Below are 70855 nucleotides of genomic sequence, written 5' to 3'. Positions count from 1 at the left end.
CCACAGTGCCCCCAAGTAGTGCCCTCTACAGGTGTGATGGTCCAGGCTCCAGCTGCAGAGAGTGCGTCCAGCCCAGATCCCGACCCTAGCAGCCAAGCCCATGGAGTTCTTTGCCAATGAATGATGCTAGCCATGTCTCGTGGACTATAGGGAGAGTCATAGTGACCATTCTCTACCCCCAGGGAACAGATCATAGCAGCCCTGGTGTGGATACAGGCCTCCAGTCCACCACTCTCCACATGTGGATTCAGGTATCCTAGCCTGAGCCATGGGAGTTGTGCACTTGCAGTTTCCAAGGCTGACCTCCAGGGGACAGTACAGACTCCTTCTTTCCCTTACAGGGCTCCTTCCCTGTCCCCAACTGGGACTGGAGGCTACCCCAGGGAAGGCTATTCATAGACTGGGACTTCCTTCCAGATGGACCTTCCAGCTGCCAGATCCTGTCTGATGTTCACTGTTGAGGGTCGCACAACCTCAGAGGTGGGACACCCAGAGGTGAGGTTGGCTGCTACTCCCTACTCTCTAGGGTCATAAAATTGGGAAGAGACAAAGCTATGATCCACTTCCCCATCCTCCCAGGACTGGCCTGGCCTCAGCTTCTCATCTGGGAAGCATGGGATTGCTTTCAGCTAGATCACCTCTTCAGCAAGGCACTGCCTTACTCTAGAGTCTGCAGTGATTTACCAGTGCCCTGTGGTGAGTGGGCTGGGCTGGGCCTTCAAACCATCTCTTTGTCCTGCAGGAACACACAGAGCATGCTCAGTGAAAGTAGCTAGGGTTCTAGGAGCAGTGAGACGGAGTGTCTGGACTCTGAGCCAGGCTAAGGGCTGAGGAGGAAGGTGCTAGATCAAGAGCCACACCCCAGAGTGAAGCCAGCGCTGTGCAGCCGGAAGCCTGCGTGGGTGTGTGCTTCACCCACACACATTCTGCGGTGGGACAGTCCTTCCTCTGATATGGACTGAGCACCAACTGTGTGCCAGGTATCACTGTGGCTGACTAAGACCCAGGCTCAGCCTGGCACAGGGTTCCAGTCCAGTCTACAGGCTAAAGGTCACTATTCCATGCTCCAGGGGGATATGTGGCTCCAAGCAGCAGGAAAAGGTCTGAATGGAGACCCCACAGTGTTCCCAGAAGGTATCAGGGTCCACCGTGGAACCACAGCCCAGTCCCACAGGGCTGTCTCGGATACCCCCCCTCCACCAGAGCAGGGGACACTAGACCCCTATCTTAGTATTATAGCCCTAAAGCTAACTGTTCCCCTACTGCCTAGTTTTATGTCAACTTGACACAAACAGAGTTGTCTGGAAGGAGGGAACCTCAATTGAGAAAATGCCGCCATAATATCTAGCTGCAAGGCATTTTCTTAATTAGTGATTGATGGGGAGATGGGGAGGGCCCAGCCCACATTGGGTGGTACCATCCCTGGGCTGGTGGTCCTGGTTCTGTAAGAAAGCAGACAGAGCAAGCCGGCAAGCAGCATCCCTCCATGGGCTCTGCATCAGTTCCTACTTCCAAGTTCCAGCCCTCCTTGAGTTCCTGTCCTGACTTCCTTCAAAGATGCTGATGTATAAGCCAAAATAAATAAATAAATAAAATAAAATTTCCTCCTCATTTGCTTTGGCTTATGGAGTTTCATCACAGCAATTGTGACCCCAGCCAGGATACACCGGCACCATAGTTGCCCTTGGTCCGGACCCCAGCATCTCTCACTGTGTTAGTTGGGCTACCATGTCTCCCCGCTGTAGTCACAGTGATCCTAAAGGCAGCTGCAGCTGCAGTTCTCCATCACATCCCAGCATCCCTGCTCCCTGGTTCTTCCTTATCCTTGTCCTGTCCTGCATCTCTCTGCCTTCCCTCAGCTCCAAGAATAAAAGAACCAAGTTTTCTTGCTGCTTTGGATGTGACCTCCTCCCTCAAAGGCCTCAGATGGGGTGGAGGGGAGAGCTTTATTTCTCTTTCTCCCAGGCTCCCTTGGGGAGGTCTGGAGGGGATGTATGAGGGACCTAGGTGACCCCCAAGATGGTGCCCAATGCCATGGAGCTGAGCAGTACTCTGGTCCACACCCAGCCTTCAGGCCCCACAGGGGCTAGTCCCACCTCTGGTCCCAGAAAACCCAGGAAAGGCTTGGCTACTGGTTAGCTTCTGCTGGCCAGGGGCTGAGCAGGTTGGAAGAGGCCAGGGTCCCCTGGGGACAGTAAGGAGGCTTAGCAGTCCTCCTGAGGTTGTAAACATCCCTGTTCTGCCTCCCTAGACAAGCACCCTTATGCTCCAGGGTTAGGGCAGATAAAGGGCTGAAGTAGCTCCCCCCTACTGGAGCCGGAGACTGCTCTGTTGATGTGTTCTGGGATGATGCCCTTGTCCTGAAGGGCGAATGAGGTGATGGGCCTGCTGTGAGGACAATACCCAGCTTTCCTAGGGTGGATAATCACAGCTCCATGAAGGAGAAGCCAAATCTTAGTCTGTCCCTCTCAACACAGGGCCTGCCTGTGGTCACATCTACCCAAGAGCCTCCCCTGAGTGTGGTGAATTTGAGCAACACCCTTCTGCAGTGCCCTCAGCTTCCCTTCTGCAGTGCTCCCGCTCCCCTTCTTCAGGGCTCCCACTCCCCTTCTGCAGTGCTCCCAGCCTTCTGCAGTGCTCCCAGTCTCCCCTGCTACAATGCCCCCAGCTCCCCTTCTGTAGTACTCCCAGCCCCCCTTCTGCAGTTCTCCCAGCCCCCCTTCTGCAGTTCTCCCAGCCCCCCTTCTGCAGTACTCCCAGCCCCCCTTCTGCAGTGCTCCCAGCCCCCCTTCTGCAGTGCTACCAGCTCCCCTACTACAATGCCCCCAGCTCCCCTTCTGCCTTGCTCCCAGATTCACACTGTGGATATTAGTGGAAAAGCTAGCTACTCACACATCTTGGAGATGTCCCTGAGCCTCACTGTCTCATCAGCAAGAGTCAGGGTGGGTGGGCTTGGGGTCACAGTTCTCTCCCCAGGGCTAAAACTGGGGCCAAAGCCATCTGTCAGAGATGTAGCTTGTGCTCACTGGAGGCCTGTCCAGAAGAGATTCAGTCGGAGATTCAGTCCTTGGAGCTCCAGCTAGGAAGAAGAGCAGCTGAGGTTCCTGGCAACTTACAGTTGTCACAACCAAAGCTGGGGAGGGGATGACCACCAGAGGGCCACAGGGACAGCTTCCCGTAGCAGCCCTCGGCCCAAAGGAAAACTGAGTCTCAAAGTGTGAATTAACTCAGCTGAGAACTCATAGCCAATTGTGGTCAGTAAGGACTGCCCAGGGCTGTGGTTCTGAGGCCCTTCTTATGCCTGGTGGCCTCTCTGATGCAGAGGAAGGTCCCAGTCAGACTGAGGTGGGGAAGACAGAAAGAGAAACAGTGAGACAGAAAGGAAAGCGAAAAGAAACCCTAGAGCACTCTGGGAACTAAAACCAAGCAGTTAGTTGCTGGTGCAGATCAGCGGCCAGGCCCTTCGGTGCCTGGAGAGCAGAAAGAGAGAGAGAAGTTGTCCTGCTGGGGGTCACCATGGGGCCAGGGATCTTAGGGGTCCCTATTCCCTGGCTCTTAGGCTCAGAGGATGTCATTGGCAGAAGGTATATATGTCTCTCCCAACAGCTCAGAAGCCACCATGAATGACACCGCCACCAACATTGCTGCCCTTGAACTACAAAATAGGGGAGGTCAGAATGGCCATTTGACAAACATCTGTGAGCTGGGTCCCTCCAGGGAGACTTGCTGGTGTCATAGAGGAGGAGCCCCAGGGGTTAGGTACCTACGGTCTGCTGAACAATGCCCGGGGGAAGCTGGGCACCAGGACCACCAAGCCACAGCCTGGTTGCCTTTGGGAACCTTGAAAGGAGACGTGGAGGGTCTCATTTGAACGCTGACTCTTGTGTCTTACTTTTAGAGTCAAACCCGAGCGACACCGTGTCTGACCGCTGATGTTATCTCTGGCCCGTCTTCACTCTCAGGACTCAATCTCCCCTCTTACATGAAGAAAGTAACTCTAGCCCCACCCTAACACACACACACACACACACACACACACACACACACACACACACACCCCTCTTCCTTTCCTATAACCTAGCAGCTTCCCACCTGTCGACAACCTGCCACGGTGCTCCCTGCTGTCTGTCTACGTTCATAGGGTGGGACAAAGAGGAAGAACACGCCCAGCCTGGGGGAGGTGTTCAGCAATGTTTACACAAAAAAAAATGACACCCAAGGGGCCATAACCAGATACAGAGAAAACAGCCTGACCTGTGTCCATCTGTGCCCAGGCTAGAGTCCCATCCTGGTCCCAAACAGCACACCCACACTGCTGGGAGCCCACAGAGGCATGGGACTCCACAGGGTATCCACGGTGGCTGCTACAAAGCAGGCTGGACCCTGTACCCTAGCCTGGTAAAAGCATCCAGTGGCCAATAGGCTTTGTTGTTGTGGTTGTTTTCCAGACAGAGTTTCTCTGTGTAACAGCCCTAGCTGTCCTGGAACTAGCTCTGTAGACCAGGTTGGCCTCAAACTCACAGAGATCCACCTGCCTCTGCCTCCCAAGTGCTGGGATTAAAGGCGTGCATGACCACCGCCCAGCTGACCAATAGCCTCTTGGATCTCTCTCATGGCTCCCGGATCTCTCTCGTGGGTCCCTGCCTTCGGTGTCCCTGACCTCCTAACCATACCTTACCTGAACCACACTCCTGACACAGGCCCTTTGTACACATTACAACCGGGTTCTCCATAGTCGCTCCCCCAACCTCCAAGCCTATTTACCATCATGGGTGTCTCTGCTTGAGCGTTTCTTACTCCAGGGGCTGGCAGTCTGCAGCCTTGGGCCTAAGCCAGACACACATGGGACCAAGATAGCTTAACATAGTTAGAAACAAGTCATAAAGAAGAAAAATATTTCATAGAAATTTAAATGATGCTGACTTTAAATTCCGTGTCCCTTGATACAGTTTGAGAACAGAGCTGCCGTTCTTTACACTGTGCACAGGACTGCCATCCTGCTACAGCAGACAGCTGAGTAGACACATCAATACCAGAAGACCCCAAAAGCCCGGGGAACCCCTGCTCTGTGTGCTCATCCCAGGAGGAATAGCAGAGAGCATCTTCCCCTTGACTGAGCAGATGAATTGTTGCAGTTGTGGGTATTGGGCAGCGGGGGAAAGTCATGCTGGTCAACGAATTCCTCCAGGAGGCCTGGATTTGAGCCTCAGTTCTGCGACCACTCCATCCTCTATTCTAAAACTTACGTCTTTGGTAGCTGGACCCTGGGAGTCAAGGCATCCACATATCTGCTTCCAGCAAGTGGGGCCTCTATCCTCAGAGGCCAGGCCAGCCGGCCCCCTCCCCTTCTCAGCCTCCTCACAGCCTAGCACCACGCACTCTTGCCTGGGTGACAGCCAGCTGGTCTCCCTGCTTCTGCCTTGCCCCTCGCGTTGTCTGCTGTCGGCCATTTGCTGTCTGCTGACCACTGTACCCCAACACGCCTTCCACAAAGCAAAGCCATTCTGTCTCCCTTGAGCTCAGAAGCCCCCAGACTCCCTCCCATGGGCACCAAAGCCGAGGGCATCCAATATCCAGAGATCTCCCAATCTCTCATGGGGCCTCAGCCTCCAACTCAACAGCTCTGTCGCCAGTCTTCACCTGCATCCAGCTCCTGCCACAGGCCTCTCGCACGTGGCTTGGCCAGGACCTCCACATCTCGTCCCTCCTTTCCCATTCTCTTCTCAGAGGCCACCTGTTTGGTGAGGCCCAGGAAGCTCCTCGCCTGGTTCTCCTCACCTCCATTCTGTTTGTCTGTTTGGGACACAGTGTCCCTAGCACACACATTCTTCAGGTATAGAAAACATTCAGCAGGGCGTTGAGAGACGAATCTGGCGGCCAACAGCATGTTCTCTCTCCTGGGGCTAGGGAGGTTACTCAGAAGGTAGAGTGCATGCCTAACATGCACAGAGTCCTGGGTTCGATCCTCAGCACTCAGGAGCTAGAAGCAGGAGGGTTAAGTTCAAGGTGATCATTGGCTGCGCAGAGAGTGTGTAGCCAGGTGGTTGTGGCGCACGCCTTTAATCCCAGTACTTGGGGAGGCAGAGGCAGGTGGATCTCTGTGAGTCTGAGGCCAGCCTGGTCTACAAAGTGAGTTGCAAGACAGTCAACCCTATCTTGACATAAAACCTCCACCAGTTCCATTTCCCGCAGAGGTGAAATGACAAAGCCTACGATGGCACAGCAGACAGTGAAGTGGCCGTGCTGAGCCCAGCTTGGACTCCAAAGTCCCTGCTGTGGCTTCCGAGCTTTCTTACACTGGGTTCTGGGTGTGTGGGAATGAGGACACATGAGAAACCAAGGGTGGCATTAGGAACCGCTCCCCAAAGACTTGGGGTTCATCTGGTCACTGCTGGCTACTTCGGCAGGAACATAATAACACCTGCTGGAACCTTCTATGAATGCCGCAAGGGCCAGCCCACACTGTATTGTGGACTCCCAGTGCTGCCACCTCCCGTGTTTCCCATTGTCCTCAAGATGGTGAGGCTGTGTGTCTTATGTTCATTTCACAGGAAGGGAAACTGAGGCTCCAAGGACGGCCAAGGCCTAGGGTGAGGATCCAGTCCCAGCTTGGTGGCTTCCAGCTCAGTTTTATCCTCTCTCTGATAAGACTTCAGCCCAGGTTGGTAGCCACATGGGTACAGCCAATGAGAAAAGGTCAGGAGCTGACAGGACTCACCAGGATCCTCTGAAGGCCCTCTCTGGTCACCTCACCTACCAAAGCCTTGGGGACCCTGGCTCATCCCTACTCCAAAGTGGCCTCTGCTCCCAACACCCACACAAAGTTCCCACAGCCCTAAGCCGCTGAGCTGGGACTGGCATGGCGCCAGACCTTTTGCAAGGAAGGAATCCTGCTGTCCCCACCACCAGGCACCTTCAGAGAAGCCAACTGCCTTGTAAAAGCATAAAGTGGTGACTGGTGACTGGCAGCGAAGGGGCTGGAGATAAGGGCCTGGCCATCAGATAAGCCTGCAGCACAGGCCTCCAGGCCAGGCCCAGGGTGCAATGGGGCCTGAGCAGGAATGACAGATAAGGGGACAGAGCTGGAGACTGGGAGGTGTTGGAAGGGGTCTGGGTGGGGACCTTGAGATCTGGTGACACACTGGCCTCAGGCCAGGCAGGTAGACAGCCTTGCGAGGAAGGGGTCCTGGCTTTTTTTCTGGATTGGGAGGAGGAACTGGGGCCAGTGTGACTCTGGATTCTGTCAGTTCCCCTCCCCGAAACACTGCCCCATTAGTTCCAATGGGTACCCCCACCCCTGAAGGAGTCCAGGCAAGGAGAGTTTACACCATATTTATGCATCCTGACCTGTGCCTTGCTCAGGAAGGCCTGCTTGTGTAGACAGAACTCAGGTTTCATTCTCTACAGAGACCCAGAGAAGCTGGGGGGTCCCCTCCAGAGAAATGGGGGTACTGGAAGAGGCTGGCCTTAGGGATCCTGAGCAAGACAACCTCCAGCCAAAGCCCTGAGAAGCCAGAGGTGTATGGGACTGGGGTGGGTAAGGCCCCCTTTGCTGTACTTTCAGTGCCTGGTGCTGGGCTGCAGAGTCACGGTGCTCATTGGAAGAGGTTGTGGCCCCTTAATTTCTCGACATGTATGGCCCAATATGGGCCAGGCCACTAGATGGATGTCTTCTTCTCTTAGGCACGGTGATGCTCCAAAAGCCCTAGTTCTCTAGGGAGTCTGGCCTCTGGGCAGTGAGGTGAGTCCTGAGGTGCGGCGTGCAGGGGGCACTCTTGAGCTACATGTTAGCAGTTTTCTCTGCGCACGCCTGTGGGCGTGCGCTTGTTGCGAGCGAGAGTTTGTGTGTATTCTTACATGTGTGTGTGTGTGAATGTGTGTTTATTTGTGTGTAAGTGCGCATGTGAGAGCATTTGCATGTGCATATGCATTCACGGGAGCTCATGCATGAGCGCGTGTTTCTGTGTATGTGAGACCGAGAGCGCGAGCGCGTTCGCGTGTGCCAGAGAGATTTGTGTGTGTGTGTGTGTGTGTGTGCATGTGAGAGCACACATGTGTGTACACATTTATGTATGTGAGCACCATGGACTTGTGTGCACTTGCACATTGTATGTGCTCTAGAGTGCGTGTGAGCGCATTGGCGCACGCGTGCATTTCTGTGTGTGCGCGTGCACGCGTGTGTGCGCGTGTGCATGCCTGTGCACGTGTGTGGTTTTCCAAAGCAAGATGGACAAAATATAGGTGAATTTACCTGGAGGCAAAGTCCTCCCTGAGACACAGACAACTTCAACGATTCAACCCAGCAATGACTTGGGGGGGGGGGGGGGCACCTGATCTCACAGGCTCCGCCCTCCCCTGCTCTGTCCTGCAGGTGTCACTGTTCTCTGTTAAATAGCCTCCTCATTAGCACTGGGCATGGCCCTGATTGGTTCTGTTTTTGAGGACCAGCCCATACTTCCCATACATCAGCTGGTGCTGGATGGAGACCCCCAGGCGCCGCCCCAGAAGCCCCCTGGAAGGTGCAGAACACTGAAACAACCAATGGAGGCCGCAGTTTCTACAGGAATCCTGAGAACTTGGTGCTGATCCACTGTCCCCTTGACCCTAAGCTCCAGCAAGTGTGCTTAGCTGCCCTTGAAAACAAGGAGACCTGTCCTTGGCGGTCACTAGAACAAGCCCACACTGTCAGGCCCTTTCTCCTCAACTGGGACCCTTGGGCAGGATTGGGTTCCGCTCTCCTTGAGACACACAGCTGGATCTGGCTCCTGCCTCTCTCTCCCACCTGGGAAATTCTGCATCTGCTCAGAAAGTCTAGCAGTTTCTCTGGGTTGTGCTCTGTTCCCACGAATTGACATAACTTATCAAACTCACCCCAAAGTCATCAGCACACCGGGCACCTCTGTCTTTGGGCAGTGGGCCAGGACATTTGTGGGAGCCAGGAATGATGCAAATCTGTAATTCTGTCACTCGAGAGATTGAGGCAGGAGAATTGCTGTGAGTTCAAGGCTAGCCTGGGCTATAGGCTCTATTCTCCAACTTCAGGAGAGGAAGGACATTTAGAGGACTTACCAGCAGGTGCTGGGGCTACAGCTCAGCTGGGAGTGCGCTCGCCTGCATGCCTGAGGTCCTGGGTTTGATTCCCAGAGCCACATTGACTGTGCATGGTGGTGCACCCCTCTAATCCCAGCACTTGGAAGGCTGAGATGGCGGGGGATCAGAAGTTTAGCTATATAGCTATTCTCAGCTATATAGCAAAGTCAAGCCTGATCTACATGAGACCCTGGCTCAAAATAAAGAACTAGCAATAGGAAGCCACTGGGTTTATGGTGGCTGCTCATGGATAGAGGATGCAGGTGAACTCATCTCCTTTTCTGAAGGTGCTGCCTGTAAAGACGTACAGCCCCAGTGTTATTCCTGGCGGGGAAACACCCTCTTGACTTGGGGTTACGAGGGATGTGACCAGCAGGTGACCTGTGAGCAGAGACAGCTCTGGGGAAGTAGTTTTCTTGTAGTTTGACCAAGGGATGTCTTGTTCATGTGACTCAGCAGCAGCTACCGGGTGTACCAGTGGGGACTAGGGACACACACCACTGGTCGTTGACCCTGGCTAGTGGATGAAAGCTTTCGATGCCCTTGTAGCCGCTGGGAGCCTCTGATCTGCTCCAGCAGTGGTCCCTGGCCCCTGGCACTGCTGGGGTCCCTGCCATGTGGCTGTGGTAGAATGGTGGGACCCAGGCCCTTGTTCATTTCGCCTCTGAGGAGTGTATCCTCTGACAGCTGTCTCTCATCACCTTGGAAACAGTGTGTCCTGTATTTTCCTGGCTGGTCTTAGCAATATTTGTCCATTTGACTCTTTTTACAGAAGGCCATGGTTTTTTGTTTCCTTTTTTTCTTTTTTCTTTTTTTTTTTTTTTTTAGTTTGAGATGCAGTCTCATGTAGTCCAGGCCAATCTCAAACTCTCTATATGACTGAGGTTGGCCTTGAACTAGGATTTTTTTTTTGAGAGAGAGAGAGATTGGTGGGGGGGGGGGGGTCTTATGTTTAAAAAAAAAACAACTGCATGTCTCTAAAAAGCAAAACCTTACTGGAAAGATATCTCAGAAGTTAAGAGCACTGTCTTCCCTTGCAGAAATTCAATTCCCAGAACCCACATGGGGGCTCACAACCTTCTGTAACTCTAGTTCCAGGGGATCTGACACCTTTCTGGCCTGTGTGAGCACTGTACACATATGGTACAAAGACACGTGTAGGCATAACACCTGTACACATAATTTTTTTTTCTCATTTTTTGAGACAAGATCTCACTGCATAACCTTGATTAGCCTGGAACTAACTCTGTAGACCAGACTGGCCCTGAACTCACCAAGATCCATCTACCACTGCTTCCCAAGTGCTGAGACTAAAATCGTGTGCCACCACACCCAGCAAAATAAAATAATTTTAAAGGGAAAACAGAGTTTTTCAGATATGAAAAAGCCTGAAAGAGCACTCACTTCCTACAGCCTAGCAGATGCACACTCTCATGGGGGCTGTGGAAAGTTGTCCCAGTAGATCTGTGACTTCAGGCTGCAGCCGAGTGGACACCAGAGCAGGGGCGCAGTGGCCGTGTGTGATGCATAGGATTTGTTTCCTATACGGGAGATAATTAAGTATATAAGCGAAAATAACGGCAATGAAGTTTGTCATAAGAGACTTACATGGGGGCTAGGTAGATGGCTCAGTAAGAGTGCTTGGCGCACAAGCATGAGGACCTGAGTTCAAATCCCCAGAACCCACATAAGAAGTCAGACTTGGCCATATATGTCTATAATCCCAGCACTGGATGAAGGAGACAGGCAGAAGTGAGGAGTTAACTAGCTTAGACAGTCTAGCCAGAATGATGAGTTTCTGGTACAGCGAGGGACCCATCTCAAGGCAATAGGGAGAGAGTGATATAGGAAGCCACCCAACATCTTGCACTGGCCTCTACCTGTGCACACACTAATACTTGTACTATGAACCATGTGCACATAGCGTGTATTCGTGAGCACATGGCACACACATACAGCATACCTTAACTCACGAATAATAGAAGTAAATAAATAAAATACCTCACGGTTCAAAGTCATTTCCAGGAGCTGAGGGTGTGTCTCAACAGTGAACACCTGCCTAAACTCCCACAGTGAAGGGCTGGAGGGGAGACTCGGGGCGGCTCAGCAGCAGAGGGCTCACCTTGCATGTCCGCAACCTGCGGTTCTGTGCCCAGCAGCACAAGAAAGAGACATTCCTGTCAGGAAACTGAAAGGACCAACTTTACACAGAACATATTTGTAAGTTGAACGTGGTTCCTAGGCTCAAGGGTGCCTCATTATAGCTGCAACATCTCTGTTACACGCTGTCATGTAAAGTGTATGTGGCCACCTAGTAACACTGCCCTGTGACCCAGTCACCCTGTGCGTGTAATGCCGCACAGACGCCTGCACAGCTGTGTTTGCTGCTGCGCTGCTCACAGCAACCAAATGATGGCCCCAACCTCGCTGTCTGACTGCTGAGGAACGGATAATGAGAATGTGGTTTATACACAATGAATCTTGTTAGTGATACAGAAGAATGGAATGAGGAGAGAAACGAGTGGGATTGGAGATCATTGTGTTAAATGAAATAAGGCAGACTTAAAGAGATAAACACCATGCTTCCCATATGTGTGACATGAAAGCACAAAGGGGGCTGTGAGAGAGCAGGATGAGGCCTGAGAGCAGGGGCAGGAGGAACAAGATAAGGCAATGGTATATCAAGAAAACAGAAGCAAGCCGAGCTGCATAGTGGCGCACACCTTTCAATCCCAGCATAGGGAGGCAGAAGCAGGCAGATCTCTGTGAGTTCAAGGCCATCCTGGTCTACAAAGTGAGTTCTAGGACAGCCAGGGCTACACAAAGAAACCCTGTCTTTGAAAACAGACAAGAAAGGAAGAGAGAGAGAGAGAGAGAGAGAGAGAGAGAGAGAGAAAAGGATCTGCAGGAGGGATAATGAAGGTGAGTGAGGATGAGAAAGAACAAGAATGACTGGACATGTAGGCAAATGTCATAGGAACTCAGTTCCTTGAATGCCTACTAAAACTTATTTAAAAGCTTTTTTTATTCTTCATGGGTGTGAAGGTCTGCAATCCTTCCTGAGTATATATATGCACCAAATGAGTGCAGTACTCACAGAGACCAGTAGAGGGCATCAGCTCTCCTGAAAGTAGAGTTAGATGTTAGCCACCTGATGAGGGTGCTTGGAAATGAGACCTGATCCTCTGTGAGAGCAATGAGTGCTCTTAATATTGATGGCTTTTGCTGAGCCATTTCTCCAACCCCCTTAAAAAAATAATTTAAAAAAAAATCTTAAACCAGCCAAGTGGGTAAGTCAGACATAGTGGCTCATGACTCTAAATCAGCACTTGGTAGGTGAGGCAGGCAGATCTCTGTGAGTTTGAGGCCAGCCTGGTCTACAAAGTGGGCTCAAGGACAGTCAGAGCTAGGTAGTGAGGCCCTGTCTTGAAAAAACAAACAAACAAAAACCATCCAAGTGGAAGTTGACAACGCAGGGGTGGGAACAAGAAGACACTCAAGATGATCAGCCAAGACAAAAAACAAAACCATACAAACAAACAAACAAAAAAAAAACATGGGCCTAAAAAGCCATAAGAAAATCTGCTAGGTGATAAATAAACCAAAAACTAAAGTGAGTTATGAATAGAGGTGCCTCACGTGGGCAGGTAAAGCTGCTCCAAGGAGCTATTGTAGGTCATTAAAATGAGAATCCTAGGGCTGGGATGGGCTGCCTCCCTGTGAGTTGTTGGTCAGGGAGGCTCCCGAGGCCTCCAAACCAGTGCAGGCCTTTAACTGCCACTGCTTCTGGTTGCCCATGAAAATGAGAGCGTAAAACCCTGTTGGTGAAGCTGTCACACAGCTGTGTCAAAGGACAGAGATGAGTCAAGCTGCACTGAGCCGGACACTAGCTCACACAGAACCAGAATGTATACACAATTAATGGGGAAGGGGAGACAGACTGACTGGGAGCTCACACGACTGACAAACCCCTTACCTATGCAGCCCTCACAAAGCTTACTGGGACAAAACAAAGAAAAAGACATGAAAGTAGAAATGGGGAATAATTGGAAATAAGGGGACCAGTGCAAGCAACAGAGAGGATCATGGGGCCGAATGTTACCAAAATACATTATATATGTATGAAAATATCATGAAAAGATCCATTACTGTGTAAAATTAACCTAAGCTAATTTAATTTTTTTTTTTTAGTTCAGGTAAAAGTGATATTGCTGTGGGGGATGGAACAGAGTGGTCCAGGCCCAGGAATGGGGTAAGGGTGGAGAGAGACCTCCTAATATTCCACCCTCCAAACCCCGAGGCCCTGTTGGGGACTGGCTCCTTCTCTATATAACACTGGACATAGGCTCAGCTTAGGCATGAAAACCATCAACTCGGTCCCTAGGTATGGTGGAGGCTGACAGCTTTCCTCTTATATTCAGCAAACCCAGGATGCCAGGAGAAAAACACCCCAGGCCCAGGGACAGAGTGCCGGATCCAGACAAAATGACAGGGCCTAGCACATGTCACAGACCTGGCTCTGAAATGGATCACGACCTCTCTGACATGAGATGTGGGCTCTTGGGGAATTGGTTTTCGGTTTGCAAAATTCCAATCTGTGTCCTGGGTCTGTGAGTGTGGGAGAGAGAGCAGTTTTCATCTGGCAGAGTAGGGGAGGCAGGGGACACCCCCAAGGCTGTGAGGACAGAGCCTCACTCACACTGAGCTGGGAAGGGCACCTGGCTCTGACGGAGTCCACCCTGCCTGCCCTAGCTCACCTTGCTTGCGATTGACCCCAAGGCTATGACATAGCACCTGCCTCTTGCTGTCACATGCTGGATCCCAGAGTTATTGACCCTGCTCGGGCAGATCGCTCAGTATCCTTCCCGGGTGATGACCCAGCATGCTGCATGTCAATGATCTGGAAGGAAGGGGCCAGAACCTTCCAGAAGCCACTCACCCAGAGGCTTCCAACTCTTTACACCTAGGTCACTTTTTTTTTTTTTTGCCTGCGGAATCTGGCCCTGTTGGGAGAACTTGGCACAGCTGTTGCAGAGTCCTGCTTCTGGGCCCTTGTCCTCCAGCCCTTGAGGACCACCAGCCCCATTCCTCTGTCCTGGGAGAGAAGGATTTCCAGCCTCATGGCTTCTGGACTCTGCCAGGCAGCCGTGGAGGCAGAGTAGAGTTTAGAAGCAGAGCCTGTTCTGTGAGAGGCCACACAACCCCCATCACAGAAGGCCCCTTTCCTGCTGGGAGTGAGAAAAGCAAGGAGTCCAGCCCTACCCGGTCCTGCTCCTCCATCCCCTCACCTCAGGTAGGTCACCTGCTTCCGCCCAGACCCTGACAGAACACTAGGTCACTTAAGAGCAGCAGAGCCGCAGTCCCCAGGCTGGGGAGACTTTGTCTGCTTCAGTCAGTCCTTCAAACAGGTTAACGCTGGACATTGGGGTCCGCGCCAAAGATCCCAGCACCGAGGAGAACAGGGCAGGAGGATCAGTGTCAAGGCTAGCCTCGGCTATACAGTGTGAGGCCAACTTGAGTAACATGAGACCTTATCATCTTAAAAAAGAAAAAGTATTGAAAAAGTAGGCATTTCAGGCTACTGCTGCATGTGTAGGTGCTTTTGCTCATTTTGTGTGTGGAGGGGCGAGTCTTATTTCACAGTGTGGGCATCAATGCTCAGTCAGTGTTTCAGCTCTAGACTTCTAGACAGGGGAAACTTTTCTGAAACATGGACAGGGGACACAGATCTTGCTAAAATTCTGGGGATCACCATGGTGCTGGCACAGAACTCCCTTGTGGAGGGCACGTACTCTGGTCAGGCCAACCTGAAAGAGACAACAGCGCTGACCACAGTCCTCAGGAAGGCCGCTCCTCAGCAAACCCTCGCATCAGTCTCCCGACGCTTGGCCGCAGCCAGGTCAGGGCCAGCACACACAGCTGTGCCCTCAAGGACTCACCTAGACTCTCCAGGTGTGCTGGGTTGTCCCTAGAGGAAATCTGACCCCAGTGGCCGGAGCATTGGCCCAGAGTCACCCTAGGGTTGGGGCCAGACACATGCACACTGCTTCCTGTCTGTCCACGGAGAGAAGAGGAAAGTCGGGGCACTGAGGGCGAAGGAGTGCAAGCTAAAAATACCCTCAGTAAATAAACAAGTGGGTCAGCGCTGGAGTCCCGACTCAGGGGTTCCGGGGGTGCAAAGGCCACTGTTTATGGCTGGGGTTTGATCGCCCGACGATAAGGGGTGGCAGTGTCCTTCAGGTAAACGGTTGATTTACACTGAGTCATTAACCTGCACATGGCTCACCTGCCTGGCTTACGGGGCCTTCTGAGAATGCCCCATGTGGGACCCAGGCCACTAGGGCATCTGGAGCTGGGCACAGAGAAGTCACACCAGAGAGCTGTGGGGCCGTAATTATCCAACAGCCCTCAAGATGTTAGCAGTTTCAACCCTGAGCAGTGCCTAACCTGTGAGGCCCCTTGTACTGTTTACAAGGGTGGCCCTCTCTGTGACTCTAGGTTCAGGACTAAGGAAGGAAGGGATGGCAGCTATGAACAGATCTCGATATTAGACTTAGAGGGTGGCCCCCAGTGATCTTCAGGCCAATCTCTCATAGGCTTGATTTATATAAGGCAGAGCCATAGCAGAGCCTGCCTCGTGGCTGGAGAATCGAGAAGATTCTAGGTTTGTAGGAACAAGCACTGAGTGCAGAGTCTGGCATACAGCGGTGTTTGGTCTCGTTGTCCCTGCGTGTATTATGGGATACACAGAGCTCTGATCACTGCAGGGCCAGAAGTCACATGAGGAGGAATCAGAATGGGGCACCAGGATAGCTGTTTGGGGTCCCAGGATGCAAGGATTCCCACTGTCCGTCTTATTTCTCAAAGAAATGTCTCCTGACTTCCTGCTTCAACGCTGTTGTGGGGACACTGGCTCCCAGGCCCAGGGACAGGAACCCACCCAGGTGGCAGAAGGGGCCAGTCATGCGCAGGATGAGCCTCCGACTCTCTTCAGAGCAGGGTGATACCCCCACAGATGAGGCACAGCCTGTGCCTTTCAGAGTCGGGTGGCATCATGGCCTTAGCTGAGGACTCCCAAGGCAGGTGATCCTTGAGCCTGCCCCTGGTAGACCAGAACTCTCAGGCTTTCCTGCATTTCCAGGCATTTCCTCTCTGCGACCTGGGAAAGGCTCTTATTCATTCACTGCACAGGTTGGCAGTCTTAAGTCGGGAAGCCAGCCCTGCCCCCACCCCCCAGCCTCCAGGAGGAATTTTCATCCCCAAGCGCTCTGTCTCGCATTAGAGTTGATTGGCAATTAGCAGATGTCATGACCCTCCTCTGGGAGCCAGCGTGCTAGCTTCAGACGGCAGGTTCCCACCATGCTCTGCCTGCTTCTGGGGCTTCCTTCCAGGGGCACTCGGGGGAAATTAACATCACCATTCCAGGAATGAGGGGAAAGCCCATCGGAGCTTGAGAATGTCACCTTCTCCCTGGGAGGGAATTCAGGCCACTTCTTCCAATCCAGAAAGAATAATTGGTGCCGAGCAAATTATCCAAATGCGTGAAGCAGAGCGGCCCGTGGCCAGCACTTGTAGCACCATCGCGTCCCAGATCCACAAGGGTCTGCAGAACAGCCGGCTGCAGACTTCCCTCTGCAGGAGACCTCCCGGAACCCGAGGCCAAAACTCAAGTCTGGAAAGAGGCTGTGTTCCGACAGCACAAAGCCCGCTTCAGAGACAGTCCCTGGGGGCTCAGTGTCCAGCAGACTTTTTTATAAGGTCCTTTCCTGATTCCTACAATTCTGCATTCAGTTCCACTAAGGCACAGAGAGGGTATGTGTCTTGCTGCAGGTGAACCAGCAGAATCTAGCCCACTGAGCTAGAGGCAGAAGAAACTCCAGATCTCCCCTTAAAGTGTCATGGTCCCTGACCAGCTCTGAGGCTTGTCCCCCACCGGCTGGGGAATGGAGACAGAGTGGGGAAGAGTCCTTGCTTCAGAACAGAGATTCCTAGGAAGCAGGGTATAGCCAGGGATGCATGTGGTGCTTCAGGGTCTTCAGAAGGTAAGGATGCTCCCACACCCCCGGGTCTGGTTAAGTCACAGACACAATGGGATAGGGTTCAAAGTTACGTGTTGGGCCTGGTGGCCCTAGTGACTGATCTCCAGATAATTTCTAGGCTCACTTGGTGGAGCCTTGTGGTTTGGGAACTACCATGGGGGACAGTTCTAGCTATTCACAGCACACATGCAGAATGGGAAATATTGAGACACCCAGGCTCCTGGACAGCATTGTGATGGCCCCATTTCACAGATGGAGAGAGTCGGGACTGTAAAGAAGGCACCAGAACCTCCCTGGAAAGTCTCAGCAGCCTGGGGCAGTGGGCTGGGGAAAGCACCCTTGGACATTGGAACTGCTCCCACATACAAGAGCAAACAAGCACTGTCCTGAGACTGCTGCAGAGCAGACGAGGGTGACTTGGGACAAACCTTCAAGAAGGAAGAGCAGGCAGGTCTCAGTGCTACCACAAGATGGCACTGCTTTGTGGCCTTTTCACTTCCCTTGGCATCCAGACCAGAAATTCCCAGGTGCCTGTGGCCGAGCTCCTGGGATGCCCCTGTATGTGTGTTCAAGGCCAACAAGACTTGATGTGAGCCTGTGGCTGTGGAGAATCCGTGTGTTCTGAAGAGCGGGAGACAGAAACCCTGACCCTAGAGAGGCTGTCACCAACACGAGTCTGTCCTGTGGTCTCCTCCAGACTCCGCAGCCCCATGCTGGCCTCGTGGCTGCCCTCCGAGGTCACACAAGAATCATTTGTGTGCTCTCTACACAACTAGACCACTCCACTCTGAGCTCCTGTGGTCACATCTGAGTGGAGTGACCCCAAGGGTCCCCAGATGTAAGCACAGGGTATGGCCCGTGAAAGAAAGTCCCAAATAGTGAGAGTGTGCAGATTTCTGAAGATTCCTTTGCTCCTTTAACCAGTCCCTGAGGCAGGATCGACAGATATCCTAGCTTATGATGAAGAAAGTAAGAGTACTTAGATATTGAAGTAGGAGAATTGCCTCGAGTCCCAGGCCGGCCTAGCAACAGTGTGAGACTCTGTCTCACAAAGCAGAAAGAGGGGGAGGAAGGAGGGAGGAAGGAAGGAAGGGAGGGAGGGAGGGAGGGAGGAAGGAAGGAAGGAAGGAAGGAAGGAGAGGAACATGAAAGAGAAAGAACAGACTAAGAAAAGGAGGAGGAAGGAGACAGCGGAGGAGGGAAAAGAAGGAGGCAACAGCTAAGGCATAGGGAGGTTCAATGCCACCAACTACGAAGTGGCAGAGCCAGCCCCTTGGCTAGGATCTGGGCAGAGGTCAGAGGTGGGAGGTACACAATGCCCCTGGCCAGGGTATATTTGAATTAGGCCATATGTGGCCTGCTTTTTGTCACTGCAGGTAGACAAACACTCAGCCCAGACTGTCCAACTGTCAGCCATGACTGTCCTCTTCAAATGTGCCAGTCTTCCCATTTTCAGGAAGCCACTCTGACTTCCACACTCTGTAGCCTTGGGGTCCCTATCTTGCAGACTTGGAATGGGACCTGTGTACTGTTTACAGGCCTGTGATCAGGAGCCAGGGTTTTGAGAGCAAAAGGGGCTGTCAGGAGCGCTGGACATGGGGAGTAGGGACAAGTTTGCATGAAATCTCCCTCTTCAAGGCTATAAAGCCCAGTTTCCTTATAACACTAGTCCTGGACGGACCCACTGACATCCTGGACTCCATCTCAGAGATGACAGAGTAGTCACACTGTAAATGTTAGTGGTACCCAGACCTTGTGCACCAGTGAATGAAGGTGCTACAGCCCTTGCCTCGAGGTCATGTGGGGTCTTGATGAGGATTGTGAGCCTATCTACCTAGTGTCCCACTGAGGAAGAAATGGACCCCTGCCTGTGTCATCCCCTCTGTGGCTTAGTCCCAGTCACTGAGCCCGGCTGGGCAGTGGGCGAGCCACACATCCGTCGCAGGCATTTCGGGGTCCTGTAAAGTCATTGCCTTCCTGTGCATCCTGTGTCAAGGAAGGAGAGAAGGCCTCCTAGGTGCCCTGAGCTTCTGAGGACAATCTGCCAGCCTGGCCTTCACAGTAACCAGAAAGGGTCCCTGTGCCCCCATTTCTGCATGTACCTGTTGTTTCCCTTCCCTCTAAGAGGCCACCAGTGGCCCCCTGAGTGCCTTCATGTCCCATAGCCCTGAGTGCCGCCAGGCATCTGTTCTTTTCCCTAGGAGCCTGTCCTTGGTGAAGCCCAGCTGGAAATTCTCCAGCAGTACCCTCCTTGGCAGGGCCGTAAGATGGCCGACCAGTCTGAGCCTCATGCCTGGTCCCTGCCTCTCTTTTCTGATCAGCATAGGCTGCTGAACGGAGGCTCAGGCCCAGCAAGCCTTGACTAAGGACCCCATCTTGTCCATAGCTAGCTCAGAGACCCAAACTTTGTATTCTGATTTATCAACAATAACCACAATCACTGTAACCCGCATTGCACACAGAGCATGAACCAGAACTTCTGGGATGCCAGAGTGGGGGCCCTGCCTATCACAGGAGGAATGGGAGAAAATGCTTAAGGTGAATGGGGGTACACTTGGCCTGTCCTTTTTTAAAGTGGGGCAGGAAAAGAGGAAGGGAGAGGGAGAACGGAGGGAGGGAGAGAAGAAAGGAGGAAGGAGAGAGAGAAGGGTACTTCCCTTCAGGGGTTGGTTCCCCCCCAAACTGGCCATCACCCACCCCTTCTCTGTCCCCACCCTCCAGGCCTCTCCTTTGGATCTTCTCTCCCTCAGGCTGCCCCTGAGAATCTCTACCCTTGATGCCACCCCACCCTGGCGTCAGACCCTCCTGGACATCACCGACTTTACTGTTTTCTCCCTGGGAAAAAGGTGCTGACTCTCCAGGATCTTTCTACGGAGTCTTTGGCAGACAGTATTCAGCAAAGGTTTGTTGACCAAACAGATGAAGTCCTGTGTCCAATCCCAGGCTAGTCTGAAGCGACCGGAGGACCTGGCTCACCGATCCTCACTAAACAAGCAAGCGCTCGTGTCATTGGGACCTGGAGACCAAAGCACATGAGAGCAAGGTCTTATGGTCCAAGGTAGAAACTGCCAAGTGGCCCCTGGCCACTAAGCCACCCCTGGAATGTCTCAGGGAGCATAAATGAAGGGTTTGGAGGGCCTGAATGCTGTGAGGTCTGTCTCTGTGTGAAAGGAAACAGCGAGGTAAACTGTGGTGTTCTCCGACGCTGGGCTCCGAGGCATTAATTACTCAAATGAGTGAGTATTGAATCAAAGGCCTGGCTTCAAAAATTAAACTCAGATTAGCCCCTGCCTGACTTCCTGTGAAATGAAAAACATTTGGCTAAAGAATGGACACCAGGGCAGGAGAACTGAGAAGAAAGGCCTCAAGGGCTTCATTGCCCACTGCAGAGGCCACTGGTACCTAAGACCTGTCATGCCGGCTTTCCAACTGCCAGTGGGGCTGCAGGTGGAGGTGAGCAGAGTGCCAGGCAGGAGGGGCCCCAACTCCGGCTTCTGCTCTGAGTAAGGTTGGGGACCTCTGGGAAGCAGGGGAGGCTGACCAAGGTACAAAGACCAGAGCCTCCACCGGGTCCACACAGGCCCTCAGGATCCTCAAGAGCATTTTAAGGGAGTTCCGTGTTCTTCCCTGGGCTCACCCAGACCTTAAGGACCCGGAATCTTTCTGCAGTGTTTTCCCCAGATTCCGTGTTCTTTCCTGGGCTCACCTGGACCTTAAGGACCCGGAATCTTTCTGCAGTGCTTCCCCAAATTCCTTCCCTTCACACATTATTTGGTGATTTTTTTCCAAGGCTGTCCTCTGGTCTTTTTTACCCTATACCTTCTGTTCTTAGCACAGAGGTGCAAATTCCTTTGTGACCATAAAAGTCCCAAGGGAGCTGCCCCAGGCAAGCTGGTCTCCTATGAAGCCTGCAGCAGACTAAGCTCTGCTCTCCCAAGCCTCCACTGTGTCCTTATGGGCGGAATGTCAGTCACCCTCAGTCAAGCTGCCTTTCTCCTTCTGTGCTCTCCATCTCCATGCCTCTTCCCTGCACATCTCCGTGCTCCACACCCCATGCCTCATCCTTACACATCTCCATGCTCCCCATCCCGTGCCTCTTCCCTGCACATCTCCGTGCTCCCCTGTGCTCCCCACTCCATGCCTCTTCCCTACACATCTCCGTGCTCCCCTGTGCTCCCCACTCCATGCCTCTTCCCTACACATCTCCGTGCTCCCCTGTGCTCCCCACTCCATGCCTCTTCCCTACACATTTCCGTGTTCCCCTGTGCTCCCCACTCCATGCCTCTTCCCTACACATCTCCGTGCTCCCCTGTGCTCCCCACTCCATGCCTCTTCCCTACACATCTCTCAGAATTGTTCCCTCCTGAGCAGTACTAGAATTCTTTTGGTACTTGCTAGACATTTGGTGCTTCCCTGGCAGACTCAGGCTGTCACTGTGACTGCTGAGTAACTGTGGGCATGTGGCACTAGCCATCTGCATGAAGCATGCCCTCGGAATGCACCCGCATAGTAGCACAGACGCAGGGCCACTCTGAAGGATGTGTCTGCTGGGGACAAAGTGTTCTCACGTGTGTGAGAACCTAGGTCAGCATAAAGTACACAGCAAAGGGAGGCGCGAGTGCCAGGAGCATGCTGGGAAGAAGGTAGGACTCTTACACCAGGGCCTGGGCCTGGTGGGCATTTCCACCCTTGTTGTTCAGATTGAGGGCACTAAGGTGGCAGCTGGCAGGAATTGGTGAGTGGTCAGCATGGTCCTCCTAGTCCTACCTGCTGGGTCCCATGGCCTCTGGGAAGTGCATATAGTGGCCACAGTGCCCCTGGAATATAGGCCAGGAGAGCAGGCCTGAGACCCTACATGAGTTAGAATCTTGTCCCAAGTCCTCTGCCTGGGCCCTACTGCAGAGTGTGGCCAGAGTACCCCACTCCTGTGACAATGACCAATCATGAGTGCTATGGCCTCTGTAGTGATGCCAAGCATGACCGTCGGGGAACTGGGGCTCTGCCCTGGAAGGCTGTCTCTGGGTTAGTAGTAGCTGGTTAGAACAGAGCATCTGTTACCGTGCAGGCAGACACGGCCCAGCGGCTCCTGCCCTTCCCGGAGACCTTCATCTGTCCTGTGTGGGCTCCAGGATAAACACCAGCGCAGGAGAGCCAGGTGTCTCGGCAGAACACTCCAGGTCTGAACACCACGGGATCTGGACCCTGGTGTACCTGCCCTCAGATGGACAGCAACTAGCTCTTGATGTGACACAATGGTAATCTCCTGTTGGCACTGGGACAAGGCCTGTTGGGCACAGAGTATTGGCGGGCCCCAGACTGAGGCATCACAGAGAGGCCGAGGGCAGTTGACAGAGAAACGTATCTGGTGGCCACCTGGCCACCCTATCAATCCCAGACACAGCCTTCTGCCACCACAGGAAGCTGGTGGCACCCTGTGGGTTCGGGGTGCCAAGCAGTCTACCAGACCCAGAGTCAGGCTGCTGACGCTCTTCAGTGCCCTGTCGGTCTCCCCAGGGCAGGCAGCAAAGTCCAGGCCACCCCCAGATCTCTGCTCCCCTGTTCCTCCTAAGGCCCCAGGAAGCCTCAACATGCTGGTGGCTCACTCCATAAAGTGGCCCAATCTTGTGATCCCAACACTTGGGAAGCTGAGGCAGGAGGATGGCTGCAAGTTGGAAGCCAGTCTGAGAATCCCATCCTCAAGAGCAGTGGGGCCCTGCTGTTCCCACCCAGGAAGGAGAGGCACCTAGGCAAGCCCCCTGGAAGAGGCCTGGCCAGCTGAGGTAGATGGTGGGGATTGGCTGGACAGGAGGAGGGAACTTGTAATTCCTCCTGGCCCCTGGGTCTGGGCCTCCACAGGACACTGTGCCTGGGTGACTCCATTGCCCCACCCCCAGCCTCCAGAAAGAAGCCCAGCCATTTGGTTCATCACAGCCATTTTGTCTCTGATGGTCTAATTCACACCTGGCTGCAGGTCAATGAACAGGCAGAAGGGGGCCGGAAAATGTTTATGAGGGGGCAGGGTGGGTGGTAGTTAGGGGCCTGTCCCTGGGAAGCTGGAGCCAGCAGGGTCTGCACCTTTTGGAGCTGCGTGGGACACCTCCTGCCTCTTCCATAGGCCCTGCCCCACCCACCCACCCACTTGCCCCAGTAGGAGGAAGTCCCTGGGAGATGGCCCTTAGATGCAGCTGAGTTACAAGTGGGGGGCATAACTGCCGAGATGGTAGTATGCCCTGGGATATCTGGAAGCTCCCCGGCCTGAGCTGCTAGAACCTATTCTGCCCTGGTTGTGCTGATCTTACAGGGAAGCTGGAGTAGTCATTTCTGAGCTAGATGAGACCAGAGGCCTCACTACAACCTTCTCTCTTGAGCAGCGTTTCTCAACCTGTGGGTCACTAACTACCCTTTGGAGATCAAATGACCCTTTCATAGGGGTCACCTAAAACCAACGGAAAACACAGATATCTACATTATGATTCGTAACAGTAGCAAAATTACAGTTATGAAGTAACAATGAAAATTTACTTTAGTGAAGGGGTCACTATAAGGTGAGGAACTACGTTAAAGAGTCACAGCATTGGGCAGGCTGGGAATTGCAGCTCTAGAGCCTTCCATAGGGATGAGCGCCATGGCTGCCACCCGCTTTCAGTTCCTGATGCCCAGGTATGAATGCCATGACTGTCTCTCCCTATATATACCACCTGGCCTATTGATAGCCTGCAACCCACTGCCCGTAAGCCCCCTGGGACAATCTGTCTTCCCAGCTAAGACCTGGCACCTGGAACAGACTTTACAGGTGTTTGGTCACCTTTTTGGCTCTAAGCCCACAGTGCAGGCCAAGAAGTAAAGGGTATCTGTGCCTAGCCTGGGTGCCACCTGTGAGCTAGCAACCCTGCTCTGCCGTGCCCAGGCAGGCGAGATGGCAGAGAGGAAATGGGACTTTCTAGCAGGACCCTGGGATGAGGTGGGAGTGGTGGGGGTGGTGGGTGATGGAGGGAATGGTTTGTGGCAGTGGAAGAAAAGTCCCAGCTGAGGGGGCCTTGGTGGGTCATGAAACCAACAGTTTCTCCTCTGTAGAACCTGAAGGGCCCCTGAGAGGAAGTTAAGCTCAGTAAGGGCCTGGTGTGAAGGCTCATCGCTGGGTCTGGCTTGGTCCTTCCTGTAGGAAGCCCACAGGAAGCCTGAGGCTCCTGGGATCACTGTCACAAATGGCGCCGCACCCTTTCCCAGTTTGCAGATCAGAGATTGTGAAACGCAGCCACACCTATCTCCCTAACCCTCTGGAGGAAAGCCAACGCAGGAAGATCCTGAGCTTAAGTCCATTCTGGGCTACATAGCGACCCCCTGTATCAAAACCAGAACCAAAGTCAAATAAAGAGGGGGGAAGGGAGGGAGAGGGGAGGGAGGAAGAGAGAGAAGGAAGGAGAAGAAAGAAAGAAAAGAAAGAAAGGAGGGATGGAGGGAGGCAGAGGGGAGGGGGAGAGAAAGAAAGAAGGGAGGGAGGAACGGAGGGAGGGAGGGAAGGAAGGAGAGAGAGGGAGGGAGGGAGGGAGAGAGAGAGAGAGAGAGAGAGAGAGAGAGAGAGAGAGAGACCCCAGTCTGGTGACCAGGGGAGGTGGGAAGTCTGAGTTCGGTTACTCTGCATTACAGCCAGCCGCAACCTCTGATTTGAAACAGTGTATCACAACCATACATAAACTATTGGCTACTGGTGGATTCTGGGGCAGGCGTTGTGATCCCACTGGTGCCATTCTCCCACAGACAGCCCTGGCGAAGCTCAGCACGTCTTAAAACAAAACAAATCATGAATGCAAGAAAGGGGATTGGAGGGAGAAGGGAGCTAGTAAGGGCAGGAGGGGAACTGGAAATTTACTCAAGGCACCTTGTACACATGTGAAACTGTCAAAGAACAAATACAGATTATATATAAAAACAAAGAAAAGTAAACGACGCATTTGGAAACGCATCCTGCATGCCCCAAGGGTTCAATACCACCCAGACACCAAGGCTCAACACCATCCAGCCCCCAAAGCTCCAGTGGTCTCTCCTGACTGTATTCCAGGTCATCCCGCAGCGGCTGCGTTCCCACGCAGCCTCTTTCACCCAAACTGTCCGGAGGCTAGCTCATGGGTGGGAGGGGTCACAGGCCTAGTGATTGCCAATAAACTACTGTGTGAGGATGCTCCAACTTCCTTCCTCACTCATCCAGTGACTGACAGGCATCTGGGGAAAGCCCAGCTCAGCCTTCAGGACCTGCAGAAAGGATTCCACTAGGATGCTCCAAGACAGGATGGATGAGGTCAGTCAACGCTTGCTTTTTGGTTCTTTTGTCAGTGGTTTTACTGAGATGTAATTCATATAGCAAGCAACACACCCATTTAAAGTACACAAATCAAAGATCTGGTACTTAATCCCAGCACCTGGAAGGCAGAAGCGGGGGAGCCCTGTGTGCATTCAACATGATGAGAATTTGTCTCAAACAAAATAATTAATTAGGAAAAAGAAGTCACCAATGGATGACCTGAGAATGCCACCAGCTGAAGACCCTTTGGTAAGCTGCTGAGTCTTAGGTGGGGTGCTAAGCCTTAGGTCTGCAGGCTTCTCGAGGATATGTGGTCTAACCCCTGCATGATTCCTATGGAAGTCATGGACTCCGGGGCAGCCAGGCCTGGGCTGCCCACCATATACATGAGCAGAGGTCAAGCTGCCTGCTCCAGTGAGGTGGGTTGGTACATAGCCTCTAATCAGGGTCCAAAATTGCCCCCAGAAGGCACACACAGGAGCCATTAATTCTAGTTTGAACCAGTTTAATAAATAGCTAAATAAAGAAACTGAGCCTGGGCCTCCCAATTAGCCTGGATTCCTTGGTAAGTGGTAGGTGGCCTCCCATTTTCCATTACTTATTGAAGTAGCTTGGCCTTCTGTGGTACAAAAGTCCCTCCTGGTGGCCGGGACAGAGTTGGGGTAGGGATAAAGGTTCTTGCAGCTGGGAAAATCACCAATTCTGTGGATGACCCTTATTTAGTCGCAAAGTATACAAACACAAAGATATCCAGTCCTGCCGTCTCCTGAGAGCCAGGGGACTTGTTCCCACCGCCGCTCCATGATCTCCCTGGCAGATCACAGTGGCAGGGGGTTCTTCAACCTTGAGTCTGGATGAAGAGCTTGCCCAGTGGCTGGGTGAGGTTGAGGGAGGTAGGGGTGCACACATGGTCTGTGAGTCGAGGTGCTGGGTGAGATGCCACAAGCTGTTGACGTCCGTTCTCTGAAAGCCCAGCAGATCAGTGGGAGCTCTATCCTGCCTCAGTTTCCCTGGTGGTTTTGGACTGAGGAGTTTGCTCTTGGCTCTGCTTCCTTCCCTGCCTTTGCCCCCTGTTTTAGCATGCTTTCTGTGGCTGTGTTAAAACACTGACCAAAAGCAGGTTGGGGAGGAAATGGTTGATGTCCTCTTACAGGTGAGAGTCCATCACTGAGGAAGTGAGGGCAGGAACTCAAGCAGAGACCATGGGCCCAATGTTGCTTACTAGCGTGCTCACTCTGGTTCACTCAGCTGAGTTTGTTCTTATACATCCCAGGCCCACCTGGCCTGGAATGGCACCCACCCCCTACAGGAGGCTGGACTTCCTACACCAACCAGCAGTCAAGAGAATGCCCCACACACATCCCCATGGTCCAATTTGATGGAGGAAATTCTCAGTTGAGGTTCCCTCTTCCCAGGAGTGTCTAGCTGACAGCCGAAGCCAACCATGATACTCCAGGTGTGCTCATCACAGCAGCACGGAGAGGCCCAAGGCGTTCAGACCCATCTGAGACTTGGAGACACAGGTATAGAAAACCCCCAGGGCCACACAGTGCTGGACTGGGCCAGGGACGGACCCAAATCCCGGACACATTCCTAGGCACCCCCCCCCATCCAGCACCTCCTAGAGTGAAGTATCATCAGAGTCCCCTGTCCCCAGAGTTTCCATCTCTGCCTGCTGCTGTCCATGTAGGCCAGGTATGCTCGCAATTTTCTGAGTACGGGTGGAGCTGTGTCCCCAAAAGTTTCTAACATACAGACTTCAGCAGGTGGCTGAATGAAGAGTCAGGGTCTGTAATTACAGAAAAGTGGGGTAGCCACAGTTCCCATGCCAGGGGTCAGGATGTCCCACAGAAGACATCCACATAAGGGAACACAGATTCTGCCTACAAACCAAGGGGAGATACCGCGGGAGGAGTAGGCCCTCCACACCTCCATCTTGGAACAGGGCCGTGGAGTGCTATCAGTGGGTCTGAGCTCATTCATGCATCTGGGAACTATGCAGCTTCCTCTCTCTCCCTCAGACACCCCACTCACTACTCCCACACGAGCCATCAGGCACAGAACACAAAGGCACTGAATTCTCCACGCTCCTAACTACCTCAGTCCTGTAACTACTACATTAGTCTCTAACATTCAAATTCAGCACGGAAAGGCTGAGTAACCAGCCCATCGTCACACAGCATCAGAAGGATCCTGACACAGAAAGACTGAGGCCCAGGGAGGCAAGGTGCAGCACACAGCAATCTGTTTCGATGGCCTCCGAATGACTGTAGATGGATAACTGTTCTACCATCCTGTAAGCCTGCATCTCCATCCTCCACGTGGTGTGGCAAGACCACAGCCCTGCAGCAGCTCCTTAACCTGGGATGGAAGAATCTTGCTCTTTATTTTTTATTTGTCTCTTTACCTCTTTCTTTTAAAAAATGCATTCATTAGTGTGTGTGTGTGTGTGTGTGTGTGTGTGTGTGTACCATATGCATGCAGTGTCTGGGGAGACCAGAAGAGGGCATCGAATCCTTTGGAGCTGAAGTTACAGAGGTCCGGAGTCACCATGTGGGTGCTGAGAATTGAACTCAGATCATTTGGAGAAGCAGCCAGTGTTCTTAACCCCTGAGTTATTTTCTAAGCCCTAATTAATTAAGTTTTTACCTCTGAGAAGCAATCCAGAAAAAGGCCTAGCAGCATGACCTCTGGCCCGTCTCAGCCATCATCAAAAAGAAAAGTGAAACTGGAGAGGCAAAAAATGCAGTGGCTAGTTGGGAATTTTTTGTTTGTTAAACTGGTTGGTTGGTTGGGGTTTGTTGCTGTTCTATTGTTTGTTTTCAACCTTTTTTCCATTATTCATGTTTAATTGACAAATAAAATTGTATGTGTTTCCTCAGCTGCAAGAGATGACGCAGGCACTGCTGTGTCCCTACTGTAGTGGGGACATTGAGGCACCAGAGACCAAGGCCTTCTGGGTGATCGACTATCTCTCTTCCAGTCTCACCAAAGCTGGCCTGGGTTAGTAATGACTGGCAAGATCATAACCAGACTTCCTGTGAAAACCACACTGAAGAGAATTCCGGGTCTGTAAGAAACCCAGTCTCAGGAGCCACAAGACCACCTCGCTTAGAAAGCGAACAGAGGGGCTGGAGGGAAGGCTGAGCACCCAAGAGTATGAGCTGCTCTTCCAGAGGACCCTGGGTTCACTTCCCAGCCCCTGTATGATGGCTCACAACTGTCTGTGACTTCAGTCACAGGGGGTCTCACACTTCTGACCTCGGAGCACACTGCACATGCTTGGTGCACAGACATACATGCAGGAGAAATCCCCACACAATACAACAAAAATAAACTTTAAATAGTGGGTAAAGGATTCAGGTGGCCTCTTTGGGGGCTCAGAGGCAGGTGACCCCTTGCATGTGGTTCTTATTGGAATGGGCAGGAGTCCCACAGTGTGGCCTCAGGGAGGGGACATCCCCTCTGCACCCAGGTGGCATGAGAATGGAAACAAGGGTAGTCTCACACCAGCTAGCACAGGGCGCTCACAGCAAGGGAGAACAGGCCCATGACCTTCCTGTTCTCAGCCAGTGCAGAAATAGTCCTGGAGTCACAGTCCACCAGGTGGAGAGGGCTAACAGTGGCCTGCAATAAGAACACATGCTCAGGGTAAGGTGAGGACTGACTGCCATAGGAAAGGCCCTGATTGTTTGATGTGACAATTAGCAAGGAGACATTTTTTTCCCTTAGAAAATCTTGATTGCGTTTATTTCCTGCAGGGGAGCACACTGAAGAGCACACATGCAGGGATCAGTGGACAACTTGTGGGTGTTGACTCTCTCCTTCCACCATGTGTGTCCGGAGGATCGAATTCAGGTGGCTGGGCTTAGCTGCAAGCCACCTTCAGTCACTGAGCCATCTCGATGGCCCCAAACAAGGGGACTTTTGTCATCCAGGAAGACATAGCCACCCATGTCAATCATCCTTGTCTTGCCCAAGTGGAAGACAAATAGCTGATTCCCACGGAACCTCTAGCCCATGACTCAGTCCCAACTCCAGCCTTTCGAGAAGACAGAATGGTGTTTTTCCCTTGAGAAGTCCCGGCCTTAAAGACATCCAAAGACAGAGGCCAGGGCTCACCCACCCTGAATTCTTTCTGGAGCACCTGGCTTCTGAGGCAGGTGTGCCATGCTAGAGGCATCTCCCACTGACCACAGAAGGACTGCAGAGTCTCGAATGTCTGGATCCTGCCCCTAGGAGGGCTGCTAGCTCAGGACCCCAGCTACATTCTCATATTCCATCAGGAGTCTGGGTGCGATGAACCCTCAGGAAGATGGTAGGATGACAGTGATGATGTCACTCATGACTGCTGCTAGAGCAGATGATGGTACCCAGCATGCCTCAGGAGCCCTCTTGGGAGAGCCCATGCTGCACATGGCTGTCTGAGCTCTGTGTTTGGCCGGTGTCTTACACAGGACGGTGGAGCAGCTACTCAGGGCAGACTGACTAGGCCAGGGAGTTGGCCTAGTCGGTTAGCTCCATCGTCAGCTTGCCACCCATCCTGCCTCTGTCTCAGCACTGTGTGGGCCCTTGCCACCCCTCATCACCCAGCACTTGGGGTGTCTTCCTGAAGGTCTGTCACAAGTCACAGACTTTGCCCTGAGAGATAGGGACAGCCCTAGGAAAGAAAAAGAGGTAGCGGGCCCAGCTCACTCCTCTCGAGGCTCCGCTCATCCAGCTTCCCCTGTTCCCCATTTACATGCAAGGCCACTAGGAACCCCTAATGGCAGATATCCGAGCCCCCAAGTGACCCTGGATCAGGTGACACCACTAGTGGTGGGAAGGGTTCCACCATGGAACCCAACCATCCAGACCCCACGACCTTAAAACACACACACCCCAGACCGGAATGGACGAATGGCCAGTGGTTGACACTTAAGGGTATTTGCTTTGGTAGGGTTTTGCTACCTAACCCAGGCTGGCCTCTAATCATAATCCTCTTGCCTGAGCGCTGTGTCACCCCCAAAGTACCCTGGACTAGATGTGTCTGCCGTAGTCCCACCTCCGCAGGTCTGCCTTCAGCCAGCCAGATTCCCACCATTACACTCTTGTCCTGTGAGTGAAAACATCATCTTTCTCAGGGGGCCTCATCAGCCGCAGGTCCAGAGCCATCCCATACAACCTCTGACCATGGGGTGTCATGGCAACTCTACTGCCGTAATTAGCCCCAGGCACCAACTTGCCACACCTGGAAGGAGAGAACTTCAGCTGAGGACTGCTCCCATCCGAATGGTCTGTAGGGAAGTCTGTGGAGCATTTTCTTGATTAATGATTAATGTAGGAGAACCCAGCCCTCTGTGGGAGGTAAAATCCCCAGGTTGGTGGTCCTGGGTGCCAGAACAAAGCAGACTGAGCAAGCCATGGGGAGAAAGCCAGTAAGCATCACCCCTCCATGGCCTCTGTCAGCTCCGACGTCCAGGTTCCTTCTTCAAGTTTCTGTCCTGACTTCTCTGGATGTGGATTCTAACCTCGGAGTTATTTTTCATCTTGGAGTTTATCACAGCTACAGAAAGCAAACTTGCTGTGTGGCCTTTGGTGATGTCTCTATTCCTTCTCTGGAAGAAGGGAGAAGAACCCTGTCTTCCTCCCGGCCTGATCTCTGAGGTCTCCTACTAGAAAGGGAAGTCATTGCTATTATTGCATTGCATGGCATAGAATGCTTGAACCATATTCTGTAGAATATGAGGTTATCTTGTCCCAGCAACTTATTGGGACATTCCCAGTGGGGACCGAAGAGGAACCAAATGAACCTGCCTGAGACACACAAAGTTCCACTTTGCAGATAGCAGGGAGTGAATCCCCAGAAGGCCCCTTGCCTTCTACAGAGGGCCTGGCAGGATGCTGCCCTCCTGGCATGGTTGGTAGTCTTGAGACAGATGCTGTCTTGGCAGCTTTGGGACAACTTGAGAGTAAATGCTGGTGCCTGCGCACTGTGATGGGTTCAGTTCTGTCACCTGCTCTCCCTTTTCCCATCTGTGACATGAGGAGACTTCCTGTGAACAGAAAGAGAGCAAAGTTGCCTTTATCAGAGTCTGGGTCACATGAGGCTGGGTGGCTTCTGAGGTGTGGGAACCCAAGAGAAGAGGAGGCCTGCTCAGGGGCCCAGCCAAGAGCATGCAGACAGGTAGGGACCCAAAGGTCCCCCCAGCCACCTGGCTCTTCCCAGTTCAGCTCTGCAGCTCTCAAAGGTCTGAGGCTACATGTATCATGAGTGGGGCATCCGGGGAGTCCCTGGCCACAGTAGCATGGGGAGAGGGGTATGGTGGCTTGACCTCCCCACCCAGGGCAATGGGGCAGCAGATGTGCTGAGTTTTCATGCTTGGTACAGCCTTCTCCTTCAGCACCCCCAGGGCTCAAAGGGACAGTCCCTAGGGGCTAGACCTCTGATTGGCACATAGACGCCAGGCTAAGTGTCCCTTTGAACATCTCCCTAGGACTGCACCAGGTCACCCCACTGTGGCCTGATGGATGGGTCCTGGCTGGGCCAGTAGGCCAGAGAAAGGCTCTGGCCAGGGCAAGCTGCTTTCTCAGCCCCAATGTGAGCCCCAGCTGACCTCAAAGGAAGTGCCATGGCTGCAGAAACCTTTCATACCCCTGTCTTTGTGGGCTTGCTTGGCTTTTCTTTGGAGCTTGAAGAAAGGGTCACCGGCTCCTTGTTGTCTCTGGGGTGGTTGGAACTAGGACCGCTGCAGCATGCTGGAGGCCGCTCTTTGTTTGGCTGAGTTTCTGAGAGTTCTGCCCACAGCTGGGACCACTGTTTCACCCAGGGTCTAGTGTCAGGCTGGGGCGCAGAACCATCCCAGGCCACTGGGCCTGAGACGACGAACACCTGGAACTCCAGCACAGAGACATGAGGTGTGCGTAGAGTCTGCCTCAAATACTGCTAAACAAAAAAGCAGGAGCTTAATAGCAGAGACAGTGGCTGTTGCAGTTGAGATGTGTCCGCAGAGGCCAGCAAGGGTGACAGGCTTCTGGAAAATGGGGTATGTGTGTGGCCTCGAAATGTCAGCCCAAAAGAGCTATTGACTGCAAGAGGAAACATAGGACCAACTGCAATGGTGCCTACAATGCCAGCACTTGGGAGATGGAGCCCAGATGATCAGAAGTTTGAAGCCAGCTTCAAATACTTATCCAGTTCAAATCCATCTTGGGCTACAAATGACCCTGCTTTTTTTTTTTTTTTTTTTGGAAAGAAAGATGGTTCAGTCGATGCAAGCAAGAGATCTGAGTTCCATCCCCAGAATCCACACAGAAAACCCTAGGGTTGGGCGTGGAGAGATCATTCAGCAGTTATGAGCATTTCCTGCCCTTGCAGAGAACCTGAGTTCAGTTCCCAGGAGCTCCAAGTGGCTCACAAACTTCAATTCCAGGGAACCCAGCACCCTCTTCTGATGTCCAGGGCTCCTGCTCCTACGTGGTACATATACCACATACACACACTCAGGCACATACACATAAAATACACAAAAACTTGTTATTTTTTTTTTGAAGGCACAGTGTGGTGGTGCATGGTTAATCTGGTGCAGGCGTTCACTGACCAGCAGCCTAACCTGATAATCAGAGAGCTCCAGGTTTAGTGAGAGACCCTGTCTCAAAAGGGAAGGTGGTGAGTGCAGGTGGCATGTCCTCATGGGCTGCTAGTGATTAAAGTGAACTTGGTCTGGACTGTATCAAAGTTGCCGTGCACACCTAGAAAAGACAACCAAGCACCCCCCTCAAAAAAAGATGCTTGAGGTTGACCCTTGCTTACACACACACACACACACACACACACACACACACACACACACACTATAAAGGGAGGGAAAGAGAGAGGAAGAAGTCCCTAGCTAAGACACTAGTAAACACTACCATCATGGGTGACTTGGGGTACCATCTCTAGACACACCTTACCCCCAATATTATTGTTTTGAAAATTTTCTCCCTGGGTAGCAGCAACATGCCCTTCTAAAGTCCCAATGACAAATCAAAGTTTAGTTCCACCAAAGAACTGCAGGGGAAGCAATGAGTTTGTTAGGCTCACTTACAGGGCATTGATGAGGGGGTAGGTGGCACAAGCGTGGGTGACCCCAAAGCAGCTGCACTAGAAATTCTTCACCCAGCATAGTCACCTGATGGAGCCCAGCCTTGCTTTCTTGGCCTTTGAACTCTAAGTCATAGGCAAATTGGATCAGAATTGCATACCAGTATCTGGAGAAGAGGACTCTGATGTGACGATCCTGAAACCCTCCCCAGACCCTTCTTCCATGGAAGGATGATGACAGTCAACCTCTCTTTTGCAAGCAGATAGAGCAACAAGTCTTAAGAGGATATCGGCTGCTTGTCTCAGAAGTTAGCTCTGGGCAACACCTACTACTAGGGCAGGGGCTGGAGGTAAAGATGGAGGGATTCCAACCACAAAACGAAAACCGCTAAACCCAAACTGAGGAACGTTCCACCCAGTGACCAACAGGTACAATTCAACCATGTGGAAGATGGGAAAATCCAGGAAAAGTTAAAGAAGTGTCCCAGAGAGAGGACACTAAGGAGACAGAGTAGGCTAAGGAACAAGGGGACCCTACCTGGAACAGATGGGGACACAAGAAGGGACTTAGGAGCTCAGGGTGATGCCGGTGGTGGGAGCAGCTTGGGGTGACTCCCTTCCTCAGCTGCACTGCCTTGTGCTCAAGTGAGAGGTATGTGTTCAAGGACATTGCGGGAGGGGAGCTCGTAGTTGTGACTTGTGCAAATTTTCTTTAAGTTGGAAATTATTTTCAAATTAAAACAACAAAAAGCTCTGTGGAGTGAAGAAATTCTGCTTTCAGAGCTGGAAATGTGGTTCAGTGGGTGAAGAAGTTAGAGGATAGCCTGACCTACACAGCAAGACTCAGTCTCAAAGACAGAAAGTGAGAGGAAAGAAGGGGCATTGCCCTCTGGGATGGCTCAGAGGGTAAAAGCGATTGCCACCCAAGCCTGACAAGCTGAGTTCAGTCCCCAGAACCCACGTGAAAATAGTAATTATGCCAGGCAGTGGTGGTGCACACCTTTAATCCCAGCACTCAGGAGGCAGAGGCAGGCGGATCTCTGTGAGTTCGAGGCCAGCCTGGTCTACAGAGTGAGTTCTAGGACAGTCATAGCTATTGTACAGAGAAACAATGTCTCAAACAAACAAACAAGTAAACAAACAAAAAGGTAATTATAATAAAGAAAAGAGTCAAATGTGGCAGTGTGAACCTGTAACTCTAGTTCTCCCAAGGTGAAACGGGAAGTGGAGGCAAGAGAATTGCTCGGAAGTTCATGGACCAGTGATCTGGAGAATAAAGTGGGAGAAGTAACAAGAGACTCTGTCACAGATAAAGAGAGAACCAACCTTTGAAAGTTGTCTTCTGACCTCAACACATATGCCATGGTATACATACACTAGCACACATACACATGTGTACATGCACAGACAAAGACACACACACACACAAATTAAAGCAATACTTTTTAAAGGAAAAATAAAAGAAGGAAGGGGAGGGAGGGAGAGAATGAAGGAGGAGAAAAGAAGAAAGGAAGAAAGAAAAGGAGAGAGGCAGAGGGGGAAGGAAGGAAGGAGGGAAGGAAGAAATCTTGCCATCACCAGAAGTCTTCCTAGGAGGCAGAGCTGGTGTCTGTGGGAACATGGTGGGGCAAGTAATAGTATCCACTGGGAGATCACATGGATGAATGTCAAGAGACAGGAAGAAGAAATGTGGCCAAAGTCAGACACAAGTCATCACTGATTTGAGCCTCTGTTTCCTCATCTGCAAAAGGAAGATCACAGATACTGTATGGTGAAGATGTGGCAAGGATAAAGTGACATGAGCAGTCAGGACCTTGGTGAGATCCTGGCATGAATGGTATATCACCTGAAGGACAGCACTCTTCCTGCCTGAGAGTCATGGAACTCAAAACAAGCAAAGGTGCATCATGGAGTTAATGGCCTTGGGCATGTGTGACTGAGATCATGGGTAAGGGCACCAATTGATTAGTGCCAGAAAGAGCCTCTGTGCCCTTAAAAGCTCAACAGTAAGGGTCATGATGCAGAGAAGACTTTCAGAATTCTTTGTAGGGAACTCCTCCCTCTTCGTGGAACTCCTCCCCACCTTGACACTCAGTAGCCTGGAGCCAGGAATCAGACAGGAGGAAATCAGGGAGAAACACAATGTTTACAAAGAGAAGCAGGGCATAGAGATCTATGGCTTTTCACCCCAGTCACTCACTGGCTTGGCTTTGTTGGATTTTGTTTGTTTGAGAGTTTTTATATTTGAGTTAGAATCTCACTGTGTAGCCTCGGCTAGCCTATAATTCACTATGTAGACCAGGCTGGCCTTGAACTCAAAAACGATCCACCTGCCTCTGTCTCCCAAGTGCTAGGATTAAAGTGCACAACCACACCTGATAAGGGAGTTAATTTGTTTTGTTTTGTTTCATTTTTTTAAGCAGGCTATTACTATGTAGCCAAGATAGCTTTCTAAGCCCAACAATCCTTCTGCCTCAGCTTCCCAAATAGTAGCATAACAGGTTTGAGCTGCCACAACTGGCTTTGTAGCTAGTCTTGACTGTGGGACATTTATACCCAATTACAATGTCCTTTAATGTCAAGCCCTAATCAAAGATAGATGGGAGCAAGTACCTGTTGGGCTTCTGTGCTTCCCAGCTGGCCTTTGTCCCTGGAGACATCCAGTTGGTAGCAGGTATTTTGTGGGTTTCTCAGGGTTTATGCTGCAAGGTCAACTGAGTGCAGATTCAAGGACTAAAGCCAGACAGGCTTCCCTTTCCCATCTTGTTCCTCTACCTTGGCTTTGCAGAACCCATCATCCTGCCTATGAGCAGATAAACAAACAAGTGGGTGTTCCCACTTCATTATCCAAAGAATCAGGGGGTGAAAGGGGAATGGGTTTGTTCTTGTACTTACACATCACACCCAATTTTCCAAATATTTACACAGCGCCATATCTGTCTGACTAGACACACTACCTCTTGCTTCTCAGGATAATCACATCTAGTCCCTTTGGGGATGTGGAAGGCAAAGCATCTCTCTCTGCTGAGCACTGGGAGCCCTAAGGTGCCTGGCTGGTATTATACAGGCTCCTGAAGGCTCAGCAATTGCCCCTGAAATCTGGAAGACCCCAGAGACCTCCTAGCTGCTGTCTACCACCTTTCTAGAGCCTGAAAGTCAGATGTAGCCTTTAATACTTTTTAAAATTGTGTGTGTGTGTGTGTGTGTGTGTGTTACACACACAATGGAGATCAAGCCCAGGGCCTCATAGATGCCACTCACCACTGAGCTACAACCCCCACCACAAAAGCATTATTATTTTAAAAGCCAACCTAGGGTTATGGACATAGCTCAGTGGGTGAAGTGATTGCTGTGCAAACTGAGTTGGCGCCTCAGCATTTTCACACACACACACCAAACAAATAAGTCCAAAAAACAAAACAGACATCAGGTGCACACTTGTCACCCCAGTTCTGGGGAGGACACAGGAGGCTCCCTGGGTCTCACTGGCCAGTCAACTTGGACACTAATTGGTGAGCACTAAGTCCCAATGACAGAACCTGTGTCCAAAACTAAAGTATATGGGTCCTGTAGAAAGACACTCAAGATGGACTCTTTCTTCCAATCACACACATGCATCTGTGCATACACAAACACACATAAAAACATAAAACTAGCCTGGCGGTGGTGGCGCACGCCTTTAATCCCAGCACTCGGGAGGCAGAGGCAGGTGGATCTCTGTGAGTTCGAGGCCAGCCTGGTCTACAAGAGCTAGTTCCAGGACAGGAACCAAAAGCTATGGAGAAACCCTGTCTCGAAAAATCAAAAAAAAAAAAACCCATAAAACTAAAGCCTGTCTAGAAGACCTCAGTCACATGGTCACACCAAACAGAAAGGTTTCTGTTGCACAGAATAAAGGGAGAAAGATACACATGGGAGACGAAGCTGGAAGCTGCTACACATATTCTGAGCACCTATGAGTCCTTGGACCAATAGCTTACATTTCAGTCCAACTGGAAGACACAATAGAAGGAGAGCTTGGGAGTTTGGGGACCTTGGGCTGGCTCTGTGTCTACTTTGTTATGGACTTGGATTGTCCCCTCTCTTTCCTTTACCTGTTCAGATGTAGAGTGGTACCAGGGCTCCAATAGCAGCAACTTCATCCTCCTAATCTCCATCCTCATGCTCCCCATCCCCATCATCTCCCTTTCTATCCTCTCCATCCCTCTGCTCCCCATCTCCCTCCTCCCCATCTTAATCCTCCCCATATCCCTTTTCCCCATCATCTTCCTGTCCATCCTCCCCATGCCCATCCCCACCCTCCCCATCTCCCTCCTTCTCATCACCACAGTTTCCCTGTCCATCCTCCTCCCCACCCTCATCTTTTCCATCCCTACATCTCTCTTTCTATCCGTCCCATCCTCCTCCTCCTCACACTCATCTTTCCATCCTCCCCATCATCTCCCTGCCTCCATCCTCCATATTCCCACCCTCCTAATCTCCATGTCCATCCTCCCCATTCCTATCCTCCCATCCCTATCATCTCCCCACCTATCCTCTCCATCTCCATCCTCCAATTTCTATGTTAGTCCTTCTTATCTCCCTCCTCCCCATACACATATCCTCCTCATCTCCTTCCTCCCCACCTCCATCTTCTTCATCTCCATTCTCACCTTCATCAACTTTTCTCAAATTACTTGAAACTTGGAATTAAACCCAAGGTCTTGTATTTGTTAGACAAATCCTTTACCAGGGCTCTACACCACAAGTCATCTTTTTTATGTTGATATGGAACCTGTGATTCTCCTATCTTTGTCCCAATAGCTGGAATAACAAGACTGCAAACAGGCCTCTGGGTGAGCATCAGCTTTACCACCTTCAGCTTCACTCTCATATCATTTTTTTCTTTTCTTTTTTCCTTTTTTTTTGGTTTTTTGAGACAGGGTTTCTCTGTAGCTTTGGGGCCTGTCCTGGAACTAGCTCCTAGACCAGGCTGACCTCAAAGAAATCTACCTGCCTCTACCTCCTGAGTGCTGGGATTAAAGGCATGCACCACCACTGCCCGGCTTATTGTTATTTTCTTAACACTACAAGGTTGTCATAGCTCTCCCTGTCTTCACTAATTATGCTCTGTTCATCCAGTTTCCTCATCACCATCACTGTCTGTCTTCATCTCCATCCCTACCACCATCTTCACCACCACTACCGTCAAGCTGACCACATCATCATCTCCAACAACACCATCTTCGTCATCATCATCATCACCACCACCATCTCCATCACCATCATCATCTCCACCCTCTTCATCATCACCATCTCTGTCACCACCACCATGATCTCTGTCAACAAAACCATTTTATCACTAACATCACCACCACCATCTTCTTCACCAACGTCTCCCATCTTCACCAGTGACAGAAGCATTGCCATTGTCCTTACCCCACCATTACCACAATGCCCGTGAACATCTCCTAGACCAGGTACACACTTGCCTGCCATGGGTGCCACTCCATTCTTCCTCCATGGTGTTCGTTTCTCACCCATTCTACTTGAAAGGGGAGCAACTGAGGCTCACAAGGGCTGATTGACCTGCTCTCAGCACATGGCTGGAAAGTGTCACCCTGAAATGAAAAGCGGCCTCCCTGCTCTTAGCAACACCCACCTCTCTATCCATGCCCATTCAGTGACTGCTGACCACACTGTTCTAAGAATGGACCTGGAGGCAGGAGTCCCTCCTCCACATTTGTTCCCAGGGCTTGAGACTGCAACTCCAGCCAGTCTTGTGGACTGAGACTGTTCTTCAAAGAGGCTCCCTGGGTGGGGCCTGACTATCAAAGCCGTCCAGGGTGCTTTTAGAAAGGCAATTTACAAAATAAAACAAAACAAGAAAAGTCTGTGATGGTGGGGGGAGGAGCCTGGCTTTTGCTGCCCAGTCGTCCCAGCGTGCATCACCAGCACAATCAGAGAAGACCTGGGCACTTGTGTGGCTCTCTGTGTAATAAGGCACAAGGTGTTCACCCAGCTCAGTGGTACAAGTGGACTGGGGACTGGGCCAAGCCCGTTCCCCTCGAGCCCCTTAGAAGGAAGAGCCTGGGGATCCTAGAGATAACCATGGGCAGCTGTGGCCCTAGCAGCTGCCACCTGCCTTCCAATGCCGACAATCACCCTTAAGCATTCGTTAATGTCCACACTTTGCAGACTTGGGATCTAGGGTATAGACATTCCACCCTCAAAGAACATCTGGCAAAGTCAGGGCCTGGAGATACGAGGCCTGGTGAATTCACCAGCTGCAGTTCCTGAGCCGGTTTGGCTGATGTGCTTTGGGTTTTCAGGATTACGGAATTAGTGGCTGCATGAGGATCCCTGTTGGACCCCATCTCCAAGGGTTCAGCCTGGAGGTGGGGCTATGGCTCAACTGGTAGAGCACTTTCCTGGCACACACGAAGCTCTGGGTTTCAACAAGGTGTGCTGGCTGCCATCCCGGCTCTGGAGCGGCTGAGGCAGAAGGATCAGAAACTCAGAATCTTCCTTGGCTGCACAGCAAGTTCAAGTCCAGCCTGGGCTACACGAAACCCTGTTTCAAAAAAGTAAATAGCTGGGTCCATGCCTTTAATCAGAAAGCAGAGGCACGGGCAGGCAGATCTCTATGAGTTCAAGGCCAGCCTGGTCTACATATCTACATAGTGAATTCCAGGCCAGTCAAGGCGGCATAGTAAGACCTGTCTCAAGACAAACAAACAAATAAATATAAATAAAGTGGTTTAAAGAAAAGAACAACAATCTAACTTGGGCAGAGAGTTCTCATTGGTCAGTTGGTCAACTCTCTGACACAGTTTTTCTCAACATTCCTAGTGCTGTGACCCTCATGTTGTGGTGACCCCCAACCATAAAATTATTTTTTGCTACTTCATAACTATGATTTTGCTACTGTTATGACTCGTAATACAAATATCTGATATGCAGGATATCTGAACTGCAGCTCCTGTGAAAGGGTCATTTGACCCCCCAATGGGGTCATGACCCACAGGCTGAGAACCTTTGTTCTGGCAGCATGGCCTCCTCCTCCCCACACTGACCTCCTACCTCATCCACAGTACACCAGCCTGGAGACCTGGCTCTGGCCCCAGATCTAGATGTCTAGCTCCCCAGCTAAAGGTGCTCCCCTGACCTTTAGGCATCTTCCTGTGATGTAGATTAGGCTCACGTTACTGTCTGAGGAAAGGTCGGTGGGTGTCCAGCTTGACACTGACATGAGGGGATGGTTCCTGAACATTCCTGCTCTCTCCACCACTGAGGACATCACAGGGACTGGTCACCCAACTTGGACACTTTAGCTATTGCCATAATGTCTGCTCAGGTGGGTTGTTACAGTGATACTCTTGACCCTCTTGCTATGCCATTGTCAGTGTGACGGCTACTTTGCTAGGGACGGGTGCCAGGCTGCCTAGACCTCCAATCTCCCAATTGCCAGGCTGCCTGCCCAGGCCTCCACTCTCTCTGGTCCCTGACTCCGGAAGGTACAGCTGCTCGACCACTCATCTGACTCTGACCCCACCCCACAAAACCAGCTGTCCCTCTCCTGGACCCAGATCTGCAGTAGTCTGGGCCCAAAGGGACGCTATGCAGGGAGGAGGAGGGGCTACCCTGCCAGCCTGGCACCCGGGCTAGAAAGGTGCGCCAGACAGCAGCTGCCCCGACTGCCCTTTCTTCTCCCAGCTTTTTGTTCAGCCCTTTTGATTTGAAAACAAGGCCCCTTTATGCATTGAGGGGCCTCCCCAAGCTTCGCCGTCCCACCCATGGCTGGTGTTTTCCTTTTCATCTGGCGCTGGGAGCGCAAGGGCGGCAGGAGGGACCTGGTGGTGTCACAGAACCTAGGTGACTCAGCTTTCAGTGGCATTGTGGCCCTGAAGCTTTGATATTGTAAGAGAGCGTCACAACAAAGGGGCTTCGAGGGGCTTCAGCAAGGGGAAGCTACTCTGAGAGCTCCCAGTGGCTCTCTGAAAGGAGGGAAGATTGGCCTGTGACCCTGACTCTCAAGGATGACACTGAGCCGGGCTGCCAGCCGGGGGTCTGCTCTGGGGAGAGTGGTGGCTGGCTCCTCACCTGGCCTTTGTTCTTGGTTCCCACAGGAGGCTGCAGCAGCTTCTCTGGCCCCTGGAGGCTCCCAGGCAGAATGGCTTGTCTCCAGCCTGAGCCAGCTGGGTCAGCCTGGAGGCGGGCCACCAGAGCCACCACACTCTCAGCCTGCACACCTGCCAGACCACAGTGGAGGACCTTTGGAGAAACGAGTGCCGTGAGCTCCCAGGCCCATGGACCTTGTGCCAACTAGGGAATTTCCATGCCTCAGTTTCCAGGCACCATGAGGGTGGATAAAGATTCCTTGTCCACCTGTTCTGCCTGGTACAGGAAAGAAGAACGTGAGGCTTGAGGCCAAGTGGGTCTGGCCCAACACTGGCCAAGGAAGGGAGACTCGGTCCCTTGCCCTGTCTCCCTGGGCTTCAGAGCCTCCTCCATGAAGTGGGCTGGGGATGCGGCTCAGTAGGGAGAGGGCTCACCTAGCGTGCACAGGGCCCTTAGTTCAGTCCTCAGCTCATGAACAGAGCACAGATGTACAAATCTATACTCTTAACACTCAGGAGGTAAAGCAGGAGGGCAGACTTCAAAGCTAGCCTGGGCTCCACAGACAATCCTAAGCTAAATGAGATCCTGTCTCAAATAAAAAGTTCATGAATCAGAAGGCCGACTGGGCTACATAGGATCCTATCTTTAAAGAAAAGAACTCATAAGACCAAATAAAGCCATTCGAGGTTTGGCTCATGCCCTGTCTCCATGGCGATAGTGTATAGCCAAGGTTAGTTTGGCAGACTCTGGGTGGCAGAGGCAGGAAAGAACAATGATCAAGGATTGGCTGGGAGATTCTCAGTTGACTTTAGATCATGGGTTCTTTCTGGTGCCCAGGAGGCTCTGAGTGGCCCTGGTTCTGAGTCTCAGATTCCTTTTCTATAAAGCAGAGACAATGACACCTCTGACTCCTGGTGGGTGCCCATGAGGCCACCCCGCCACATGATTACCCCTGCTGTCTCAGGTGTTTGACTCAGCTAAGTTTGGGGAAGGAAGCAGGGTTGGGAGAAGTCCTTATGAATGATCTCTGAAGCCACCATCCCTCCAGAATGTCACAGGCTTGCTCCACAGCGTGGAGGTAGAGCAGAGGACAGCTGTCTGGAGGGCCCGGAGAAATTGCTCTCTCTGTGATGCTGCCCGCAGGGTCTATGGTCACCTACCAGGCAGATGCTAAATGGATCCTGTGCAGCAGGCTGGCAGGTGACTGACCCTTTGCTGGCAGCAACAGCTGGCTGTCTTGTATCAGCAGTGAGGTCAGAGTTTAAGACTTTCTAAAGCTGGGCAGTGGTGGAGCACACCTTTAACCCTTGGGAGGCAGAGGCAGGCAGATCTCTGTGAGTTCGAGGCCAGCCTGGTCCACAAGAGCTAGTTCCAGGACAGGTTCCAAAACTACAGAGAAACCCTGTCTCGAAAAAACAAAAAACAAAACAAAACAAACAAACAAACAAAGAAAGAAAAACCATTCTGAAAATGGCAGAACTGGATAAGGAAAGTCTGTGCCTGGGTAGTTTGTCTCACCTTAGTTGACACCCTGAGCAGGAAGATGTTCCATTGGCTAGGCAGGGCAGCTAGAGGTGGGGGTGGACCTGGGACACAGGGATGCTGCCAAGAAGGCAGAGGGCAGGTGCCTTGGATGATCTGGTAGGGCATGGCACAGAGCATGGGTGTCATGGAGACTGTCCTTGGTCTGAGGGCATCTGGGTTCTCTCCATCAGCTCATATAACCCCTGGCAACAAGGTCCTGGATACTAAGACACCCTTGTCATTCACTGGTCCTCCTCGGGTAGAGTCTTGATGGGGTTTTTAAAAATGACCATAAGTTCTTTGATCCTCCTCCCATGGAGAAGTGGTTTTGTGTCCCCTCCTCTCAAGCCGTGGTGACTGTGTTTTGTTCGTAACAAACAGGATTGGATGGGAGTGACTGCGGGTGGCAACAGAGGCTCCCCCCCTCCCAGAAAGCCCTACGGCCCCTGCTTTGTTTCATAGCAAAGCTTGCTCTAAGGCCAAAGCCCCCACCCCCACCCCACATGCCCCAGAGTCCAGCATGGCAGCCCCAGGCCCAACTGGTTAAGCCTGAAGTAGCACCACACATGGGAGCCAAGCAGCCTTCTCACCTTCTGTTTCCATCTGTTGTCCTCTTCTCTCAAGCTTCCTGTCCTTCCAGCTGTGGCCAAGCAGCCTGAGAGAGCTGGCATGCAGCCGTTCTCCTTGTTCTGACTGGTGGAATCAGAGGTAATGTGCTCAGCTGTGGTGCTGAGGCCCAAACTGGCTTGTTAGCAGCAGTGGGGACAGACACCTTGTTTCCCAGAGGCTGTTTAACAGTCACTCACACAGTTCCCACAACAGCCCTGAAACCCAGGTCAGCTCAGGAGGAAGCAGGCTGTGTGGACAGCAGGTCGGGGATGAACCAGACCCGGCTGTGTGAACCTCCTAGTGGTCCATGGTGGGTAGTTCTGTCAACCAGACACAACCTAGGATGAGCTGGGAAGGGCAGAGCAGTGAGGGACTGTCTAGGTTAGGTTGGCTTGTGGGGTGTTCCTAGGTTAACTGAGTACAGATGGCACCACGCCCTGGGTCACCCTGGACTGGGCAAGAGCAGAAAAAACGCCGCTGGAGCATGCATGCATCAAAGTGTTTCTCTGCTCGGAGAGTGAGGGTGATGTCAGCAGATGCTTTGCGCTCTTGCTGCCCTGAGTTTCCTCAGGGATTGTTTGGGTTTAAGCTTTTGACTCTTTTGAGACAGTATTCCACTTTAGCTTTAGCTGGACTGGAACTCTCTATGTAGCTGAGGCTAGCTCCCAACTTATGACAATCCTCTAGCCTCATCTTCTTAGTGCTGAGATTACAGGCAGACATACATGAGCCAACAATAGGGAGATCCCTTCCTCCATCTCACACTCAATCAAACAGCATTATCTTCTGACCTCCATACAGCTTTGTGGCATGCATATATGTACACATATATACATACACACAATCAATCAGTCAATAATAAATGTATAATTACAGAGACATATCGCTGAGCATGGTGGTGTATGCCTTTAACCCCAGGACTCATGAGGCAGAAACAGGTGGAGCTCTGTAAATTCGAGGCTGTAGCAAGTTCCAGGCCAGTCAGGGTAACATAGAAAGACCCTGTTTCAAATAAATATTAGCTCATTTAACCCCATCCTAGTGGGTAGGGACCAGCTACACTTTTTTTCCCCCAGAAAAACTGAAGCTCAGAGAGCTCAAGCAACCTGCCTACAGATGCTCAGCAGCAGGAGGCAGTGCTCCTGGTAAAGGCGGAGCATCACCTGGACCCACTCCTCCTTCAGGACTTTTACTGAAGCGCCCAGAGAGTAAGGACTGTGTGCCCCTCAAGGAATGCAAGGGCAGAAACCAGGAGCACCTGGAATCATATGTGGATCCTCTCAAATGGAGGAGCAGATATATACACATCTTCACTTGAAAACATGACACCAGCCATTACCTGCGGCCAAAGAAGACACAAAACCCAGGAGCCAGAGTGATTGGCAGGGAGGGGTGGGGGGCGGGAGCGACCTTTCTTCTCTCTTCACTCTAATGTCCACCGACCCCATTGTCTTTGCAACAAAAATAACTCATTTCCCCATGAATGACTTTCTTTAAAGTGTCACTTCCAAATTCCTGCTGGACTCTGGAGCTGTGGTCGGGTGCCTGCATGGAAGCAAGGAGCCATTATCTCCTCCCAGAGAATAAGAGTGATCTGTGCAGGGCTTTGATGCTCGGCGGTCCCTAAAAGAGGAATGGTATTTCTCTGGGCATGCTGGAATGTCCGGTGGGTAACCGGACCCACGCAAAGGGACACTGTGACCTCATGTGACGAAGGAGGCAGAAGCTGGGCAGCGGGCTGTGTGCTGTGTAACTCAATCGACCATTTCCCAGAGTCTGGGAGCTGCTGAAGGGCCAGCCCACTGCAAACCCCCAGAGAAGTATGCATTGAGCTACAGGGTTCCCCAGTACCAAATCAAATCCTCCTGAGGTAGAGCTAGCAGACTTGGGGTGCAAAGGAAGCTGAGGGGCAGCCTCTGTGGACCCAGTATACCAAGGATCTCGAGGTCCTGGCAGTTGAGTCCTGGTCCGCACAAGAGAGCTGCGCGCATAAAAGGCCATCTCTCTTGGATGAGTGCACAGGGGTCTTCCGCACAGTGGGCACAGTGCCAGGGCTCAGTCCCTAAGGGCTGAGGGGATGATTCAGTTGGGAAAAGTCTTGCTTACAAGCATGAGGACCTGTGGCCACCAGAGTGATGTAAAAATCCAGGCACGGTGCCACACTCCTGGGGAGGCAGAGACTGGAGGACCCCCAGGTCTTACTGGTCAGCTTAGAACTGAATTGTGAGTTTTGTGTTCAGTGAGAGTCTCTCTCTCTCCCTCCCTCCCTCCCTCCCTCTCTCTCGTGACAAGTGATTTGCGTAGATGTTGATGTCTGGCTTCCACATATGTAAGCACACACGAGTGTGCACCTGAGCACACACATGAACAACATGTGTACATACACACAGATAGAAAAATAGACCCTGGCCTCAGAATGACCCCACTCTTGGACAGCTCAGTGCCCAGATTCCTCATCTGCACAGTGGAGACACTGGACCTGCTTTCTGGGGTGTGTGCAATGGGGAAGCTTTGGGGAACACAGCACACAATGGGCTTTTAGATAACATGGGCCTTGCCAATTCTAGGCCTCTGACCGTCTTAGTCACTGGGGGCAGCTAGTCACAGCTAGAAGGAGTCGAAGGGGGCTGGCCACTCCAGACAGGGATAGGTGCTGAGTAGGTGCTTAGCAAGCTATCTTGGAGGCAGGAAGGAAGAGCCAGGTGTGGGAAGAGCGCTCTTACTAGAGGCTCGTGGAGGGGAAGGCTGTCCCTCTCTGAGACATCTTTCCATGCCTGTCACTCAGGGCCTAGAGAGAGATAAAGGCACCCTTCCCAACCAGGACTGCCTCTGGTTCCAGGCACTTCCCCATCCCAGGAGCCAGCTATGGAGTCTCATCCTGGGGCAGAGAGAGTTTATACAGAACTGAGTAATTACACCAGTACCTTCCTTCCTCAGAGGAATGAGGAACCCTGGGAGCCCTAAAGCGGACAGAAGGCATCATAATAAATCTTATTTGTCAGCTGTGGGGGAGGATCATCTTGATTGGTTAATTGAAGTGGTATTCTCATTAATTGAGTTTTTTGGGTTTTTTTGTTTGCTTGTTTTTCAAGACAGAGTTTCTTTGTGTAACAACCCTGGCTGTCCTAGAACTCACTTTGTAGACCAGGCTAGCCTTGAACTCACAGAGATCCGCCTGCCTCTGCCTCCCAAGTGCTGGGAATAAAGGTGTGCACCACCACCCACCCTGGCCCTAGTTAGTTTTATTTCCGTCAAGTGCTATCAACTTGACACACGCTAAGGTCAGCTGGGAAGAGGTTTGCTTCCATCAGCTTGCCCCAAGGCCACATCTGTGAGGAGCTGCTTAATCTGTTCTAGATGTGGGAGGCCCAGCCTCTGCAGGCAGTGCCTAGGGAGGTATGCCCAGGCTGTGTAAGAAAGCAGGCTGAAGCTGAACAGTGTAGCTCATATCTTTAATCCCAGCGGTTGGGAGGCAGAGGCAGGCGAATCTCTGAGTTCAAGGCCAGCCTGGTCTACAGAGTGAGTTCCAGGACAGCCAGGACTACACGGAGAACCCAGTCTTGAAAAATTAACAAAAAACAAACAAAAAAAAAAGGAAAAAAAGAAAGAGAACAGGTTGAGTTTGAGCCACAGAACAAGCCAGCAAACAGCGTTCCTCCACATGGCTGCCTCCCGCTTCCTATCCTGACATCCCTCTCTGAGGGACAGTTTCCTGAAAGAAATTCATCCATCCTCCAAGCTGCTTCTGCCAGTGTTTATCTCAGCAGCCGACTTGGACAATGAGAAGATCTGCCTGTGGGTGGAGAAGCTTCCAGAGCTACCCAGTGCCCTATGTGTGGACATAAAAAGAAGTGGGAGAAGACACTGAGTCAGGGAGGCCAGCCTCACCCTCAGCTGGGGCTACACAGAGACCCTAGAAGGGGAGGATAGGCCTAGGACCCATTGGAGGGCCTGCCTGGCTTGTGCTGGGAAGGATCTCTGGTGAGCTGAGCTCCTTCAGTAGGCCCAAACACCTGACAGAGCAGCTGAAGGAAGAGGGGTTGGGGCTTGATTTGGTTCCCTGAGGGCACAGTCCCTCGTGGTGGGGGAATCACATGGCAGCCACAGTCAGGAAGTGGAGAGAAGAACACTGATGCTCAACTCACTTTCTCCTTATGATTCTGTCTAGGACCCCAGTCCATCGGATGCCACCCCTCACACTCAGGGTGGGTCCTCCCCCTCAGTTAAACTTCTCCTGAAACACCCTCACATGAGTGGAGCATCTCCCAGGCAACTCCAAATCCTGTCCAGAAGACATTGAAGATATGCCCGATGGCTCACTGAGGGATGTGGTCAGGCCAATTAGAACCGGGCAGTCTCTCAAGAGCCTCCCTGAAAGCATCAACTCTGGGCTGCAGAGTCCAGCTCAGGTGAAGTCAGGTCAGCTCTGCCTGGGCCTTGAGAAACTCTATACAAACACTCTGGGAGCCTCAGGAAAGGGCCAGGCCCACCACCACCATGCTACTGGCAACCTGTGGGTGATTATGGGAGCTGAGGGGGGCTAGGCAAGGAAATGTGCGCTTTCCTTAATTCAAGAAAAAAGGTCTCGTTCACAAAAGTTCTGGTATTAACTGTATGAGCAGGCAAATGCATGAAGGGGTGAGGGGCACTGAGAGCAGCTGGGGTCCAGGAGGGAAGGGGTGATGTTGGACTTGGGAGTGGGGAGAGCAGATTAAACAGCTCTCTCATAGAGCTGTGGCTATGCTCAATCGGTGCAGGGTTTGTCTGGCTCTGGGTTGGGTCGCTAGTACTGCAGCACAGGGCACGATGGTGCCTATAATAACAGCAGCAGAGGCACGGGCATCATGCGTTCAAGGTTGTCTTCAGCTACACAGTGATTATGAGGCCAGCCTGGGTCTGCGAAACCCTTCAAAAACAAAAATAATAAGTAGATAGATAGATAGATAGATAGATAGATAGATAATAAAATGACATTCTAAATGGCCGGCCAGTGGTGGCACCTGCTGAGTGCTGAAGAGACAGGGTGTCTAAGGCAGCAACCTGATTAGTGAGGGCACAGGTACCTTATACCTCAGCAGTGTTGCTGTTAAAATAAATACGCATGTCTGTGTGAATGAAACAGACTGAGGGGATGTCCACTCGTGCCTGACTGTTCCTGTCCCTGGGACCAAGCACTGTCACCAGCAAGTGGGTGTCAAGCTATACAGTTTGGACTTTCTCTTGACTTGGGAAAGGCTGAGTTGAAAGCCAAAAATCATAAGCAAAATACATCTAGGAATATAAGGATGGGAGTGTGTCGTGACTGAGGCCACTGAGTGTCGAGGGGACATAAACTCTCCATTAAAAGGCAGCTAGGAACATTGCCATCTCAGGGGACATAAGACACCAGACAAGGGGACAAAACCCAGTTCCTAGTAGCCACGCACTTCCCTCCTGTTTTTGCTGAGAACCTATGTTGGAACCTATGTCTCCCATGCTTTCCACGTGGGAGGGAGGGAAGAACTGGGAAGGCCTGTGATCTGGCTGTACCAAGGAAGGAATGTTTGGGCAGACAGTCGCCAGCTGCCAGCCGTGATGCACCTCAGGCTTCAGTGCAGACCCAGCAGGGCAGGCGAGGGAAGGGTTAAAGGCTGCTGCAGGGGGTGGGGTGGGGGCTAACAGCCAATTTGTAGAGGTCAGGAGGCCACTCCTTCCTCCCAGGTGAGCTCAAATGCTGTAGGGACAAAGAGACAAAAGGGGAGGGAGATTGACAGGGATGCTGTGGGGGGGGGTTACACCCCAAAAGAACACCCCACCCCACCCTGAGAACAAGTATGGCATGGAGGTTAAAGGTCAGGGTGTTTGGCTCGGATTATGGCTTTGCTTTCACCTGGAGAGCAAAGCAAGGCTGGTAGGCTTCCGATCCTGCTCTGCTCCTCTGGGGAGGGAGGCTTTGTGAGTTACAGGGCTGGCGGTGAAAGCAGGATGGCAAAGGCCATTGTGACTCCCAGACAGCCTATCCCCAGCAAGGCCACAGGTACCTCTGAACAGCCCAGTAGGGAGACTGGCCTGGGCCCTCTTGAGTTCAGCCCATTGCCGCAGAATCCAGGGCTCAAAGGATTTGAGACTCAACAGAGAACAATGTCAGCCAATTAGCTACCTTGTGCATGCTCCAGACAAATGAAGCGGCCATGTTCTGGGTGGCCCCAGGTTCCCTCTTGAAGTCAAGTGGGGCTTTGCTTAAACCACCCGCCCTCCAGTCATTAGATCTGAATTCATCTCTTAGGGTCAGCTTTGTTGTAGAATTTGGAAGTGGCCTCAAAGCAAGGGACTCTGGGCATCCAGCATATCCAGCCGGAGGAGAGGGGTGTGCGTGTATGAGTGCATGCATGTGCATGTGTGCCTGTATCTTGCCTGTATCTGCGCATGTGTGTATTCATGTGAATTCAGGTGCCCTTAGAGCCCAGAGACCTTGCTTCTCCCTGGGGATGAGATGGCAGGCAGTTGTGAGTCACCCAGTGTCCATGCTAGAAACCTAAATCGGGACTTTGACAAGAGTGGTACATGTTTTTTCCCTCTGAGTCACTTCTCCAATCCAAACCCCACATTGTTTTCAGACTGGGTCTCTTTTTTTAAAATTGATTTTATTGAGCTCTACATTTTTCTCTGCTCCCTTCACTTCCTCTCCCCTCCCCTTCAACCCTCTCCCATGGTCCCCATCCTCCCAATTTACTCAGGAGATCTTGTCTTTTTCTACTTCCCACATAGATTAGATCCATGTATGTCTCTCTTAGGGTCCTCATTGTTGGCTACAGACTGGGTCTCTTACTGGAACTGAGTAACTAGGCTGTCTGGCCAGGGAGCCCTAGTGATCCTCCTGTCTCCAGCTCCCCAGGGCTCAGTTTTTACATGGGTTACTTAGGATTGAACTCGGGTCCTCAGGTCCTCATGGTTGTGCCGCAAGCTCTTTACCCTCTGAACCATCTCTTCCCCTGCCCTAGAAGAGCTGCTCTTGTTTGTACTGAATTATTTGCATGAAAGAATCTGCATGGTAGCTCCAGGCTCAGTGTCTGCTCCCAGAAGCAAGTCCCCCGACTCTGAAGGGTCACACACCCAACTCTTGGTGTACCTCATCCATTTCTGTGCAATACTAACTAGGGGGGCCAGAGAGCACATCTGGTTGCCAGGGCCAAATCCTGTCCCTGGGTGCATCTGGGCTTCATGAGTGACAGCTCAGGAAGTGTGTGACTGTCTTATTAGTTATTGAAGTAACAACAGCCATGCACAGGCTGGGGTGCTTCCCTAGCACACGGGAGCTCTCCCTCTGGCCCAAGAGTGGAGCTCCCTCCCACCTTGGTTTGTTTGGAGACAGGGTCTCAAGTGCAGTCTGACTGGTCCACTCTGTAGACCTGATGGGCTTGATGGCCTCAGACTCATGGAGATCCCCCTGCCTCTGCTTCCTGAGTCCTGGGCTCAAAGGTATGTGTCAACACACCTAGCAGGTCCCACCATTTTCTTTTACCCTTACCCTGGAGATCTCCTTGTTTTGATTATCTTCCAGATCCTTCTATGAATTAATTCCATGTGTTCACAGCAAGGACCACAGCCCACTGGCCATACTGTCCCAAGACCGTCATTTACAGTTTACCACAATTCTGAGTTTTGTTTTGTTTTGAGACAGGGTCCCTCCTCTGTGTAGCCCTAGCTAGCCTGGAAGTTGCAATATACACCAGGCTAGCCTTGAACTCACAGAGATACCTGCCTCTACATTCCAAGTGCTAGAAGCAGAGGTGTGAACCACCTAGACCAGCTGCCTGTTTCCACTTAACGGGTAAGGAAATTGAGGCCTGGAAGGGAACATGGGCTCACAACCACTTCACACAGCCATGTGCCAGAATCTCAACTGGGTTGGTGTTCAAGTGTTACCGGTCTAAAGAATTTCAGTATGGTGGCCCTTCTGTTTCCAAGAGTTCTGTAGCTGAGGAATCAACCAACCAGGGACTAAAAGTACTCAACAAAGGGCAGACAAGACAGTCATCCAGGAAAGGCACTTATGCCAAGTTTAACGGCCCAAGTTCAATCACTAAGACCCAGGTGGTGGAATGAGAGAACCGACACCCAGTAGTCCTCTGGCCTTCAAATGTAAGCCATGATACACGCCCCCATCGCTGCCTCCTTCCATAATAAATAAATAAATAAATATTTTAAAAATTTCAGGGGAAAAAAAATCTTGCATAGAGTAATGCATACCTGAATCCCAGCTGCAGTCAGGAAGATCAGAAGTTCACGATCATCCTTGACTGGGTGGTGAGTTTGAGGCCAACCTGAGCCACATGAGACCCTGTCTCAAAAAAAAAAAAAAAAAAAGGCAGAGAAAGGCTAGAGAGATGAGTCAGCGGTTAGGAGCACTGGCTGCTCTTACGGCGGACCTAGATTTGAGTCACAGCAACCACATGGTGACTCTAACCATCTGTCTGTAACTCTAGTTCCAGAACATTTGATACCCTTCTCTGACTTCCAGAGTACATGTATGTGCACTTCATACATATGGTACACAGACATAAATGCAGGAATATACTCATATGTGAAATAAAAATAAATATTTTTAAAGTGATTGAAGTGTCTACTTTAAGTTAACTATCTCAATAAAGTATTTTGGTATTGAAACAATACAAACAAGTTACAAGGAAAAATAAATTTGACAGAAACTTGTAAGCTACCACCTTGCACCCATTTGCCCCTACCTGCTGCCCAAACTCTCACTGCCACATCTGGAGCAGAACCCACCCACCCCAAGATTCTTAAGCATGTTGGAGAAGGGTACTCTCTATATCCAGCAGTCCGTACTGCTCTTAGACACATGCAGGCTCAAGTACCCATGGGACAGGAGTGTTCTTCCCTTCCCCAGGTGGACTCAGAGCTCCTGGGACACGTGGTATTAAGAGCCCTACACTAAGCTGGGTGGTAGTGGCATATACCTTTGATCCCAGCACGCAGAAGGCAGAGGCAGGCGGATCTCTGTGAGTTCAAGGCCAGCCTGGTGTACAAACTGAGTTCCAGGACAGCTACACAGAGAAACAGTGTTTTAAAAAACCCAGGAGAGAGGGGTTGGGGGAGCCCTCATTATGTTGCCACCTCTTTTGGTGGAGTCCTATTGGCCTGGGGGTAGGCTCTGGTTATTAGGAACTTGTATTCCTCTACCTACTTAGGAAGTGAGAAAATCCATCCTGCCTCCTGTGGGCGGGGCTCTGGGTAGAAATGGAACTTGGAACCTGCCCGTGTGTGTCCATATCAGGGAGAATCTGCAGATACACCATTGCCATTCATGGTCCTGGGCTGGCTGAAAAAGCCCATCTGCACCCCTGTGTGGTCCAGGGTCCTTCTTCATTTCCCACCATGACCCACTGCATCTGTGGGAGTGCCAGACTGGTCCCTCATAGCAAGCAGGAAGGCTCCACTGAGCTGAAGCCTGGGCTTTAGGGTACCACCCATGCAGCACCAGAAGCAAAGGTCCAGAGACTCAACTGAAGGATGCTGAGGATGTTTAACTCAGCCCCTGCCTGCTGAAGATGCTGCCAGCTGAGGCACACAGGTGACTCCGATCTCCCAACTCTGCATTCCTGAGCCAGTCAGATCACCTCTCACCTGGTAGGGCTAAGGTGGCCTACTTTTAGGATTTCAGGGGTACGGTGACCCCAGGTCAGCACCCAGCAAGCAAGCTGGTCTCTTTCCCCCACTTTTGGTGGTGGAGTATAGAGTGAGTTTGGGGCCAAGAAGGCAGGGACATCACAGGGCACTGTCCCTGGCCCTCCTCTCCCTAGCTCTCTCTCTAGGTGTAGGGGCTAGAGGCAGAGGTCCAGGCCAAGTATAGATCAGATAAGGAGGGAGCTTCCAGAGCAGAGGCCCTGGAAGCGGTGTTAGACAGGCTTGGGCCAGGTCTGGGGGTGTCCAGGCCAGGGAGTGGGGCCTGGAAGAGACCAATTAGTCAAACGGCTGCAATTGGCCATTTGGAAGCAATTAACAGGGTGTCCATTACCATATTATGCCCCCCCACCCCCTGCAAGCTCTGCTAGGCCCTACTCTGTAAGAGGTCAGAGCCTCAGCCCAGCCCAGGCAGACTGCAATGGAGGCCCAGCTCTAGCCCAGCACAGCACACACTCAGGCTCCCTCTGCTGAGGGGGGCATTTGAGACCAAGCCATGGGTCCACCCATAGCCTGAGGGAGGGTCTGGGGACTCCCAAGGCCAAGAAGGTCAGTGATTAAAGGTGCAGGGAAACCTCACTGAACAAGAGAGGGCTGTTGGAAGCAGGCCAGGGGGTGGCCAGCAGTACAAGCCCACCTTTACCAAGGCCTCCATCCCGGGAATGAACCTGGGTGGGGTCTGAGGTAGGGGTGAAGGCAGCTCCTTCCAACTATAGAGTGGAGGGTGGGTAGAAAGACCCAGGAACCCTTGCATAGGGCCTAGAGGAAGACCCTGGGCCAGGAATGTGGGTGCCTTAGGGACAACTGAGGAACAGGCCAAAGTCAGCCAGGACCACAGAGAGGGCCTGGGCCATATCACCTACTGGGCCACTGAAGTCCTTTATTCTCAAAGGCACCTGAGGTCCCTATGGTGATGCCACGATCTGGTCACTGATGGTAGCAGTGGCAGGAGTCTTGGTAGGGGTCGCTCCACTGAGCTTCTGATCTGGCCTTAGAATTTCACATACGGAGGATGTCAAAGTCTCAGAGAGTTACTCTGTATGGGCCAGCCAATGTGTCAAGGAGAGGCAAGCCCATTCATACACTTCAGCAGTGTATTTAGAGAATTACAGTGCAAGGGCTGTCCAGAGGAAGACACACTGAAGGACACACCCAACAGGGAACCTAGGGTCCAGGCATGGAGCAGGAGGAAGGCTCTGAGTCCAGGCTGTCCAATGGGATTCCTCTGGCTCCTCCCACACACCAACAAAGGAAAACTTCACACCAGTCCTCCCAGACCCTTCCTTACTCTCTCTCTCCTTCCCTCTTTGTATGTATGTGTGTGTTGTGTGAATGTGTTTAAGATTTATTTATTTTTATGTGTATGGGTGTTGTTGTTGGTGGTGGTTTTTTTGACTGCCTGTAAATATTTGTACCAGATATACAAGATGCCTGATGTCCTCAGAGGCCAGAAGATGGTGTTATAGACATTTGAGAGCCACCATGTGGTTGCTGGAAACTGAACCCAGGTCTTTTGTAAGACCCGTCAGTGCTTTTAACCAATGAACATTTCTACAGACCTTTTCTTAGCTTTGTTTTGTTTGTTTGTTTGTTTGTTTGTTTGTTTTTAAGACAAGGTCTCCAGGCTGACGTCAAATCTGCTTTGTGGTTGCGGCCAGCAAGGAAGTCCAGCATCACCTGCTTCCACATCTCCAGTGCTGAGCTGGCAGGCCTGTGCCGGCACACCTGGCTTCAAGGCTGCTCTTGTCCAGACACAGCAGTAGCTGGCTCCAGGAGCTGTACTAGAGGCATTTAGGGAGGAGATGTCCTCCTGATTCTTCTGGGACATCTTAGGAGCTTGGGCAGCCAGCATGTGACCAGCCCAGTGCTGGTTATCAAGACACAGGGCAAATTGCCCTGTCCACCCATCTGTCCTGACAGCTGTCCCTGCTCCCTGTAAAGCAGGTTCCATTCAATGCTGACTCCAGGGCTTTAGCAATCCGTTGGCTCAGTCTTTAGACTGCTCAAGAGTTCTCAGGAGCCGGCCCTGGGGCAGAGACCCTCCAGACCTGAGCCAGGACAGAGGCGTTGCGAGATCACTGAGGATGCTCAGCTGTGGGGGACATGTGTACTCAGGATGCTGGAGAGAGCTCATTGAGGACCCGCTGTCCTGTATATAAGGTCTCAGGGTTGATAATGCCCCAGTGTGTGCTATTAACAGCTCTGTATCAGGGAGCCCCCCCCCCCCAACATTTCTCAGCATCTCACATTGTCCAGGGCATCCCACCTGACTCTTCCTGGAGCTCAGGATCAACTTAGGAGGCAATGCTGTGACCCAGGCCACTGGACCCTCCAGCTAACTCAGCAGAAAACGCCTATGTGAGGTTCGTTGCTGGCTGGAGGAGCTCTGGAAGCACAGGCCACAGAGGTGGTGTGGGACCTTTTCTGACACCTCAGGAAGTCTTTCTCTGAGGCCCCTAGCAGATAGGGAACTGAAGTCAAGAGCCCAGGGACCAGAAAGCTGTTCCCTGAGCCTAGACTCTTACTCAGCCTGCCAGGAGGGTATGCTGGGGTCCTTTGTGGCATCTTCTCCAAACTCTCTCTCTCTCTCTCTCTCTCCCCCCCCCCCTGCAACTCGGTATTTCTCCACCCCTCTCATCTCTCTTTCTCTTCTAGTGGATTTGCCACCTGCCTCCCCTACTCCCATTTCCATCTCTGCCTGCGTCTCCAGAGCTCCTGGACTCTCTGACTCTATTGTCCCTGCCCAGTCCGCTCTCTGGACCACCGTTGGGATAAACCACTCCTGCTCAAGGTGTGTAAACTTCACTTGGTGCCTTTCAGTCAGTTAGGGAGTTACAGGACAAAGTGACCCTGGGCCCTTGGGCCACAAGACTGGGCAGCTAAGGACAGCTCAGCGGCTCATGTGAGAAGCCGCGACCTGCACAGACCCAACCCCGGGTTCCCCACGCGCCGCCCTCCGCAATCGCTCTCGATTAGGCGCCGCCTTTCATGAGCGTTTGTCAGCTAGACTTCCCCGCAAGTTGTTTGCGCAGACATCAGTCATCCGCGGTCCCATTGTGCACCCAGGATTGATGTAAGGCGGGAGGGGGTGGCAGGGCCTGGGGCGGCTGCCTTTAGGCCTCGCTCTATAATTTTCCGAGGCATAATTGGTCTGGGGGCGGGGCGGGGACCTTTCAGAAGCGGGAGGGGGTGCGCAGGGCGCGCGGCGGAGGAGCGGCTGCCCGACGGCGCTGGCCGGGGCGCTGTGAGCAGGCGACGCCGGGCCTGAGCCCCGCGCCCCGCCGGGGACCACGTCCGCCTTTTGTTGCCGAGCGCCCTTTCTTCTGAGCTGTGTGCGGCAAGGGAACATTCCCCCATTCCTGGGTGAAAATTCGAAGTCTTTTCTCTCCACCTCCTTCTCCCTTTCTCCGCATCTTCTCTCCATCCTCTTTCCCTCTCTCCACACGTCCTTTTCTCCATCTCCCCATTCTCCCCATCTCTCCTTGTCTCCCCTCCCTCTTTTTCTTCCTCCTTCCTCTGTCCCCCACCTCTTCCCGGTCTTCCTCTCCCTCTCTCTCCCTCCCAGCCACAGTCCACACAGCCTGGCGCGCGGGCGTGTGCTCCCAGCGCCGCTCCTTCCGTGAGCCCCGCGCTGGCGCAGCCGCCGCCGCGGGCGGGCGCGATGCCGGGATGGGCCTGATCTGGCTTCTGCTGCTTAGCTTGCTGGAACCCGGCTGGCCCGCTACGGGGCCCGGGACACGGCTGCGGCGCGATGCGGGCGGCCGTGGGGGCGTCTACGAGCACCTCGGCGGGGCGCCCCGGCGCCGCAAGCTCTACTGCGCCACCAAGTACCACCTCCAGCTGCACCCCAGCGGCCGCGTGAACGGCAGCCTGGAGAACAGCGCCTACAGTGAGTGTCCGGCCAGAGGTGGGCGGGAGGGACGGGCGGGCTCGGCCCCCTGTCGCGGCGTCCCAGGTGGGAGCAGAGCTGAAGTCCATTCGAAGACTAAGCCTCGGTCCCAGCTGCAGATCCCATCGACATGCCCTGCCCTTCCCGCTCCCCCAGGGGCTGCGCGGGAGGCGAGCATGATTCTGACAGGTTTGTATTTCTCAGTGAAAAGCCGCTGGATAAGGAGTTATCGCCCTCTTTATTGTTTTGACGACCCCGGGGCGCATGACCAGTCCCTTCTGTCCTCTTTGCTCTTAGCCGGTGCGCCAAGGACACTCCCCTGGGCAGAGCTTGGTTTTCGCGACTAGGAGTCCGGCGACGGGCTTATCCCATGTCCTGCGCTCTGTAGGAGAGCACGCGACAGGACAGAAAGCCGTCCCCGCGTATTTTGGATGCAGCCGGCACGCACCTAAACGTCCCGCGGCTGGATGATACCTAGCGCCAATTCCCAAGCACTCTAGGATTTGGCTCCGTGGGTGCAGTACACGCGAGCCGAGCTCGGCCCGGAGTGTTGCGCGCCGCGTGGGAGGGAGGTCGTGCAGAACTCACCGCGCCCGGGGCTCAGGAAGCCGAGTGGGGGGCGAGGGCGGCTGTAGGAACCGCAGCTTCCTCCTTCAAAGCCGCAGCCCCGCGGGGGCGTCCTGGGGACCAGCCCCGACCCGGCCTGGAGCGCTGGGCTCCTCACGAGCACCCCCTCCCCAGCTGCCCCGTCCGGGCGGGCTCCAGATGCAGAAGAGAGGCACCTTTACAGTCTTCCCATGGTGGGGGGTGTGCTCATCTGGCGCAAGCTCTAAAGGTAGTCCCTTGCACCCTTCCAAACCGTGTATAGGGTAGGACTCAATTGGTCCTGGTTATCTGGACTATGTTAGGGCCCAGGCGGGCGGGCATCAGAGATGCGCTCCCCGGAAAGGGAGTTAATCCTCAAACCACTATCCCAGGGGACATTGCCCTCCCCTCCCAAAAGCACTATCCTGTTCACAGGAAAGGCGCCTGGAGGATTTTTGTTTGTTTGGTTTTATATTTTATTTATTTTGTATGCCACGATGTGTATGTAGATCATTGAAGCACTTGCCGGAGTCGGTTCTCTACTTCCACCATATTGGTCCGACCGAACTCAGATGGGTAGTCTTGGCGGCTACTCAGCCATCTGAGCTGGGGACCATTAACTTTTATACCTACTCTTGGGCCTGGGTGAGCCCCAGTCACCTTCCCTCTGCACCTAGGTTCTTCTGCCCCAGGCTACCTTTCTGCACCCATGATTGGATCCATTGCCTGACAGTGTGGATAACTCTCTGGCTGGGCTGCATTAAGCACTGGCTCCCCCAGGAGTCTCAGGCACCTTCTCTTCTAGGGCTCCCTCTTCCCCAGGGTTTGGATCGCCCAACCACTATGTGTGACCTTGGACAAATCATTTGTCCTCAGCCTCAGCTTTCTAGAACATGCCGGTTCACAAGGGGGCACCCAATACAAACTGAATTGATCTGTGTTACACCCAAGATGCCCGATGGGGCAGAACACCCCCACTGTGTCTTCTCCTGGGGTTAGGATTAATGTCTTGGGCACAGTGGCTGAATGTCCCCTTCTTCTCCTACTGTCTAATGCTTTCTTCCTACTAGGACTTCCAACCCCTCCACCATGACCTGCTTGGCGTCATGGCTGCCCTTCTGTCCCAGCTTCCTAAGCCCATGGGAGTTAGTGCAGGCTGAGGTTCTGCTCAGGTGGGGCAGGTGACTGAACCTTCCTGACTCTTTCCAGGCATCCTGGAGATTACTGCGGTGGAAGTGGGCGTGGTGGCCATCAAAGGGCTCTTCTCTGGGCGGTACCTGGCCATGAACAAGAGAGGACGGCTGTATGCTTCGGTGAGTCCCATCCCTAGTGGGCAGGTGTAATAGGGTGTAATAGCCATCTGACTTGAGCATCTGGTTGGGGGCCAGAAGGAACATGAGCAGTAGAATGCCTGGCTTCCAGACTCAAGCTGGTCCAGGTTCCCCCGCTTCGGAGTGCCCACCCAACCTGTCTGAAGTCAGTCTCTCTCTGAGTTACAATGGTGGAGATAGGGAACATGGCAGCAAGGTTCCAGACCTCCATGAGAGTGAATAACCCAAGATAATTGTGCAGTTGAGGGAGGAGAGATCAGGGCAAATCTGCCCTGCATCTGTGGAAGGAGGAAGATGGGTGCTTGGTCTGTTCTCAGGGTGGGAAGGCAAGAGCTGTCTGGCTCAGGAGGGGAAGGGATGCAGAAATGGTTGTCAACTTAGTGCTGGAGTGAGTCCTCGGCACCCATGTATCAAAACTGGCCAAAGTGGTGTCACCCCAGCACTAGAGGGGAGGAGACAGGACGTTCCCGGGCTCCCTGGCTAGCCTAGCTGAAACAGCCTCCATGCATATGGCCTTGGTGCCACCTGGAAGCAGGAGCTCCGGTACCTCCTCCACACTCCTGATAGACACACACCCTTGGCTGAGTGATGGGTCCCAGCTGCTGCAAAGCTGGGCTGGTGATTTCCCCACCTCTCGGACCCTGCATCCTGTCCCACTCTAGTGTGAGCGAACCCAGCTGACTTTACATGTGAACCTGGCCCTCCCACAGAAACTCTGCCATGAGGTGAGGTCTCAGGTGTCCTCAGTGACAGTTTATATCTTTCTGCCCACAGAAAAGAGCATAGTGGGGTGGGACCACGGCTGTGGTCTTCTGGTTTCGGCGGAGCAGGGGATGGTGAAGTCAGGGGTCCTGCTGGCTGGCTGGAGTAGAACTTTCCAGAGAACACATCAGGGATGATCTCACAAACTTACAGACAGACCTGGGCCTATATAAGGCCCCAGCCTCTTTGACCTAACTGTTGGCCTCTAAGGTTTCTTCGTACAGGCTTGTGCCTGGCTTCCTGCGTGCCCAGCGTGGCTGCCCATGCACTGCCACCATGGGCCAGTGACAACCCCACAGTCCATCCCACCTCCCTGAGTTATAGATCACAGTAGCCCAGAACGCTCAGGGATAGGAGAGCTGGCAAAAGGCAAATCCTCCCCCCTGCACAGTGAAACTCAGCGCTCTCTTCAGCCCAGCTAGTGGTCTCAGGTGACACTGGTTCCAGCTCAGCCAATCAGGAGCCTGCTGGGCCTCCTCCTCCCTTAGCCCCATAACCATCCATCTCCAGGTCCTCAGGTGTGCTCCTTGAGTTGATATCTTCAACACACACCTCTCCTTACCTCCTGCCACCCAATCCCAGAAGCAGCACCTTGTCACACTGGCCTCGTCCCTTCCCACTTGGAGCTGCAACAACCTTGGGGTTGGATGACTGCCCTGTAGCTTCTCTGTCCTCCAGCCTGTCTGTTCATTGTCTGTTATCCATCCATCCATCCATGCATCCACTCAGCCAGCTATCCATCCACTCATCCATTCTTTTACCTATGTACCCATCCCATCCACCCAACCATCTATCCACCCAGACATCTATCATCGACCCACCTAACCACTCAGCCCATCATCCATTCGTATACACTTATTCACTCATCCACCACTCATCCATCCACCTATCCATCCACTCACTAACACACCCATTCATCCACCTCCATCATACTCTATCTAGCACACGCCAAGCGCTGAACCCAGTGCAAACCTACAGCAAAAAGAGAGAACTTCCCTTTGTCCTCATAGGAGGGCTAGTTACTTGGAGCAGGGCACAGTCTTGGGAAAGGTAGGCTGGCCAGGCTGCATAGACTTTGGGCAGGCATGGACAGATGGTCCAGGCAGCTTCAGGAGACAGGGAGGCATTGGGGAGGTGTTGACATCATGGCCTCCATGGCTGTTATCTGTGGCCTCTGTCTGACAGGAGCACTACAATGCAGAGTGTGAGTTCGTGGAGCGGATCCATGAGCTGGGCTACAATACTTATGCCTCCCGCCTGTATCGCACAGGGCCCAGTGGGCCAGGGACTCGGCGGCAGCCTGGTGCCCAGAGACCTTGGTACGTGTCTGTAAATGGCAAGGGTCGGCCACGCCGGGGCTTCAAGACCCGCCGCACACAGAAGTCCTCCCTCTTCCTACCCCGAGTGCTGGGCCACAAAGACCATGAGCTGGTGCGGCTACTGCAGAATGGCCAGCCACGAGCTGCAGGAGAGGGCAGCCAGCCCAGACAGCGGCGGCAGAAGAAGCAGAGCCCAGGAGACCATGGCAAGATGGAACCCTTGTCTCCTGGGGTCGTTCCAGGTGCCCATCTGGAGACAGGTGAACTGGCTGTAGCCTAAGTGGCCACCCTGAGAACTTTCTGAGGTCAACCCCCGCAGGCACCCAGCATCATCTTGGAGGCCTGGTTTCCCCACCCTTGTCACTGGGTTGGCTGCTTGGGGGACCTAGAACTTGCTTGTCCTTGGTGGCTTTCGGAGAGCAAGTGCCAGCCACCGAGGGGCATGAGTCAAAGCCCCTGAAAGACTCGAAGTTCAAGATGTCCATGGGATTACATGGGAGGGAGCTTTTGTTGCAGGGGTGACCTGCTGGTGGAGCCCAGCCAGAGGCAGACAGGCGGCCCTGGCAGCCCGAGGCAGTGGACACTGGAAGGGGCTATGATTCAAACATTAAATATGTCACTCTGTCTGGCTATTTAACAGCTAGGATTCAGGCTGAGGATACCTCAAGACTCAGACTGAGACATTCTACGGGGGGAAGGCAGGCAGCAGTCTGCAGGCTTCACTGCACTGTGTCAGGCAGGCTGTGTGCAGAGAAAGGGCTGAGGTGCTGCCCGCATGCGCGTGCCTGTGTTTGTGAGTTCTCATGTTTGTAAATATCCACAAGGGTGTGCAGGAGAGTGTTGCTGTATTCCCAAGAGGCTATGTGTGTACGAGGCATGCACACAAACTGACCTGGACTTCTGACTTCCAGGCCTCTGTGTGTGTGAGGTGTGTTCCCGAGTGTGTGTGGATCGAGAGAAGAATAGAGACCTGCTCTGTTTTAGAATGCTCTTTCCCTTGTGGTGATTTCCTCATTGATGTGCCCAAATGCTTGACAAGAAGCTTCCTAAAGGAAAGTGGATTTACTGTGGCTCACAGTCTGAAGAACACAGTCCCTCATGGTGAGGGGAAAGTGTGGTGATGAAGGTGGATGGAGGCTGCGGCAGCAGGAGCGTGCAGTAGCCTGCTCACATCTCCACGGAACAGGGAGTGAGAGGGGGATGCTGGGGCTCAGCAGAGAGAGAGAGAGAGATGAGTGTAGTGCCTGGCTCTTTTTCTTTTTAGGCACATGGTTTGGGGGTACAGTCTATCATGGTGGGGAAGCCATGACAACAGGACCTGAGGAAGCTGGTCACATGGCATCCACAGTCAGGGGATAGAGAGAGAAGAACGCTGGTGCTCAGCTCACTTTCTCCTTTTTATTCAGTCTGGGATCCCAGCCCATGGGATGGTGCCCCTGCCACACACATTCAGGGTGGGTCTCTCCTCAGTCAAAGCTCCCTGGAAACCCTAACAGACAAGCACAGAGGCGTGTCTCCTAGGTGATTGTGAACCCAGTCAGGATGGCCATGGAGATGAAGCATCCTTCCCTAGAAGGACGGTTTCAGCAGGTGAAGCACTTGAGGCGGAGGTCCCTTCCTTCCTGTTCTTGCTGCCCACCTCCGGGCTCTGGGCTCTCCACAGGCTCAGCTCTGCATCTTTCTGAGGGAATCTTGTCACGGAGCTGCCCCCAGCATCGGCATAGGTAGACACAGCTCCAGTCCCCAGACCTATTCCCTGAACTGGCATCCAGGATAACATGGTGACAGTGATAATGGAGGTTCACTTTTCCCAGCATGAGCCAGGCACCTCAGCAGCCCTGGGGAGGGCTGGGAGGATGGGGAAGTGTCTGTTAGCTACTATTTAAAACTGACCCCCGATAGGAGTCTGGGCTACTTCTGCAGTTGACTGCCTTCTCGGGGGTTGTCCCCAGCCCTTTGGGAGGTCAGTGGCTTCACACCAGGCCTGGGCTAGGAGGGAGGCAGGAGTACATTCACGTCCTGCTCAGTTCATATCTTGGTCACTTGACCCCAGTTGACACAACACAGCCTTTTCTAAGAAGGGTGGTACTGGGTACCAGATACGTGGTCCTTACAGGGAGGCCATCCAGGCTCAGGGAAGGTGCCAGCCCAAGCCATTAGGGTCCCGATGGAGAGATCTGGCCATAGCTGGAATGGGAGTAGGGGGCACACCCGAAGAAGACCCATGGGAGAGAGCATCCCACTGGTGAGATTCTGTGTGAACCTGGAGACTGAGTCAGGGTGAAGCTTCCACAGCTAAGTGGCTGGAGGCCGCCAAAGCTCCAGTAGCTGGGCAGGGGGTGGGGGTGGGGGGCACTGCAAGAGAGCCTTGAACCCTTAGAAGGAGTTAGCCTCACCCACTCCTGTGCCCTTGAACTTCCGGCCTTTGACCTGTGATGTAATACATTTCTGCTGTTTAAGCCCCCACCAGGTTGGTGATATTTTGTTTATTTCTGGGTTTTTTGTTTGTTTGGTTGTTTGGTTGGTTGGTTAGTTGTGTTTGTGTGTGTGTATGTGTGTGTGTGTGGTGCTGGGTGACTGTTTGTGTTTTGGGGTGCTAGGGATGGGATCTGAGGTTTAGAACATGTCAGACAGGCCATTGAACCCCAATGCTGCTGTGACATTTGTTTCGGCTTCCCCAGCACAATAGTACCAGGCCTGGCTGCCTGGCCTTGGGTGACCCTAAGAGGAAGAAGACTCCATACCGATGAATACAGAGAGGGGACAGAAAAGCTCCCAGGTTCAAAGTCACCCCAACTCCTGGGAGTCAGGCCTCAGCCTAGGGGTAGCAGGGGCATGTCAGAAAGCTGTTTCCTTCCACATGGGGGAACTGGAGTAGGTCAGAGCTCCAGAAGAAGAGTGGTGGGGGTGAGGTGGGGGTAAGAAGAGCCCATTCCTTCTGCCCGCTCCCACTCTCTGCAGGGAACTCAGGTTCCATGAAAGGTCTCCTTGGAGATTTTCCCAGGGGGGGTCAAACACCCGTCAGGAATGAACGGTGCAACTGTCATGAGAACCGTGGTGGTGACTCTGGGAACACAGAGCTGGACCCAGAATAGTCCTAGCAACTTTCTGGAACAAACAAGGGAGAGCAGGGCTTGGCCCAGGTTGAAACAGTTGGACTCACAGCAGCATCTCTCACTGAGGCCCCTAGGGGGCGCAACCAGTTTCCATCCCCCTTCCAACAGAAAAACTGCAGCCAGATGCGTGTGGAATATTACTCTGCCTGAAAAAAAAGAAAACTCTAAAAGAAGGCTCAATGCTGAGTGACATAAATGGGTTCCGGGCCACATGGTCAGGATGTCAGCTCTACAAAAACCAAGTGTGATGAAGCTGCCAGGAGTCAGGAGAGGGTAGGGAATGTCTTGGATGGGGACAAAAACTGCAGTCTAGGGAGAGGAGAAAGTTCTTCAGATATATCCAGGGATGACTAAAAGTCGCTAAACTGTCCACCAGAGGGCCACTGGGCGGACAACTGAAGCGCTGTGATGTGGGGGGCCATGACTGGCTGCAGCGTTGCTTCCAGAAGTGGCTGGGCAGCACTGCTGAACAGAACTGAGATATAGTTCAGAGGGCAGAATGTTTGCCGATCACAGGTGGAGCAATGCCGGATCCCATCCTCAGCACCACATAAATTGGGTGTGCTGGTGTACCACTGAGAACCAGTATTCAAGAGATGGAGGGGTAGGGGAAGAGATCAGAAGTTCAAGGTCATCCTCAGCTACAGAGTGAATCTGAGGTCAGCCCGGGCTCCACGAGACCTAAGAAAGAAAGGAAAGGAGGGGAGGAGCTGGGGAGTTGACTCAGAGAGTAAAATGCTTGCTGTGCAAGGTCAAAGACCTGAGTTTGAATCCCAATGCCAATATAAAAGAATAGCACTGTGATACCCACCTGTAAGCCCAATTCTGTGCTAAGGAGTCTGACAGGAGGGTCTCCGGGTCTGGCTGAACAGCCTGGCTGAATCATTGAACTCAACTCTAGGTTCAAAGAGAACCTGTGTCAAAAATTAAGGTGGATCTCAGAAGGCAGAGGCTGTAGGATCTCCGTGAGTTGTGAGTTGTGAGTTTGAGGCTAGCCCAGCCTATGCAGAGAGTTCCAGACCTACCAAGGCTAAATAGAGCGAACCTCTCTTAATCTGGGAAAAAATAAAGAGTGGAGAATGACGACAGAGGGAGGCGCTGGAGTCTACGGCTGGGCTTCGTGTGTGCTCACAGACAAACACACACACTCACATAAATGCATACACCACATACAGACACACACAGAGGGAGCTGGAGGAATGACGGAGGTGCTGAAGTCTACAGCTGGGTTCAGTGTGTGCACTCACAGGCAAGCACACACCCACATAAATGTATACACCACATACATACACACAACGTGTGCACTCACGGGCAAGCACACACACATAAATGCATACACCACATACATACACACACGTGTGCACTCACGGGCAAGCACACACACACACATAAATACATACACCACATACATACACACACGTGTGCACTCACGGGCAAGCACACACACACATAAATACATACACCACATACATACACACACGTGTGCACTCACAGGCAAGCACACACACACATAAATGCATACACCACATACAGACACACACAGAGGGAGCTGGAGGAGGGGAGAGGGGAGAGAGAGAGAGAGAGAGAAGGAGGAGGAGAGGAGAAGTGTGGGGGGGTGCACTTCAATCGGGCTGCGTTCTAGGGCTCTCAACAAGGCCACCTCTTCTCCCCAGCACCTCCTTTGGCCCCTGCCCTCTCACCACTCCAGCCACACTGTTTGTTCCCAAGCTCCTTTGCATGTGCCGAGGGCTCTCTACCCTCTGCTTGTCTCCAGGTTGGTCCCTTCTCAACAATCGCTTCTGAGAGTATCTTCCCATGGCCACTCCTGCCGTAGCATTTTTCCCATAGAGCCTTGCAATTTTCTTTCTCTAATTATTTACTTGTGATCATCCTCTGCCAGTTGCCCACCAAGGGGAGACACTGGGCTGTTTAACTACTGATAGCCCTGGAACTTCCAGGCTGTAGCCCCATGCCTGGAACTTGAGACATGAGCTAGACGTTTGAACATGAAGGGTGGGCATGAAGGTGGCATAGACTTGCTGCTGCTGCTGCTGTCACTGACGAGAAAATCTTCCCAGAGACGGCAAGTGGTTTTCTTGGGGCCACACAGTCAGTGAAGGACGGACTGGGGCTGGTGCCAAGATCTTCGAACTCCAAGGCCTGTCCCGCCACCTGCCTGGTGTGGAGCAGGAGACTAGGCCGTGGATCCCAGTGGTCAGAGATTGCAGCTCTTAAAACCCCAGAGCTGAGCTGGGAGTGGGTAGTACACACCTTTAATCCCAATAGTCAGGAGGCAGAGGCAGGGGGACCTCTGTGAGTTCGAGGCCAGCCTGGTCTACACAGTGAGGTCCAGGACAGCCAGGGCTGTGTAGAAAGAGCCTGACTCAAAGCAAAGCAAGAAAGAAAAACAAACAACAAACAAACCAGAGCTGTGTGGAATTCTGAGATTGCTCCAGCACTTCGCAGAAGACAAAGCGCAGGTCCACACAGACACCCGCAAGTGTCCCAGCTCACAACAGGGAACCAGGAGACTGTACGTGGGTGAAGAAAGTGTTTTAGAAAGAGGGCGTTAGTGACAGGGCAATGTGCTGAACACAGATTCATCGAGGCCACACCTCAAGACAAGGGGAAGGTGCAGGTTGTTTTAATGGGAACCTACTGTTGGGACTCTAACCCAGGCTGGTCTGGCACTTTTGGCTACTGGCCTGCCTCCACCTCCAGAATGTTGGAATAACAGGGGTGAGCCCTCATGCTCCCAGGTCTTCCCGTGATAACTGTAGGGTCAGGCCCAACCCATACAGTACCACTACCTGCCAGCAGGTGGCAGTGATCTCGGGAAATGATCTCAGATGTGGACTGACTGGGGGTTGGGAGTCCACTGGTTCCAGGTGGGGATTCTTATAGGATCTTTGCAGGAATGGCTACCTGGGTGGGTTGTGCTAGCCTATCTCAGCAGGCTCAGGATGACACAAGATGGCGCATCCACAGGAGCAGGACCAGTAGACAGGAACCCAGGTCAGGGATACTGTAGGGGTCCACTCTTGCCACAAGGTAGGAGGTGGCCGATGAGCTTGGAAGAACAGTGGGGCTGGAAACGTTTTCCACGCCATGCCATGATGGCTGGCTGCCTCAGTTTCCCCCATGTGACAGAAGAGGAGCTGAGGCTCAGAGAGAAGAAACTGTTTGCCCAGGATGGGGGAGGGGAGGGCTGTGGTCAGGCCCACCTAGGCTCTAGACCCTGCTGGCTCACATGGCAGTTTCCTGCCTAGTATCCTGGATTTAAACCAGGGGTCTAGTCAGGCACAGTGATACAGGCCTATCATCCCAAGACTCAGAAGGCTGAGGCGGAGGTGGGGTGGGGTAGTGGTAAGTTGGGTCCGACTGGACTGCAAATCAAAGTCTATCTCAAACCAACCAGCCAACTGTGGCTCTCAAATACAGACCCCCTAGCAAGGCTCTCCTCCCCAGATGGTCTGGATATAATGCCAGGGTCCTGGATTGCCTAGTAATACCTGGTGACCTTCCTAGCCAGGACCCCCTATTTTATTTCTATTTTATTATTTATTTATCTATTATTTTAAAGTGCTCTTAACCAATAACCATCTCTTCAGCCCCTCCTTTTTTGTTTGTTTGTTTGTTTGTTTCTTTTTTTTAATTTATTTATTTTACATATATAGTGTTCTGGGCACCAGATCTCATTATAGATGGGTGTGAGCCATCATGTGGTTGCTGGGAATTGAACTCAGGACCTCTAGAACAGCAGTCAGTTCTCTTAACCTCTGAGCCATCTCTCCAGCCCTGTTTGTTTGTTTCTTGACTTACATTTTTGTTTTGTTTTGTTTTTCGAGACCGGGTTTCTCTGTGTAGTCCTGGCTATCCTGAAACTCACTTTGGCCTCGAACTCATTGAGATCTGCCTGTGTCTGCCTCCCAAGCACTGGGATGAAAGGCGTGCACCACCACTGCCTGGCTGTTTGTTTGGTTTTTTGTTTGTTTGTTTTCTTTTTAGACAGTGTTTCTCTGTAGCTTTTTGGAGCCTATCCTGGAACTAGCTCTAGTAGACCAGGCAGTCCTCGAACTCACAGAGATCCGCCTGCCTCTGCCTCCCGAGTGCTGGGATTAAAGGTGTGCCCCACCATCACCCGGCCCGGCTGTTTGTTTTTTAAGACAGGATCTCACTATGTAACCCTGGATGGTCTGTAACTTGCTATGTAGATAGGACTGGCTATACACACACACACACACACACACACACACACACACACACATATATATATATATATATATATATACATAGATACATAGATAGAGTTGGCTGGCAGGACAGAAAAAGACTTGCTACATGTGATGCCCAAGATGAGGCATGAATAGCCACATAGGGCTAAGAAAGCAGTCTCTCAGGCTCCTTGTACAGAGGCAGGGCTCTTAAGAGACCCTGCTGTGCAGCAGAGCACTTGGGCTGCTAGTGTGCTAGGTGAAAATGCCTGTGCTCACAGCAGCTTCCCAGAGTTGGGGCAGTGAACCTGTCTGCATGAGGCTAAGCTCTCAGGGAACTGAGAGGGTGGAGATGGCCGCCAGAGTCGCTTGGCAGCTGGCCTGGCCATTTGGTTTGTCTCAGTGACAGTAAAGTGGTCTAGACCAAGAAAACTTAGACAGACATAGTAAAAAACAAAAACAAAAAAAGCAAAAAAAACAAAAAACAAGTGAAGACAGTCACACATACACATACAAAATGAACAATTTAAAAATAATAATGTAGGGCTGGAGGGCTGGAGAGATGGCTCAGAGGTTAAGAGCATTGCCTGCTCTTCCAAAGGTCCTGAGTTCAATTCCCAGCAACCATATGGTAGCTCACAACCATCTGTAATGGGGTCTGGTGCCCTCTTCTGGCCTGCAGGCATACACACATAAAGAATATTGTACATTCAATAAATAAATAAATATTTTTAAAAAAATGTAGGGCTGGAGAGATGGCTCAGCAGTTAAGAGCACTAGCTGCTCCTCCAGAGGTCCTGAGTTCAATTCCCAGCAACAACATGGTGGCTTACAACCTTCTATAGTGACATCTGATGCCCAGATAAAAAATTAATTTGAAAAAGAAAAAAAAGTCTTAAAGAGTAAAGTAACATAAAAAAAAATAAACCACATAAATGTGGGAAATACACATGGTGTCTAGATCCTGAATGGTACTTTGCTGTCTTTGAATTTCTTAAATGCTAATGTACAAAAAAATTTGCTGAGAGACATTGAACTATGAAAACTGCTAAATCAAATCAACTTATATATTTTTAAAATGTCTTAACTTCAAAATGAAAATCAAAATATATATTGCACTGCGGGAGAGGTTATGACTTTATTTCCAAAGGAAACAAAAAGTTACAGTTCTCTTCAAGATTAATGAAGATCAGATTTGATTGCGGGAGACCTCCTAAAAATCTTGGCTACAGACATGAACTAAAAATCCAAGGAAGACTACAGGACAAACGACATATATGCTGATCTCTCTATATGGGAACAGCTCTGAGACTGGATGAGACATGATAAAACTTGTTGGTTTCAGAGTCCTCATGATTTACTGTTAGATGTCATCTTTTCATATGGCATGCACAGAGATTTATATTATAGTTTGGTTATACAGTTCAAAAGGACTTATAAAGTTGACAGATGCATTTTACCTGCGCAAACATAGAACAAAAAAATCACCATACATTCCATACTGTATTAATGTAGATATGTATGTTACCTTTAAAAGTTTATGTGTTTTCAGAAAAAAAAGAACCAGACACCAATGAAGACAAGTAGCCCAGATGATTCGGCCTCTCAGAATGCTTCTGTTGCAGTTTCCTCAAAATTCTGCATCCAGAACAACTTCAAAGCTGCTAGCTGAGAAGATCCAGCCTCACAGACTACTCCAGCCAAGACTTCAGATAAGTTATACACTTTCCCATCACACAGAGACTAACCAAAAAAATATAGCTAGTTCTCCCAGGACTTGACCATTATCCCAGTTTTCTCAGGAAGCCCTAAAGATGCTGTTTCTGTCGTTTCTATAGTTTTGAAAGTTATTTACTCTTCACTTCCTGTTTGCTCAAGTAATATTGTATCCTTCTCTAGTTTTGGATGGGTTAAAAACTAGATTGTTACAGTTACAGTTTTCCTTGTTACCAAATTCAGAAAAGAAACTCACAAAAGAGGTATTAAGTATACAAGATTTGGAGACATAAAAGATTAAGTTGTTGGGCTGGAGAGATGGCTCAGTGGTTAAGAGCACTGCCTGCTCTTCCAAAGGTCCTGAGTTCAATTCCCAGCAACCACATGGTGGCTCACAACCACCTGTAATGAGATCTGGTGCCCTCTTCTGGCCTGTATACTTAATAAATAAATAAATCTTTAAAAAAAAAAAGATTAAGTTGTTTATCTAAAAAATGTTTTAAGATCTAAAAAGAT

The 70855-nt window shown here is 52.0% G+C and overlaps 1 protein-coding gene across 1 annotated transcript; it reads left to right on the top strand.

The window, feature by feature from the left end:
- The first annotated feature begins 57076 nt into the window (after nt 1–57076).
- LOC121457611 (fibroblast growth factor 3-like) lies at nt 57077–61573 on the top strand. The gene is made up of 3 exons (XM_041666514.1): nt 57077–57296; nt 59091–59194; nt 61160–61573. Exons 1-3 carry the CDS (start codon nt 57077–57079, stop codon nt 61571–61573), a joined length of 738 nt encoding a protein of 245 aa, XP_041522448.1.
- Nucleotides 61574–70855: the final 9282 nt, after the last annotated feature.

Source organism: Microtus oregoni, unplaced genomic scaffold (genome assembly GCF_018167655.1).
Source record: "Microtus oregoni isolate MIOR12 unplaced genomic scaffold, Mior012 000016F_ref0000370, whole genome shotgun sequence".
Lineage (NCBI taxonomy): Eukaryota > Metazoa > Chordata > Mammalia > Rodentia > Cricetidae > Microtus > Microtus oregoni.
Note: the sequence above shows the minus strand (reverse complement) of the source record. Positions and strands in the feature narration are given on the sequence as shown.

What these genes read in the sequence shown, in the direction of transcription:
- LOC121457611 (XM_041666514.1), top strand. Translation starts at nt 57,077, where the DNA reads ATGGGCCTGATCTGGCTTCTGCTGCTTAGCTTGCTGGAACCCGGCTGG. An exon ending in CCTGGAGAACAGCGCCTACA is followed by an intron (nt 57,297 to 59,090) that starts GTGAGTGTCCGG and finishes GACTCTTTCCAG; the next exon opens with GCATCCTGGAGATTACTGCG. An exon ending in GAGGACGGCTGTATGCTTCG is followed by an intron (nt 59,195 to 61,159) that starts GTGAGTCCCATC and finishes TCTGTCTGACAG; the next exon opens with GAGCACTACAATGCAGAGTG.